The sequence below is a fragment of the Pleurodeles waltl genome, chromosome 4_2, assembly GCF_031143425.1.
Source record: "Pleurodeles waltl isolate 20211129_DDA chromosome 4_2, aPleWal1.hap1.20221129, whole genome shotgun sequence".
In the NCBI taxonomy this organism is placed as follows: domain Eukaryota; kingdom Metazoa; phylum Chordata; class Amphibia; order Caudata; family Salamandridae; genus Pleurodeles; species Pleurodeles waltl.
The window spans coordinates 903,064,337-903,136,425 of NC_090443.1; positions in this window are offsets into that span (position 1 = coordinate 903,064,337).

Here is a 72,089-nt window from a genome sequence, read left to right on the forward strand (position 1 = left end):
AACACATTAGGTAGGGAATGCTATTGATTTTATCCAGAAACTCTGTCACTCTGTTTGGTGACTTGAGACTTATAAGAAACCATCCTCACCTATAGACTGCCCTTTTACATTTATCCTCCTTATGAGGGAAGTGCCCACTTTTGCCCTTTAGTTAAGTCCTAATTGATGGCGATTTGACTGATGTCCTGAAGACGAAGACTGAACCTGTGCGCTGACCTAATCTATGGAGGGTAATTATGACAATGCAATTGTAATTTGTCTGTTTGCTTTTCCTTTCTAGGTACCAACTGCTTGTTTTGACAGAGACCTTAGCTAGATGTTTTCCAAATTGGTGTTCTAAATTGTTTTGCATGAAGCCCAACATGCTAATGCTAATCAGTGGTTAGGACAGGTGTTCACTGAAATTGACGCAAAAAGACAAATGACTGAGACTATGCTTTGTTGAACTGACGCAATATTGACACTCTGCTAAAATTGATCTATGTTCACGCCGTGTTATGTTCTGATGTTTGTGATTCTTGCCTTAATGAAATCTTACCAAAGTTGCCATATCGTGACTATGATTTTATGTTTCTTGGTGTTGAGATTAACGCATTTGCTATTAGATTGTAATTAATAGGGAATAAAATTCATAAAATTCTACTAAACAAGGTGTGGTTATTCATGGCTGAAAGGTCATGGTAGCGTCTTTGAATTGATTAATGACTTTGACTAAGGTGAAATGCATTGTTGTGATAAATATTGATGACATTATTGATGTATTGATTGATACATTGATTAGCTATCTCGTCCTACGGTGTCTCTCAACTGGGTCAAAAGATTCATTGGCCTAAAACGAGTCCTAATGTGTAATAAATTAACATAAAGGGACGCGTTAACACCTCTATGTCACCATCACGTCCGTGAAGACAACACAAGAGTGAGGCATTCGAGAAGGGTTAAACCATCACTACATCTATGCCTTGAACCTTAACAGGGATGGAGACTTGTCACTCAGCAGTAACTCATGTTTCATTTTGGGATCTTGGCTTCTCTTCATACACAGTGAGATTGCCGTGATACTGGTGTAAGTATTTAATTTAAAACATTCACTAGTGTAATATTCAGGAGAAAACATATACAGGAGTGACAAAGACAAACTCCTTGACCTTATATAGCATTTAGTCAGAAAAACACATTACATAGAGGCACACATGTACAGATATAGTACATGCACACATCCACGTACTCATAGATCAAAACACACACACACCAAAATAACATAGGTACATATCCGCATGTATAAGTACAGCACACAAATATGCTTACCTATGTAAATACAAAACAAGAGAGGCATGCACACACTCAGAAAAAACATAAAGAAAACACTAAACGGTATACAGAAACTAACAAAGACCCACCCCAGACCCTGGAGCACAGTTCCTAAGCAACACCTACAGTCACTCAATTCTGCAAATGTTGTGACATGGCTACAGCAAAGAGGATCTGTGGCTATGCTTAGTTATCTTGCAGAGCTAGTGTATTCCCTATCATTTACTTTCCCATGCAACAAATTTAAATATATTTCCATTTCAGAGGCTGATGGAATTACTGATGCTGAGATCTGTATACTACACACAGTGCACTGCAGTGCATACAATTATTGTTCCTCCTCTCGATTATTTCATGTGACAAAAAATCAGGACTAAATGTAAAACAATGGCTCTCACAACAGAATCAAAAGTTGTAAAATAAATTGGCTTGAAAAATTTGCATAGTATGATGGAATGATGCACTCCGCCGCATAACTTTCTATTTATGTTGAATTTGTATGCAATCTTAAATATTTCACATTTGATATTCAGTGAGCACAGCAATTTATATTAAAGTAAAAGAGAATACCGTGCATGTATTTACTGCTAATACATAAAAATTGATTATGTCAACATTTTGTGTTTCATCCTCTGAACAGATAGGTTTCTTTTGTAGTCGATGACCCAAGCATTCTTAATGTATATGCAGGGATGATAAAACTGGTTAGCTTTTATATTCTAGAACTCTTTCAGTTGCTGCTGTATTCCCCGTGGTAAGTGTATTTTGTTTGCCACCAAATGAAATGGAATAACAAACACTCGAAGTCTATGAGCAGAGTTTAATGACAAAGCAATGGCACCTGTGGCTGGGGATTCTTAAAAGTTAGTTAGTGCGGTGAGTTAAAATTAAGCATGTGGTTATTCAATGCAGAGATATTTCTTTCTGTGCTGCAGTGCAACTTAATGTGAGTATATGACATGAGTCAACAAAATCTGCTGCCATAGATTTGCACATGATGACTGTTCATGCTCGAAAATAATATTTTTATATCTGCCATGACAACTTTATTATCTTGAACAGTTCGGCTTTGGTGTGAGGGATACCAATAAACGTTTGCTTGACTTGAGAATTGTTATTGTTCGGTTTAGTCATTTCATTTCAGGAATAAGCTACATTGAAATCACAACTGCTCCATCGTGCAAACTAAAACGTGCAGCACCGAACATTTCCAACGGTGATGGAAATCTTTGCCAAATAGAAACCCAAGTCAAAAATCTGGCTTGCAGGAATTTGTCAAAGAGCTGAATGATAATGTCAGCGCTAAGTATAAGTGTAGATCAGTGGTTCCCAACCTTTTGACTTCTGTGGACCCTCACTTTATCATTACTATCTTTATTGGAATGCAGAGACCCCCCACTGAGTCATTACTGAAAGCTGGGAATCTAATTTGTTAATATTATTTAATTTTCTAAGCAGTCGCGGACCCACCGAGGAGGCTTTGTGGACCCCCAGGGGTCCCCGGACCACAGGTTGGGAACCACTGGTTTAGATCAATAGCACTCCCCCTTTAATACCAATCAACCAAATACCTGCATAAATAATCCTTGTCAGAGTGAAGCCACAAGCAACCCCAATTTAACCTCTGCTCAACCCTCTGGTAGCTTGACACAAAGTAGTCAGGCTTATCTAGAGGCAATGTGCAAAGTATACAGCACTTCAAACAGTAATAAAGTGAAAGTACAACACAACGAGAATCCCATGCCAAAATAGAAAAATAGAGTCAACTTTAATGAATAAAACAAGACCAAAATGACAAGTATCCAGTCAGTTGATCTGGAGATATCACATTTGAAAGATTTCAGTGAAAATAGTGCTAAAAAGCACAAAGCGCCAACTGTGGTTATCGGGTGTGCCATACTGAGGCAAAGTCAGAAATACAGGCTGACCACGATGGAGTGCGAGCCTGCTACAGAGACCCACTTAGAACCTGCTGAACTAGAGTACCTTAAATCCTGGTTGCAGAGAGTTGCAAGTTGCAAGTTCAAGGATGTGTTGTGCATCTGACCCTATGCAACGTCCGGGATGGAGCAGTGGGGTAATGAAACTGGAAGGGATGCCCCCTGCAAAGAACATGGAGGGCCCCCCTCCGGACTCACTCAGGAGTTCTCCGGCCAGGGTGCTCCTCTGAGGGTGCTCCCAGAAGCTCGGGCCCTCCCGCAACCACAGGGACTGCGGAAGCCTTTGTTATGCCACTGGGTTGGACATGTATCACGCAGCATTGGTACCGGGGACCTGTGAAGCTGCAATGCGAAGTCCTGCATCATTGTCATTGAAACCATCATGCATTTGAAGAAGCTGCAGGGCTTGTGATGCGGAGTCCTGCGTCATTGTCAAAACTGCCATCGATGAGGGAGTTACGATGCAAGGGCCTGCATCAAGGATGCATCACTCAGCAGCAATTTGATGAGGCTGTGGGCTGTGAGTGTGATGTGTAGTCCTGGCTCCAGAAAAGTGCATGCAGCGGAGGCGATGTGTCAATCCTGCTTGGGGTTTTGCTGTGCAGTAGAGGAGATACATCATTTCTGCTGGGTCCACAGGTGGGCTGGCAGAGCACCTTCAGGCCCGCGTCCAAGTATCTATGGCTGAACTGGGACCACATGGCAGGGTAGGGCTCACAATTGCAGGGACCAGGTGCTGCTTACAAGAAACTAGTACTTGGAGCCACTCTAGTTGTCCTGGGTTCAGGTTACAAGTTCTAGTCCTTCTTACCCTGGCAAAAGGACAGCAAAGCCACAGGTCAGCACAGCAGGGCAGCAGTCCTTCAAAGCAGCAGTCCAGCACAGTGGCAATCCTCTCAGCAGCACAGCCTTCCTTCACCATGGCAGAGTCTTCCACAGGTCCAGAAGTGTACTGAAGAGTTGGTGTCTGAGGTTCAATATCTACACTTAGGCCCTCATTACGACCCTGGCATCGGTGATAAAGTGGCAGAAATACCGCCAACTGGCCGGTGGTAACTACCAGCAAATTATGACCATGGCGGAAAGATCTCCAGAAGACAGACACAGCGACCGCCAGGGCGGAAACAACAGGCACCACAGCGGTAGCCGCCCACAGCCAGGTGGAAGACAAAGTTCTGCCCACCATATTATGACCTGACAATCCTCCACCTTTTCCGGGGTGGTACCAATGACATCAAAAGCCTGGCGGAACAGAGCGTAGAAGTGAAAGGACTCACCATTGGAAACACAGAGAAGAACCACACTGCCATGGAACCAGAACTGCATGTATTTCTACGTTCTGCTCCACTACGAACACCAATGCCGGCGAAGACGATGACAGTGAGGACAGCCACCTAGCACACAAGGGAGGGGGAGGAAAACAACAGTGACACACACACGCACAACACACACCCCATACACACACCATACACACAACCAGCTGCACAAGAAAACAAGTTAATCCCCCTAAATCCGCTGAATAATGCAAGGACAACAGAAATGTACCAAAGTGATTCTAATAAGATCAACACAGCATAAAAATTATTTAGCCAATGCTACAGAAATGTACAGATGTACAGAAAAAGGGACACTGGCCAGTCTTCAGTTCGCGTGGGCCACACAAACTGATGCCCCTGCAGGGGAGAAAACCTTGCAGGGTCATCAGTTGGAAAATAGGCAGGTACCTCGGGGGGCACCTCAGCCGGAAGCGGAAACAAGACCACTGGTTCTGGAGGGGGCGACATGCCCTGTGCTTGGTCCTGGGGAGTGCAAGGCCACAGTCTCTTGAGTGGGTGTCTTCCCCACTGGTTCTGGATGGGGCAACATGCCCTGTGCTTGGTCCTGGGGAGTGCAAGGCCACAGTCTCTCGAGAGGGTGTCTTCCCCACTGGTTCTGGAGGGGTGCAACATGCCCTGTGCTTAGTCCTGGGGAGTGACAGGCCACAGTCTCTCGAGTGGGTGTCTTCCCCACTGGTTCTGGAGGGGACAACATGCCCTGTGCTTGGTCCTGAGGAGTGCAAGGCCACAGTCTCTCGAGTGGGTGTCTTCCCCACTGGTTCTGGAGTGGACAGGCCACATAGCAGCCCATGGAGGTAGGATCATATTGTGTCCACCGGCAGTGACGGCTCCACTGTGGTGGTGCTCGTTGTGGTGGCGGGAGGCTCCTGCACAGACCCTGCATCCTCAGATGGCTGCACTGTGGTGGTGCTGGTGATGGTGGTGGGAGTCTCCTGCACAGCCCCTGCACCCTGGAATGGCTGCACAACAATGGTTGGTGGTGGGGGCTCCGTGACAGCTGCTGGTGCAGGCTCCTTCCCCTTCTTGCCTGCTGGTGCTGTCTCCTTGCCCTTCTTGCCTGCTGATGGAGGCTCCTTGCCCTTCTTGCCTTCTGGTGCAAGCTCCTTGCCCTTCTTGCCTGCTGGTGCAGGCTCCTTCCCCTTTTTGGTGGCAGGTGCAGGCTCCTTCCCTTTCTTGCCTGCTGGTGCAGACTCCTTCCCCTTTTGGATGGCAAGTGCAGACTCCTTCCCCTTTTGGCTTGCTGGTGCAGGCTCCTTCCTCTTCAGTATATGTGGCCTGGAATCCTTTCCACCACGAGTAGATGTGGATGCAACTGGGCCCATTGACTGTGTGGCTGAGGTGCTTGGCTGGGTTTATGATACCCTGGCCATACAAGCAGAACGGGTGGCAGGGGTTGGGAAGAGGTCAATGGTGGAAAGGAAAATATTTTTAGGGACATTGGGGCAGGAAGAGGGAGAAGTAATGGGAGTGAAGGATGAGGGAGTGGTTGTTGGAGGTGTTTGCTGGATTTGTGTGCAGGTGATTGGCTGTATGCTGTTGTGAGGTGGATGGCTGTTGGGTGTCTGAGTGCTTGTGTTTGTGTACTTTAGGAGGGGGGACAGACACAGTAGGAGACGACACAGAGGACATGTGCATGGCTGTTGTGGAGGTGTCTGCCAGTGAGGTGTGTGTTCTACTTGGTGTGGTGATGATGCTGGTAGTGGATGATGATGTAGTGCATGCAGGTGTGAGTTTGGACGTAACTGGATGGGAGGTGGAGGAGGAGGAAGAGCGAGAGACAGTGGAAATAGTGGATGTTGTTGTGTCTGCAGCTGGATAGTGTTTGTGTGAGTGCCTGTGGGATGAAGGGTGGTGCTTGTGTTTGCCTGTGACACCCTTGGGTGTTGTCCTGTGTGCATGCTCGTCTGGCTGTGTGCTTGGGATGGGTTGGGGTTGAGGGGAATGGGACTGGGAAGTGGGAGTTGGAGGGGGGACGGTAGAAACAGGGACAAAGGGCTGCCATCATAGAGGAGGCCAGAGCCTGGATCGATCTCTGTTGAGCCACCAACCCAGTGTAAATGCCCTCCAGGAATGCATTAGATTGTTGCATCTGGGCTGCCAGCCCCTGGATGGCATTCAGAATGGTTGACTGCCCTGGAGAGATGGATCTCAGGAGGTCAATAGTCTCCTCACTCAGGGCAGCAGGGCTCACTGGGACAGGGCCTCAGGTGCCTGGGGCGAAAGAGATGCCCACCCTCCTGGGTGAGCGGGCATGGGCAACTCGCTGAGGGGCTGCTGGGAGGGAGGTGCTGGTACGGGGGTGGCAGCTGTATCTGTAGCTGGGGTGGTCACAAAAGTGATCCCCACCTCCAAGGAGCTTTCATCGAAGGAGGTATCTGAGTCTGAATTGTCCCCTCCAGTCTCCGAAGTGGTGCTCCCCTCACCCTCCGTCCCACTGGTGCCCTCAGCGTTGGTGGACTCTGCCTCCTGGGTCCTGTGGGATGCAGCTCCCTCCATTGCCGGTGGCTCTGCTCCTCTGCCAGATGATGCTAATGCACATAAGGACAGGATGGCAAAAAAAGAAAGGGGGGGAGAGAGCCAAAGGATACACTGGGTCAATGGCTGCTCCAACTCCACCGTTGGGGTACACAGCACTCTCACACACATGGAACAGGCCTACGCACTATGCATTGCACCACCACTGATATTGCTAGCCACCAAGTCATGAGGAGGGGCACACTCCCCGAACAGCAGCACACCTGGGACCCACGCAACCATGACCAGTAGTGGATGCTTACACGCTAGGTAGGCAGGATTATCCCTTGAGAACCCTAGCCACCAGAGGACCTACCCTGCTATGTCAGGCCTGGCCTAGGGGCACCCTCTAACACATATTCACCACCTGGATACCACCCCACCAGCCGTAAGTTGTAATGCTAACCACTGTACTCACCCCCTTGTGGTTGCTGTTGTGCCCTCAAGCACCCATCCAGCTCTGGATAGGACACTGCTAGTATGCAGGATGCTGGCCATCATGGGGGTCAGGGTCCGACGAGCACCCCTTCCTTGTTGAGAGGCCTTCCCCAGCTTGGCCTCCGCTGTCTTCTGTGCCCAGCGCCTCAGGTCCTCCCACCGATTGCCACAGTGGGTGCTCCGCCTGCCATAGACCCCCAGGGTCTTCACCTCCTTGGTGATGGCACGCCATATAACCTTCTTTTAATCAGAGCTGACCTGCAGAGGCAATACACACAGGAAAACACCTTTAGACAAACAGTCCAGCCAGTTACAAATATGGCCCACCATACCCGTTTCCATCACCATTGGCACACACATAGTGCAGCACACAATGTGTACACAGCAAAGAGGACATCCACCATCCCCCTTACACAAGGCCTTCACAGACACAACTCCATGCATTCATGCCACATGCATCGTACCCACAGTGTACTCACCTGTTGGCCTGGAGGTCCATACAGCAGTCCGTACTGGGGTAGGACCCCATCCACCAGTCTCTCCAACTCCTCCGAAGTGAAGGCTGGGGCCCTTTCCCCGGTCACACGGGCCATGGTAGATTCCAGACACAGGTCACAGCAGCACATGCAGTTTAGTTCCTCTCCTATGGAAGGTCAGGTAGCAAGTGAAGAATCATATAGAAAATGGTGCATACTGTCACCGCTGGCGTAGATCACCATTGGCCACTGTACCCAATAGGGCCCAATTCTAACCAATGAGGAATTGCACAGCGGTTCCCGACCGCCTCCTGCCACAGCGCACAATGTCAGCGGAATTACCTCACTTCCACCTGTCCCTCCACACGGGACAGGCGGCCGCCATGTCATGGGGGGACAGCCCTATAGAATCATGCTGCGTCACAGGAGAAATAGGCACATACTGGAGAAATCAAACTGACCCATTACATGTTGACAGAATGCAAACTACTGTTGTGGCTCAAATGTTCAGTTTGTGACAGCCTCCTCACTCTTGTGTCCCTTAGATACCTACTGCTGCAGATGAATAGGAGATGGCGACACCCCCCGTATTCAGACCCCTGGTGAACTTGGCTACACTGGAGGACAGGCATATTATCTTCACCTATAGACTTGACAGGGCCACAATCACAGAGCTGTGTGCCCAATTGGATAACAATGCTGAGGCACTCGTCGATCAAGTGTTCAAGTATCATAAACAGATTATTTCTTCAAAGTTTCTACATTACTCAAAAACAAAGCAAATATGTATCAGTAGTAAACTCAAAGAAAGGCAGTTGTACAAAAAAATAACCGGTCATAACATTTCCAAATTTTTAATTCTTATTCAAACAAATTAATCACCTCCCATCTCGTAACAATAATTTCCCCTTTCCCCTCAAAGTTCAAAATACGAGTCCATTACATTCAAATTAACAAATAAACCGTAGGATGATTCCAAATGATTTTCCTAGTCCATTCTTATTAATGCTTGTCAGGTCCTCCAAACAACTTGTAAGTTAGTACTTGATAAAGCGTCCAAAATCCTTAACATGACCTCCCAGCCAACACGTGTTTCGTCGCTTGACTTCTTCAGGGCTGAAATTTAGTCACTTCTTATATACAATCTTCCTAGATCCCAAAAGTCATCAAAACACAAAAATCTTTATATTTCAATCAGCAACATGCACTAATATGTACTCAAAAGGTTCCAAATAATCTAAACGTCAAGTAATCCAATCAGAAAGCGCCCTACTTGAGTGATTAGTACTCTAAAACCCAATTACATCTCCAAATAAAGCCTTATTAACGTGTAGAAACACCCATATGAGACCTGTACCAACACAAGCAAATAACACCTCAAGTGCCAAAAATAGAGTAACAAATGTTAATAACACAAAAACAGCCATAATCATGGTAGTGTGAATAAGTAAGTGGAAATTAAATAAGATAGGAAAGAAAAAGACTAAACAGAAATTAGAATACAATGTGGCCCGTTTATTGTCATGTTATAAATATAGACCGAAAAGGTAATATCCCTTCTCGAAATGTCCAGTCAGAATTTACCTCCAAGGACTGTATCCTGACACTCCGTAACTTAACACATAGCGTGGACCCACAGTGACCGAGTTACAACAAACTCCCATCCAGATCGTGCGCCGCTCCAAAACTGTCCTCAGCTAAATAGACAAATATAACGTGACCCGTTATTATCTACCTCGAAACAACCTAGTCATGTTACACATAGGTATTAATGCAAAGTCAGCAAACCCCATTTTTACATATTCCAAATTCCGTGAAGAACCATGATAAAATACCTGAGATGAATATGTTAAATTTCTCCACTGGCGCCTGCGTCCTCTTTCTCCTGTTATGCTTGGAAAGACATAAATGCCGGCGATACGGGCGCGACGCGTACAGCGCTCACATGTCCGTTTGAGGTGGTATGCTGGGGTACTGAATTTTTCTGCAGGCGCCCGTGGAGAAATTTAACATATTCATCTCAGGTATTTTATTATATAAAATATATATATATAACATGACAATAAACGGGCCACATTGTATTCTAATTTCTGTTTAGTCTTTTTCTTTCCTATCTTATTTAATTTCCACTTACTTATTCAATCTACCATGGTTATGGCTGTTTTTGTGGCATTAACATTTGTTACTCTCTTTTTGGCACTTGAGGTGTTATTTGCTTGTGATGGTACATGTCTCATATGGGTGTTTCTACACGTTAATAAGGCTTTATTTTGGAGATGTAATTGGGTTTTAGAGTACGAATCACTCAAGTAGGGTGCTTTCTGATTGGATTACTTGACTTTTAGATTACCTGGAACCTTTTGAGTACATATTAGTGCATGTTGCTGTTTGAAATATAACGATTTTTGTGTTTTGATGACTTTTGGGATCTAGGAAGATTGTATATAAGAAGTGACTAAATTTCAGCCCTGAAGAAGTCAAGCGACGAAACACGTGTTGGCTGGGAGGTCATGTTAAGGATTTTGGACGCTTTATCAAGTGCTAACTTACAAGTTGTTTGGAGGACCTGACAAGCATTAATAAGAATGGACTAGGAAAATCATTTGGAATCATCCTACGGTTTATTTGTTAATTTGAATGTAATGGACTCGTATTTTGAACTTGGAGGGGAAAGAGGAAATTATTGTTATGAGATGGGAGGTGATTAATTTGTTTGAATAGGAATTAAAAATGTGAAAATTTTATGACCGGTTATTTTTTTGTACAACTGCCTTTCTTTGAGTTTACTACTGATACATATTTGCTTTGTTTTTGACTAATGTAGAAACTTTGAAGAAATAATCTGTTTATGATACTTGAACACTTGATCGACGAGTGCCTCAGCATTGTTATGACGTTATTTGATTGCTAATCCAATCAATGTTTGGGGTTTCAGGGTGTATTCCCCACTGTAGTGCACCGTTATAGATTTAAAATTTGTACTAATACATTCTGAATTTTTGGTGCGCCATTTCTCCCATTAAAATACACCCCTGTTCGGAGGTGTGCCCAATTGGAGCCTGACCTGATATTTGCTATCCGCCACCCCACTGGGATCCCCCCTCTTGTGCAAGTGCTGTCTGTACTCCATTTCCTGGCAACTGGTTCTTCATAAGTGACAGTGCGCTTGGCACAGGAATGCCACAGCTAATGTTCTTAAACGTGCTGACAAGAGTGTTGTCTGCCCTGATAAAACACATGTGCAGCTACATTGTTTTCCCCCAGGTTGAGGACTTGGCCACAGTGAAGGCTGAGTTTTATGCAATGGGACATATCCCCAACATAATTGGGGCGACTGATGGTACACATATTGCATATGTTCCCCATCACCCCCCGGCAGAATAAACAGATGTTCAGGAATTGAAAGAGTTTCCACTCCATGAATGTTCAGATGGCGTGCTTGGCGGACCAGTACATCTCAAAAGTCAATGCTAAGTATCCTGGGTCGGTGCATGATGCCTTTGTCCTGAGGAATAGCAGCATCCCAAATGTGATGACCCAACTACAGAGGCACGGGGTGTGGCTAATAGGTGTGCTCTGGGTCCCACCCAGTAGATGTTGGTGTATGCCTGTGGTGTTGGCCATATAAGATAGTGTGTGGCTAAATGTTGTCCCTCAATATTTGCAGGTGACTCTGGTTACCCAAACCTACCATGGATACTGACCCCTGTGAGGAATGCCAGGACAAGGGCAGAAGAACGTTATAATGAGGCACATGGGCGAACCGGAAGGATCATTGAAAGAACCTTTGGCCTCCTGAAGGCCAGGTTCCGGTGCCTCCATCTAACAGGTGGATCCCTGTGCTACTCACCCAAGAAGGTCTGCCAGATAGTAGTGGCATGCTGCATGTTGCACAACCTTGCCCTCAGACACCATGTGCCTTTTCTGCAGGAGGAGGAGACGGGAGATGCCCCTGTGGCAGCAGTAGACCCCGTGGACAGTGAGGATGAGGAGGCAGAGGATAAGGATGAGGACAACATAACATCTGTGATCCCTCAATACGTCCAATGACACACAGGTAAGACAGTGTAACTTTACATTTCAATGACTTTGGTTGTAATCTGTGTGGCAATGGAATGCTGATATTTCCCACTTCTATGCTCCCTTACTGCTCCCTTCATTATGCAGATGCTGGTGAATTGACAAATACTCCTGGTGTGATCACTACAGCCAGCTACAGGTCATTAATTCTATGCTCATTCTATGTACAGTTCATTTACAATGTTTGTATCTGTTTCAAAGAATACATATTTGATATAAATGACATACTCTAGATGGATTTTTTATTGAAGTGACAACATATAGGGGGAAAGTGCAATGGAATGGGGTGATGATTGAGGAAAGTCCAAGGTATTGTTCCAGTCTGTTCCCAACACATGTGTATTGTTCAAGGGGACATAGGAAGGGGAGCAATGGCAGTTCAAGGTGAACAGGGTGACTGAGTGGGACACAAGGGGGACAACCAGGAGAGTCTCATTTCCTGGCAGGGGTCTTGGCATGTGTCTTTGGATTCTGTCTGGATCGCAGGGAACATTTGCGGGGTGGTTCACCTTCTGCAGGGGGAGGGGTGCTGGTGGCCTGTGAGTCCTGTGGCGGGGCCTCCTGGCCACTAGCAGCAGCGGAAGTGGAAGTCTGTTCAGATGTCTGGCTAGTGGCAGGGGCCCGCTGGTGTGAGACTGTCTCTCTCATAATGTTGGCCATGTCTGCCAGCACCCCTGCTATGGAGATCCTGGTGTTGTTGATGGCCTGCATGTCCTCCCTGATTCCCTGAATCAGTCCCTCCTGCAGCCGCCTGTTCTCCTGCACGTTGTCCAGGATCTGGCCCATCGTGTCCTGGGAATGTTGGTAGGCTCCCAGGATCTTGGAGAGTGCCTCCTGGAGAGTCGGTTTTCTGGGCCTGTCCTCCCCCTGGTGCACAGCACTCCTCCCAGTTTCCCTGTTGGCCTGTGCCTCTGTCCCCTGAACAGTGTGCCCACTGCCACTGACCCCAGGTCCCTGATTGTCTTGGGGGCGAGGTTTGGCCTGGGGTCCCTGTAGAGGTGGACACACTGCTGATTGACGTGTCCTGGGGACAGAGGTGTGAGTACGCTGGGTGGGTGCTGTGGTGGTGTTTCTAGATGGGGGAGGCTCTGTGGTGGTGTGTGACTGGGCTTGGGTAACCGTCTGTCCAGTGGTCCCTGATGGGCCAGGTAAATCATCCAGATTCTGAAGACCAGAGTTACTGTCATCACTGTGGGCCTCTTCTGTTGGGGGATTGGATAGTGCTGGCACCTGCTCTCCGCTGACATTGGCTGGGGTACCTGTGGGGATGTAAATGATATGTTATGGTTTATGTGTATGACATATTGTACATCCCTGGCTTTCCCTCTATGGTTGGCTTTGTCCTGCCAGCTTTCACTTGTGAATGTTAGAGTATGGTGGGATTGTTAGTTCTTTATGCTGTGCATGCTTTAGTGATGGGTGTCCATGCAGGTCTGAGAGGGGTGTCCGTGCATTGGTACATCATGCAGGGCTTGGCATTGGGATAAGTGAGATGTGATGGTGGAGTGTGTGGGATGTAGTGGAGTGAGGGTATAAATTGGCATGCAGGTAGGGGGGTGTTAATAGTAGAAAGTTGACTTACCAGAGTCCAGTCCTCCTCAGACTCTGGCCAGTCCCTCAGGATGCAGTAGAGCCAAGACTTGCTCCTCCCATGCTGTGAGTTGTGGGGGAGGAGGTGAGGGTCCACCACCAGCCCTCTGGATTGTGAGCTGGTGTCTTGCTGCTATGGAACGTACCTTCCCCCATAGGTCATTCCACCTCTTCCTGATGTCATCCCTAGTTCTGGGGTGCTGTTCCACGGCGTTGGCACTGTCCACAATTCTCTGCCAAACATTCATATTCCTGGTTATTGATATCTGCTGCACCTGTGCTCCAAATAGCTGTGGCTCTACCCTGTCAATTTCCTCCACCATGACCCTTAGCTCCTCCCCTGTGAAACGGGGGTGTCTTTGTGGTGCCATGGGCGTTATGTGAGGTGTGTTGGTGAAGGTGTGTTGGGTAATGTGTTGGTGTGTGTCATGTGGAGTGCGTGAGTGGTGTATAGCTGTGAGTAGTGTGTGGCTCTAGTTTTGTCAATGGTCTTGGTGTCAATCTCCTGTCAGTATTTGTTGTTTGTAAAGGGTTGTGGGTAATGTGGGTGTGTGTTTTATAGTGCTGTGGGTGAGTGGGTGTGGTGTGTGTATGGTTGTCAGGTGTGTGTTTTTTTAATTGTCCAATGTGGTGTTGTTTTGTATGTGGGTGTCCATTGTGAGCGTGGCAGTATGTACCGCCAATGGTTTACCACCGTTGAATGTCCGCCGTGGTGATTCGTGGGTCATAATGTGATGGCCGTTGTTCTGTTGGCGTAACGGTGTGGGTTTTGATACCACCACTTTATCACTGACCTTTGGACTGGCGGAGTTGTGTATGTGGCTGAATTCTGTCGGATTGGTGTGTGTGTATCATAATATGGTGAATGGATATCCGCTGCTGCAGTGGTAAGTTGGCAGCCGTCAGTGTGGCGGTAAGCGGTATTTACCGCCAATGTCATAATGAGGGCCTTAGTGATTTCTTTGAAGTGGGGACATTTTCTAGAGGATTCTCTTTGAATTCTTTGCATCTTGCCTTCCCTGCCCTGGTTCCAGATTAAAGTGGTCATTATAAACATGGCGGGAAACACCTCCGACCGCCGTGGTGACATTGAACAGAAGACCGTCATTGGCAGTGAACAGCCCACCGCCATATAATGATGCCAAAAACAGAAACCTCCCAAAAATCTGCAACCTCCAGTCACTGCCAGGGCCCTTGATGGCTGAAAGGCTGAACACCCCATCCTGCCACCGCCAAGCAGACAAATCCTCCTCCCACCTAATAATGATGCACAAATCACCCTGGCGGATAGTGGATGTCGATCAACCATTGGCAGTACGGACCACCACAGCCAGCAATGGGACCCAACAGAAATAAATGCACACATCACCAACTTTGAAACCCACACACCTGACACACATCCACAGCACTATAAAACACTCACATACAGACCACAACAATACTTAGAAACGCCAAGTGCATGACAGATATTGATAACACTACACGCATACACTGTAAACAACATAATACAAGGCACACACCACACAGATACACAAAAGCACCCTCACCAATACACCCGGAACACCACACCCAGAACACACACCATGGCACCCCCTAAGCACCAATGCTTCACAGATAGGGAGCTAAAAGTCATTGTGGACGAAATTCTGAAGGTCGAGCCCGAAATCTTTGGGGCACAGGTCCAGCACACACCCATCGCCAGGAAGATGGAGTTATGGCAGACGATTGTAAACAAGGTCAACACAGTGGGAAACCATCCACGCACTAGGGACGACTTCCACAAGAGATGAAACGACCGGCACGGGAAGGTGAGGTCTAGGGCATCCAGGCACAACATTGAGATACAGACGACTGGAGGAGGACCCCCACCTACACCCCCCGACAACACCGACTGGGAGGAGAAGGTACTGGCTATCCTGCATCCGGAGGGCCTCACTGGACTCACTGGAGGACTGGACTCGGGTAAGTCATCTAAAATTACTTCATATCCACCACACCTGTAATGCACGTACCACCCCACCCCTCTAACTACCACCAGGCCCACTACCCCACCCTGGCCACAATAACTACATCCAGTTACCCTGCATGCCCACAAACCCACTCACAGGCCCACATCCCTCCCCCTGTGCACAGTCACCTATCCCTGCAAGGAATCACAATAGCACTACTGCACCCACAATGCACCTCCACATCACAAGCAAAATGAAAGGATAATCCCACAATAGGCCCCTGCAATGCCCGACAGGGGAATAAAGAGCACAAAATAGGGCACAGCTGTGCATCCTTATTTGAATTAGTACATGTAACATACATGTCCATTACCCCCCACAGGCACAACCACCCATGCCACCCTGATGGAAAGGTCAAGGAGTGCCAGCACCCCACACAAAGACAGAGGCCCCATTCAGGAGACTGAAGAGGGATGTATGGACAGTGGGGATTACCCTGGGCTGTCACACAGTCCTGGGCTGTCACCCTCCAGCAGCCCCACCCAGGATACCACTGACACCTCTACCACCTAGCCACCACCATCAGCGCAGGCCAAACAATCCCACACCAGTGTCTCCAGGCCACAGAGTGATGGACCACATGTACAGAGGTCAGTGTCACCACCAACTAACAGGCAGGATGATGATGGCGCCAGTGAAAGTGGGACTGCCAGACCTGTGCAGGGGACACAGGCACAGAGGACTAGGTACAGTGGTAGGGCATCAGTGGCCCAGGGAGGAGGCCAAAGGATGGATGCTGCAGCCCAGGAGGTGATCTGTTAAGTCCTGGGACCATACCATCATACCCAAGACAGGATGGGCCAGATCCTGGCCACCCTGGAGCAGGGTCAAAGGCTGCAGATAGCCCAACACCAAGAGACCATGGACCAGTGGAAACAACTCAATGCCACCATGGCCACCATTGCAGGGGTGCTTCAGCACCACTACCCAAGCCAGCCTGAGACCCCCACCAACCTGGAAGTCCCTACCACTGCCCAGGAGACAGACCTGCCCTCTAGATCTGCATCAGCAACTGGATTGGTGGCACTGGCAAGGAAACACAAGAGACCAGCACCCCTACCCATGCAGGCCAGCACCACTCACTCAAACTTGCCCTCAGACCCAGATATGGCACTTGAACACCTGCCAAAACCAAGGCCCCCACTAAGAAGTGACTTTGACCTGAATTGTCTCCCAGGTGTGCCACTGTGCTACCATCTTGACCCGCCAATAGCACCATACCAACTTGTAAGAACATATGGACCAATACCCACTGCCACCAATCGCTGAGCCCATGTACCTGGCATGGACATCCACCATGAGCCCATTCCCTATCACTGTACAGCGCACCTATGTAATTGTGACACGTAATAAAACACATTTACACTGATTAGTATGTCCCCTGTCATTATGAATATTCAATTGTAAGTGTGAATGCATTTGCCAGTCAATCCCATATTCATACCTTTATTACAGGAATGGTACCCAACGCACAACATCGTCTGGAGTAAACCAAAATGTACACCACGTTTGTTTCCATGGCACATGCCACCTCAGTCTTCAGGTAACAGTGTCAAGGACTACAGACACCACATCCTCAAACAAATGAGTCAGACAAACATTATGCAGTGCAGAGAACATCATCAGTGAACAGTACCTCATAGTCACTGGAAGTATAGGAGGATCAGCTGGTTCCTGGAGTGGACATCTTCCCCCTCTTCATCCTCACCATCACTCTCATTCCCTCTCAGAGGTAGCAGGTCTGGATGTACAGCACCCTTCTCCTCTAGTAGGGGGATAGCTCTCCTCACAGCCAAGTTATGCAACATGCAGCAGGCCACCACCATTCTACACACCTTTTCAGCACCATAGCACAGTGATCCACCAGAGAGATGAAGGCAACGAAATCTAGCCTTCAGGAGACCTATAGTGTGCTCAATCACCCTTCTAGTACATCCATGGGCCTCATTATAATTCCTCTCTGCATCTGTCCTGGGATTTCTCACAGGTGTCAGGAGCCATTGCAAGTTGGGGTAGCCAGAATCACCTGCAAAAGTGGGTGAAACAGGACTGTAACAAACTGCCATTACTTACATACAGCCTGGCTGTCAGCTATGTACTGATACAGTGTCATACACACTCACCTATGATCCATCCTCTGTCCCCTTTGGTTTGATCCATCATGTGTGGCGCACTGCTGTTCCTCAGGACAAAGGAATCATAAACTGATCCTGGAACCCTGGCATTTACATGTGATATGTACTGGTCAGCAGTACACACCAATTGTATGTTCATGGAGTGGAAGTTTTTCTGTTCCTGTACACCTGTTCATTCACTCTTGAGGGGATGAGAGCTGTGTGGGTGCCATCGATGGCACCTATAACATGGGGAATGTTAGCAAAGGCATAAAATTCAGACTTATGGCAGGGAGTTCAGCCCTTTGGGGAAACTTGACATATGTCTGCATGTGTTGTACAAATGCATACAGGAATTTGGACAGGACGAGGCTAAACATTGGCTGTAAGAACCCTTCACCCATGCCCACTGTCACCTGAAATTAGCCCGTAGCCAAGAAATGGAGTACACAGGGCACTTGCACTTTAGTAGGGATTGCATGCTGATTCCGATTAGCTGGTGTCAGTACAGGATCCAATAAAGCACATAGGTCCTGGATTGTTGTACAATTGAGTCTGTAGGTGACAATGACGTGACGTTTCACCATGGTATCCAAGTCAACAAGAGGTCTGTACACAGATGGGGCCCTCCCTCGCCACATGGGTCTGTTCCTATAGGGAGGAAAGAACACATATGAGGGACACACATACACATGCAAAACATGTTGTGAATGAATAACTGGTGTACAATATGTAGGTTGCACACACAAGCAATGTATGGTGTACAACTTTAGGGACATGTATACAGTGACACCTCTGGTCTGATGTGAGGAACAGACACTTATGTGGGCAGGCGATTAAGGGTTGGGATCTGAAAGCTCGGAATGGGGTCCATGACCAGGAAATATGTACGTGGTGCTAGCAAAATGGCAGCCTCCTGTCATCCAGATATGAAGGAGTGGAAGTGACATCATTCCGCTGGAGTTAGTTGTCATGGCAGAAGGTGGTGTTCACATGGTTTACATGATTGTCAATGGGGAAACTGGACCTATCATGATCGCCACTGGCGGTGACTGTGCACACCGCTGTGGAGCATACGACATATCATCACCCCAATTTATCTAAACTCCTGAATCCCGTGCATGCAAGTACTCCTCTGAGTGTGCTGCTGTGTCCTTACTCTAGTTACTCCAATGGCATGAGTCACAGGGGACCGGGCCCCGGCCTTCACCACGGAGGAGCTGGAGAAGCTGGTGGACGGGGTCCTGCCCCTGTATGCCAAGTTATATGGGCGACCAGAGGAGCAGGTGATTTGGCGGTTGTCTTGCATGGATGTGTGCGATCGTGGCGGATGCCTGTATGCATGTGTGCTTGATTTGTAACTGCACAGGCGTAGATTGTATGGCATGTACTGTTAGTGAGGTGGTAAATTGATCCTGTGAAGTTACCTTCCTGTAGGGGGATGACATGTCAGCTGTATCAGATGGGCATTTGCTGACGTCTGTTTTTCTGCTGTTTATGTCCCATACAGGTCAGCGTAACTCAGAAGAGGGGACTCTGGCAGGCCATAGACCCTGGGGGTCTACAACCGGCAGAGCACCCACTGCAGGAAGCGGTGGGAGGACCTGCGGCGCTGGGCCAGGAAGACCTGCGAGGCCCAGCTGGGGAAGGGTTCCCAATGAGGATGGGGTGCCCGTCGGACCCTGACCCCCCTAATGTCTCGCATTCTGGCTGTGGCATATCTGGATTTGGATGGATGCTTGAAGGCAGCACAGCAGCCACAAGGGGGTGAGTACCAACACTGTTTAATACCACTTTGATGGATGTGTTTGGGTGCTGTGGTATGTATGCTGTCAAGTGCCAGGCACTCTGACATGTGTGTTCCAGCAGTCCTGCACCCCATGGGCACAGCAATGGTGTGGGGCAGGTGTAAACAGTCACAATGGGCCCTTGGGGATTGATCTACCTGTAGTGTAGGATTCTTTCTGGGTCCATGCACTAGTGGGTGCATTGCCTGGCCATGGTCTCCCATGTGTGTAGTCCACACAGGTCATCAGGTCCGTGTTTCATGTGGGAAATGAGTTATATTCTGAGGTAGTGGCCACTAGTCAGGGGCATAGTCATGACTATTTTTGTAGGTGCTGCATGCAGGTGTGTAAGCTGTATGGGAGTGTGTGTGCACCAAGTATGTACATCCATTCAGGTATTTACAGATTTCTCTTGTGTTTTGTCTACCCATCCTTGTGTTCTTCTGTTCATTGTGTATCATCAGACGAGGGAGCAGTGGCACCGGCGATTGGGGACACAGCAGTCCACAGTTCCAAGGAGGCAGAGTCGGCAGAGCCCAAGTGGACCAGTGGGTTGGAGGGCGAGGGGAGTACCTCGGGGGAGGCAACTACCACTGGCGGTAGTGACTCTGATACCTCCTCGGACGGCATCTCACTGGTGGTGGCGGACCCTAATGGGCCCACCCATTCTGTCTCATCTTCTGCCACCCCTATACCATCACCGCCCTCCCAGTTGCTCCCCACCCAGTTGCCCGTGCCCGCTCACCCAGGAAGGTGGGCGTCTCCTTCACCCCAGGCACCTCATCCTCTGCCCCAGTCTGCCCTGCTGCCCTCACGAAGGAGGCTATTGACCTCCTGAGGACCATCTCTATGGGGCAGACAACCATTGTGAATGTCATCCAGGGGCTAGCATCCCAGATGCAGCAATGCAATGCGTACCTGCAATGCATACCTGGAAGGCATTCACGGTGCCATGTCTGGCCTACAGAGATCTTTTCAGGCTCTGGCCTCGTCTTTGACGGCAGCCAGTGGCCCTGGTCTTTCTGTCCCCCCTCCCAGCACCTCTACCCCTTCCAGCACCCCACTTCTTTCACCCATCCAGAGCACACGTTCAGACAGCCATGCACACACCTCAACACACAAGAAGCACACAGAGAAGCACAAGCACCACACTTCCCACCACAGGCATACACACAGCCAACATACAAAGGCACACACAACATCCACTTCCCCCAGTGTGTCCACCTCTCCTGCCTCCCTTTCTGTCACCTCAACATGCACACCCACAAGCACTGCAACCTCAGTCACTGCTGCTGCCCCATTTGTGCAGTCACCACAACCATCTGAGATCCAGTCATCCACCCCAGACACCACACCTGCACCCACCACAACTACATTGACTGACACATGCAGCACACTCACCAGACCTGCAGACACCCAGACAACATCAAGGGCCAGATGTAGAAAGCGTTTTGCATGGTGCAAACAGCAAATTTCGCTATTTGCACCATGCAAAACGCACATAGCGATGCTCATTCCCATTTTGCGAGTCGGTAACCTGGTTACCGACTCGCAAAATGGGAATGCGACTTGCAAATAGGAAGGGGTGTTCCCCTTCCTATTTGCGATTCGCATCGCGATGTAGAATTGCTTTGTGACCGCGAACGCGGTCGCAAAGCAATTCGCAGTTAGCACCCATTTCAAATGGGTGCTAACCCATTCGCAAAAGGGAAGGGGTGCCCACGGGACCCCTTCCCCTTTGTGAATGGCTCTGAAAAAATGAAACAAAACGTTTCATTTTTTTGAGTTTATTACAACACGTTTTCCTTTAAGGAAAACGGGCTGCAATACAAAAAAAAAAAAAAACTGCTTTATTCAAAAAGCAGTCACAGACATGGTGGTCTGCTGTCTCCAGCAGGCCACCATCCCTGTGAGTGCTGCGAATCGCAAGGGGGTTGCAAATTGCAACCCACCTCATTAATATTAATGAGGTGGGTCTTTGCGACCCCCTTGCGATTTGCAGATGGAGTCAGGGACACCATCCTGCATCCGATTTTGCAACTTGCAAATTGCAAGGGGGTCAGACTCACAATTTGCAAGTCGCAAAATCAGATTTTTCTTCATCTAGCCCCAATTTACACTGGCAGCCTGTCTTGTCCCACTGTGTGCACCCTCCCACCCGCCCAAGACACTCAAACGTTCCCAGACACCCACTCAACACGCATCCACCACACATCTGCATACTGTACAGGCACCTGCATCCACGTCCAGCACACCTACACCTGTTACAAGCACTCCCTCTACCTCCACTCCAACACCTTCCTCCATATCCACCTCAACTGCCCCTAAAAAACTTTTCCTGTCCCATGTTGACCTGTTTGAACCCACTGGCCCACCCCGTCTCATCCCTAAATGTGCCATGTCCACTCCTTCCTCATCTAAGTCCATCCCAGTCCCCCCTTCCCATTCCCATGCCCCTTCCCCAGAGAGGAAGAAGACCTGTGCTGCCCCAGGTCCCTCTGCCATCCCCTTAGTCCAAGCCCGCTCCCCCACTTTCCAAGGGCAAACCCAAACCCCCTCCACCTCCCAAACATAAGCCCAAGCCCCACCCCACCCCACCACCCTCTGCCCTGTTACCTGGGGTGCCTGGCTGCCCCATTGATGTCCCTTTACGGTGAAGTACTATGTGCACATGTGGGAGTCCAGTCCGGCCAATTTGGCCTTGCAGGGTATTTTTCATGGACTGGCCAATGGCCTTATTTGGACATTCCTACTTTTGTAATAAAGTTTGTGTGCCCATTGGTGCTGTTGGCACATTATGGAGACGTGGTTCATTGTTTATTTGTGGGGGTCTGAGGTGCACGTGTGTACTTTGGGCAGGTTTTATTTGCCTTGTGTTGGATAAGTACCTCTTATTCTGGTGTGTATGGTGTGGGATGGCGTGAGGGGTGAGCAGTGTGTTGCAGGGTGGGTGGGGTGGGTGTTTGTGTAACTGTGCACTTTGTTCCCATGTTTACTAGGTTGCGGTACTTACCGTCATCGGTCGTGGAGGTATATTGCAAGGAGCAGGACTGGCATTATTTGCAACCCTCTATCCATGTCCGCTTCGTTGTGTTGTGTGAGCCTACAGTGAGCGTTTCCTTTTATTTGGTTTGTTTCTGCCATGCTTTGCATGGCGGTGGTTCCCACCCAGGAACTGACGGCGGTCTAGTGCTTCATTATTTGTTGGGTGGGAGGAGCCTTTCCGTCGGCCTATGGGTGGCCTCTTCCGTCGTTGTCTTCACTTCAATGGTGGCGGTGTGTGGATGGCCCGGTGGTTGTTTCTCATGTACTTCATTATTTGGTGGTCCGGACTGCCAGACTGTTGGCGGTAGTTACCAACACCGCCGGCAGAGCGGTGATTACCGCCATTTTCATAATGAGGGCCTAAATACAAGGTGTATTAAATCTTTTGTGTGACGGCAGGACACAGCTTATTCAGGTATACGTAGGTCTGTGCCTAGCTCTCCCCTCCAATCCCACCAGTAATGGCTCATCCAGGCATACCTAAACTCTCCATTATCGTGGAGGAATACACAAAAATCAACTGATTACTGCACCTAGTCTGTGACCCAGAAATAGTCTGAAGGCACTTAGGCCCTCATTATGACATTGGCGGCAAATCCCAATTACAGCCATGCTGACTGCTGCTAACATACCGCCGCCGCCACGGACATCCGCTAACCATATAAAGACACACACACACCAATCCGTCACTATTCAGCCACAGACACAAATCCGCCACACCAAAGGTCAGCGATAAACTGGCAGTATCAAAACCCACACTGTTACGCCAACAGAACAACCCACACAACATTATGACCCACGAATCACCACCGTGGACATTCAATGGCGGTAAACCATTGGTGGTACATACCGCCGCGCTCAAAATACACACACACTAACAAAACAGCACCACTTTGGACAATTCAAACTACACACACCTGACAACCATACACATACCACACCCACACACCAACACAACTATAAAATACACACCCATATTACCCACAACCCTTTACGAATACCAATAATTACCAGCAGAGAGAGACAGCAAGAGCACACACACAACCAGAGCCACATACCACCATCACCAATACACCACGCACGCACCTTACATCACACACCCCAACACATTACCCTACACATCCTCACCCACACCACTCACACTACACCCATTTGACCACAACGACACCCCAGATTCTCTGAGGAGGTGCTAAGGGTCATGGTGGAGGAAATCATCAGGGTAGAGCCACAGCTATTTGGTTCACAGGTGCAGCAGATATCCATTGCAAGGAAGATGGAGCTATGGCGGAGAATCGTGGACATGGTCAACACCGTGGGACAGCACCCCAGAACAAGGGATGACATCAGGAAGAGGTGGAACGACCTACGGGGAAAGGTACGTTCCATTGCAGCAAGACACCAGCTCGCAGAACAGAGGACTGGCAGTGGACCCCCACCTCCTACCCCACAACTAATAACATGGGAGGAGCAAGTCTTGGCAATCATGCATCCAGAGGCCAACCATGGTGGTGCAGCCATCCGAGGCTGCAGGGGATGGGCTGGATCCTCCCCCCACCACTGCCAGCAGCACCAGTGGGCAGCCGTCCGAGGCTGCAGGGGATAGGCTGGAGCCTCCCCCCACCACTACCACCACCAGCTCCACCAGCAGCACCAGTGGGCAGCTGTCCAAGGCTACAGGGGATGGGCTGGAGCCTCCCCCACCACTACCACCAGCTCCACCAGCAGCACCGCCACCACTACCACCACCAGCTCCACCAGCAGCACCAGTGGACAGCAGTCCAAAGCTGCAGGGGAGGGGCTGGAGCCCCCCCCACTACCAGCAGCAGCACCACCAGTAGGCAGCCATCCGAGGCTGAAGGGGAAGGGTTGGAGCCTCCGCCCACCACTACCACCACAAGCTCCGCCAGCAGCACCAGTGGGCAGCCGTCCGAGGCTGAAGGGGATGGGCTGGAGCCTCCCCACCTCTACCACCACCAGCTCCGCCAGCAGCACCAATGGGCAGCCATCTGAGGCTGCAGGGTATGGGCTTGAGCCTCCCCCACCACTACCAGCAGCAGCACCACTGCCACCACTGAACAGCCGTCACCGCCGGCGGGCATTCTGTAAACCTGCCTCCATGGGCTGTTGTGCGGCCTGCACCTTGCAAATCCGGTGGGTATGACACCCAGCTGAGAGACTGTGACATTGCACTCCCCAAGATCTGCATCACAGGGTACGATGCCCCCTCCAGAACCAGTGGAGATGCCATCCACTTACCTCATCCTCCCAAGGATGAAGCTCATTGGGCATGATGCCCCCTCCAGAATCAGTTGCCGCCTCCAGAACCAGTGGAGGTGCCGTCCACTCACCCCACCCTCCCCAGGATGAAGCTCATTGGGCACGATGCACCCTCCAGAACCATTGGAGAAGCAATCTACTCACCCCATCCTCCCTGTGATTAAACTCACTGGGCACCATGCCCCCTCCAGAGCCAGTGGGCAAGTCACCCACTTGAGAGACTGTGGCCTTGCACTTCCCAGGACAAAGCACAGAGCATGTTGCCCCCTCCAGAGCCAGTGGACAAGTCACCCACTTAAGAGACCCTGGCCTGGCACTCCCCAGGACAAAGCACAGCTCATGCTGCCCCCTCCAAGACCAATGGTGTTGTTCGTTCTGCCGGCTGAGGTGCCCCCCATTCCCCGTTCCCCATCCCCCTGAGGTGTCTGCCTATTTTCAACCTGATGCCCCTGCAGTGTTCTCTCCGTGTTGTTGCAGGAGTGAAGTGGAGCCTTGGACTTTGTAATATGGCCCTGTGGCCCACGAACATTGAGGACTGGGCAGTGTCCCTTCATTTGTAAATATGTATATACTTTTTGATTTGGATGCAAGTATTGCTACTATTTTATCTTAATACACTCACTTTTCTCTATTGGAGTTGTCCTTGCATTATTCCTGAGGGGTACGGGGTAAATATGTTATGTTACTGCATCTGCTTGTGTGTATGGTGTTAGGGATGGAGGGTTGCGTGTGTGTCACTCTCTTTTTCCTGCCCCCCTCTCCTGTGTGCTAGACGGCTGTACTCACCGTGGTCGTCTTCGCCATTGTTGGTGTTCGTAGTGGAGCAGGACGTAAGTCAACATTGGGAATATGTGCAGCTCGGGCTCCATGGCATTGTGGCTCTTCCCTGAGTATCCACCGGTGAGTCCTTTGACTTCTGAGATCTGTTTCCGCCAGGCTTCTGATGTCGTTGGTACTGCCCCGGAAAAGGTGGTGGTTTCCTGTGTCTTAATACAGTGGGCAGAACATTGGCTTCCGCCTCGCTGTAGGCGGTTACCGCCGTGGTGCCTGTTGATTCCGCCCTGGCGGTTGGTGTGGTAAATTGGCTGTCTGTCTGAGCTGTTTCCACCATGGTCACAACTTAGCAGTATTTACTGCCAGCCTGTTGGCGGTATTTCCGTCACTTTATCACCAACTGCCAGCGTTGTAATGAGGGCCTACATGGCTAAGGCAGGAAAATGCCAACTTTCTAAAAGTGGCATATTAAAAATTTAAATTCAAAATTCAACTTTAACATAAAAGAGGATTTTCAATTACAATTCCAAAGACCCCACACATGAACTGCACACCTGTTTTCATTTGAAAGACATCCTTATTAAATGTAATATGGTAACTTTAATATTATCCTATGAGCAGAGTAGGCCTTGCAATTGTGCAAAATGAATGTAGGAGTGTGTCCATGTCAGCAGATGTAAAACATAAAGGTACATATCCCAATTTTTAAATACGCAGCACCCTGCTATATGGGCTGTTTAGAACCTACCATGGGGCGAACTAAAAATGAAGATTTAGGCCTAGCAAAAGGTTTATTTTACTATGTCAAAATGTCAGTTTAAATCTGCACACACAGGCTGCAATGGCAGGCCTGAGACAGGATTGCATGGAAACTTAAGTGGGTGGTATAACAAGTGCTGCAGGCTTCCAGATACTCAAGCTCTGTTACATATCTAATGCCCTACTATGGACACTCTTTACTTGTATCAAACCCCTGACAGTCACTGAACCTTAATTAAGAAGTGAAGTGGATATTAGTAGAAAAGTGGGTACCGTTGACACTGTTTACTCTATGGAGAGTGTTTACTCTCTACCACACTGTTTACAGACAATTGAACTGTAATGAGAAATGCACCATGGAGTATTAAAGGAATTTGCTAAGAACAGTATACGCTCTATGTAAATCTTTCTCAAAGAGTGACTATTCACTTACAATAACCAAGATCGGAAGGAGTTAAACATCATACTACCTGCAGCTTTCATTCTGTGGTGAAAATTTTAAAATTAACCCATTCTTCTGAAGCAAAAAAGCACATGTACATAGGTTAGTACCCAGTGCACACAGCCTTCTATGTTGTGTAGAAATGTTCATGCGGAGACAATTCTATCTCATAACCGAAGGCTTCTTACAATACTTAATATGTTCTACGTAGAATCTTTGCTCCGTTGGAAACCTTTTCTGCAGAGGTAAAAAACTTGTGTGGAACACGCTGAACACAACTTATCAACTGTCACTTGCACACAGAGTTAGCCTTCAGTGCAAAGATTTATAATTTTTTCAATGCCTCTACACATCTATGATGCATTAGGAGTATATGAGTTTTGTAAACACGTCCATTAGCTGGACACAGGCTGTACAAAATTAGGTAGAAAAGTAATTTGGTAGTTACCTGCCACTACGTAAACTATATAAAACAACTAACACACTTGTTGGATGATATCAGCAGCAATGTGATCAAAGGTGTCAATTGAGATGTCATCAGTGATGTCATAAATGATGTTATAGAACATGTCAAGAGTGATATGATATGTGATGTCATAAGCAGTGCATGGCTGGGGTGCAATTTACAGTTAGCTTTGCTGACTATAACTGGTGGATTTTGTGTGTTTTTTTAAATTTCAAAACGTTAATGATGTCACTGGCATATTCACCTAAACATAATGTTGCTTTAACCATTGTTTTTGTCAGCAAATAAAAAAACATATATAGTACCTAGTGTCAGTCACCACTAGGTAGTTATAGTTAGATAGGAAGAACATTTTCTGGTTTGCTAATAACTTCAGCTCCATTTGACAAATGTTTACAAAACCTTCCAAAAAAGTTCATTCACCTCAGCTCCTTCCTGGAAAGTGTTGGAGTGATCCATCCAGAGGAAGCCAGGAAAAAAGGGGTCCCAAAATGTAAAGTCCCCATGTATTTTCAAAATGCTGAACGGAATTACAACAAATTCAGTAGGGAGCTAGATCTTGATCTGCAGACTGTGTTTTTTGTGACTTGGTGTAAATCCGTTTAGTAGCTTTTGAGTAATTAAACGCAAAAAAATAATTGTAGATCTTGAAGGTTTGTTTTGCGATAGTCCCACAAGCCTCCTGCAAGAGTGCACATTTAAAAATGGAGCCCTTTGGTTGGTTGAGAAGCCGGTTTCTCCTGTGAGCCTTCATGCTCCTGCAGGAGTGAGATGCTCCTCTCATATGTGAGACATTAGTCTCACATATACAAGGACAAGTAGAGGCAGTATATGTTTCAATAAGGTTTTAATAAAGCAGCGGCATCTTAGACAATAAATCATGTATTGCAATAACCAGGACGATAAAGCTTGACAAGATTAAAATTGTGACAAGGAGAGTAAAGCATAGAAATAACGCTACCATATTATCACTAGAGTCAATAGACTAATTCCTACCTAGGCTATAATAGAGCACAGCATGTTAAGCTTTAGTTCTGCCCTTCAGGTTCCCCTGGGAAGACATCATCCCTCATACCTGAGCAAAGGCCTGACGTCTGCATACCCAGCTGTAGTGAAGAGTTCAGCAATCAGCAAACAGTTGTGGTCATCTGGCTGGAATCTCCCTCTTCACAGTAAACAATAATTGCAGCCATTTCATTTCTAGCATTCATTTAATTTCTATCATTTCAACAGCCAGCCAATCAGAGCGATCCCGGGACAAACAGGAGCAGATGAATTCTTAATATACTCCTTTAGTAGGAATGCATATTGTGGTGCCTTGTTTGTGAGAGAAAGTGTGTAAGAGATAAGTTCTGTGATGAGTAGATGGTTATTTTTTATGGGGTTCAAAAGATCTCACGAACATCCCATGAGTCTCCCATGTGAAAGCCTTCAATGAGGTGTTTGCAATCCTGTTTTCCTCTTGCGAGATTCACATGGAAAATTATTAGGTCTGCCACAAGGTATTTTATGATCTTGCAGAAGTGTCATGAGATTGTATGGAAAGAAGTGAAATAAAAAGGGCCGCGGCTCAACCAATAGTTACAATTCCTATTACATGGCTGAAGAAATGTTGTGATGTGATTAGGTGCAGAAACAGGATAGCTCAGTTTGACCTTGGTGCTTTGGAAGAGAAGGAAGTCTCATTGAGTTGTGCTCAGCAGAAGTTAATTTATCTAGCGTTGAAAGAGACTGGTGTGGGTATTTGCACTTAAGAAATAAGTGTACGTTCAGGAATTTAGTAATATATTTCATAAACTTTGTCAGTAAGGGCACTAATGTTGGCAAACTTATTCTACTCTATATTTACAGGGTGACTGTTGTTTGGGAATGTAGAGATGTGTTAATATAGCTTTTGAGAGGTACAAATTAGAATGTAGAGAGATGCAAGCAAGGTTTGCAGATTGTGTTAAAATGAACTGTACAGACTGTGTATACTTGCAAGAAAAGGAAGCAGTGTTTCTCAAATTATAAAAAAAACAGAGAATGTAATAATACAAGCTGTACTGTTCCTATGAGTCTAATTACCTACACAGTTCATCCCTGTGAAATATTTGAGTGGTGATATTGCTATTTGTAGAGTGAAAAACTGTTTGTGTGTGTTAATGTTAGCAAAGGTGTCTCAAGAGGAATGTGTGACTTTATAAAGTTTTATGAAGGTTTGATGGCAAGCTAATATGTATTTGTGCAAAACAACTGCAGTGGGTGAGGGTGTGGAATTTTTCAGGAGAGAACTGACCTGGTCAATGTACTGCTCTGCCTCCGTGTAGCTCCTTCTGTAAGTGCAGCCCGTGTCTGTTGAACTCTGACCCCGGCCAGAAGTTCGAGGCCCTCCTCCACCCGCAACCTCCTGCCTGCGCCCCATCCCTGGTGTCTAGTGGGAGAGCTTTGCTCTTCTGCTAGGCTGCCCACTGGCCCTCAGCCTCTCTTTCTCTGTCTTCTCCATTTTGTGCTTTTCTGCTTGCTGTGATGTGCCCTTGTGCTTGTTTCTATCTCATTCCTCTTTTTCTGTGCTTTTTACTCTCATTTTCATAATTTTCCCGCATTCTCTCTCATTTCTCTCCTTTACGCTTTTTCCCAACTTTCACTTTTCCCTCTCCCTGCCGCTGCTGTCCTGTGGCTCGCCCCCTTTTTCGCCCCATTTTCTTGCTTCCGCCTCCCAGCTGTCCTCTCCTCCCCACTCTCCCTACTTAATGCCATCCGCTGTGCAGCCGCGCCGCTGGCATGCCAAAGGCAAGCCCATCTATGCGTGACTGCGACCAGTACCAGGACCCCTGGACCTCCCACCCGCCACCTCTACACACCAGTAGCACTCCACGCACACAACCAAGGATGCAACAACAACTGCAAGCTCTCACCACCAGCCGACACCCATGGACCCAGCTGCCAATCCTACACCACCACCAAGACCTTCCACCCACAACCCACTTGCAACAACACACCCACACCGAAGATCCTGAAATGCATCCTCCTCAATGTCCGCTCCCTCCACAAACATGCTACCGAAATCTGGGGCCTCCTTGATAGCACCACCCCGGATGTGGCATTCCTCACGAAAGCTGGACCAACACCACCTTTGGTCCATACATTGCCATCACCATTTCCCAAGGATACAAGATCACCCGGAAAGACCACCCCAGCCGCCCCAGGAGGGGAATTGCCATCATCCACAAGTCTACCATCTGACTAAGTACACACTCCGAAGAACCCACAAGCCTGATGGAATACCTTTACTTCAACTTCAGACAAGTCCGACATCCCCCCTCAGGGGAACCCTCATCTACCACCCACCCGGCCCTCGCGCACCATTCTCTGACTCCATCACAGACAATATCACCACGCAAGCCATTGCAGCCTCCAACTACACCCTGCTTGGAGACCTCACCTTCCACCTTGACAACCAACAAGACCCCAACACCGCATCCTTCCTAGACAACCTCCACAACATAGGGCTCCGTCAGATCGTGATGGAACCAACTCATACAGCAGGACACACCATTGTCCCCATCTTCAAAACAGGAACCCCGTCATTTTCAGCTACACCTCCGAACTTCCATGGACAGACCATCGCTGCATCCACTTCACCTTCAAAACACTCACCATCCTCAGACCCAAACAACAACCATCTCGTAGAAGCTGGGCAAGAATCACTGATGACTAGCTCACCGCCACCCTCGCCAACTCTGTCCACCATCACACACAACGACGACCCGAACACTGCAGGCCGCACCTTTCACAAATGGATCGTCAACTGCGCCAACACCATAGACCCCCTCAAAAAGAACAACAGCACCCACGCCAAGAAATCCAGTTGGTTCACAGCAGAACTCCAAGAATCCAGGCGCACATGTTGACGCCTCAAGAAAATCTGGAGAAACACCAAATCTACAGAAGTCCGAATCAACTTCATAGCGGCCACCACTGCACACCACCATCTCATCAAAAGCACCAGAAAGAAAGCAATACAAGAAAGAATCTCTACACATGCACACAACAGCAAGGGATGCTTCATCATCATCAAGGAGTTTGCCCAACCCAACAGCGAAGCAACGGACATCCCACACTCACAAGGTCTCTGCAACAAACTCAACACATACTTTCACCATAAAATCAGGACCATCTACAACAACTTCAACGAGGACAACCTATGTGCAGAACCCCCTCCACCGGAACCCAACACCAAAAAAACAACCATCACCAACTGGACCCCCCTCACTACTGATGATACACTGAAGATAATACACTGCGGGTCCCCCACAGACCCATGCCCCCACCACACCTTCAACAGAGCTGCTGAAACCATTGCCACCAAGCTCCGCCTCACCATCAACTGCTCCCTAGCAGACGCATCCTTCCCAGACGACTGGAAGCACGCCGAGATCAACCCTCTCTTCAAGAAACCCTTAGTGGACCCCACAGACCTTTAGAACTACAGGCCCATTTCCCTGCTCCCTTTTCCAGTGAAAGTCATCAAGAAAGCCATCAACAGCCAACTCGCCACTTTCATCGAAGACCCCAACATCCTTGACGCCTTGCAATCTGGCTTCAGAAAAACCACAGCACCGAAACAGCCCTCCTAGCCGAAACAGACGACATCTTCTCCCTGCAGAGCTGCGGCCCTCATCCTGCTCGACCTCTCGGTAGCCCTCGACACAGTCTCCCACCACACTCTGATATGCAGACTTCACAAGGCTGGCATTAGAGACAAGGCCCTCGACTGGATCCGATCTTTTCTCTCCGGCAGAACTGAACGAGTAAGACTCCCCCCCTTCCTCTCAGACCCCACACCTACCACCTGCGGAGTTCCCCAGGGATCCTCCCTCCGCCCCATGCTGTTTAACCTCTACATGGCTACACGACTCCTGGTGGCCCCCCACCCTCGGAAGCCTGCCCACCCTCACGAACCGAGCCCGCAACCTCAGAATCATCCTGGACTCTAAACTCAACATAGACCGCCAAATCAACTCAGTCTCATCCACATGTTTCTGCACCCTCTGCCTCCTATGCAAGACATTCAAATGGATCCCCCTCGTACACAGAAAGACCGTCACACAAGCCCTTGTTACCAGCAGACTGGAGTATGGCAACACGCCCTATGCCGGAATCAACAAGAAACTCACCCGCAAACTACTGAACATCCAGAACTCCGGCGCGAGACTGGTCCTCGTCCTACCTCAACACGGTCACATCTCCCAGCACCTGCGCACACTACACTGGCTCCCCATGGAGAAAAGAATCACCTTCAAGATCCTCACCCACACACCCAAAGCCCTCCACAACACCGCACCAGCCTACCTGAACAGGCGACTAAATTTCCACGTACCCCATAGGACCCTACGCTCAGCCCAAGTCTCTAGCCGAAGTACCCTCCATCATAAAAAGAAGAACAGGGGGACGCTCGTTCTCCTACCTCACTGCCACAGCCTGGTACACCCTACCGCTCCACCTCAGACAGACTACACCCCTCCTCAACTTCACAAAAGAGCTGAAGACATGGCTATTTGAAGGCATGGCTATTTGAAGAACTACCGCACTGGTTGACGCTCCACGTCCCCCCCTGAGCACCTTGAGACCCTCACGGGTGAGTAGCTGTGCTTAATAAACACTGATTGATTGAGTGATTGAAGAATAACAAGTTACTGGTTCATTAGATGTAAAAATGTGATTGTCGTTGAAACACATAAAGGTTTAGGAAATATATCAATGTAAAACTATTATCAATTATTGAGCAGTGTGTAATGTTTATCTTTTTGGTTATTTTGTCTTTTTTGGAGGAAGATGGAAACTTGTCTCTGAGCAAATAATTATCTGCTTATATAAGCAGCAAAGAAATGCCTTGTTAAGACAAGCAGGATTATTGTGCTGTTCAGCAATAACTACCTCATCAGGCACAGTGTATTCAGGTTGGAAGGATATGGAGGTGCCTGTACAGTTGAATAGTTCAGCAGCACGATCTAGCTCTGCATGAGCTAGGCCTCATGAACTGTAATCTTTTAGATATGGTGCTTTGGTGAGACTTTAAAGCCACCTAGCCTGCCATCACTTGCCAGAAAATTGAAGTGTCCTAGGCAGGCTAAGGTCGCTAAAAGACTGGAAAAGAAGTGCTACCAAGATCAAAATCCAGTAGGCAAATAAAGCAATAAGGGGGATTTGTATAGTAGTTGTTTATGAGCGTTGACAAAATGTTATGTATTGTAAAGTTGTTTGTTTTCTTTGCTGTCACTGTGCATGCTGTAGTATAGGGAACTCTTATACAAAACAAAGGTCTTTGCACTGAGGACAGTTCATCTTTATACTCTAATACACACTGCTATCAGCTACTGTGAACACTCTATTACCTATGGGCGTTGCCATTGGGAGGCGTCTGAACCAGAGGTGAGTATGTCTCCACAATTAAATAGGGACACCAGTTGTCCAAGACACTTGTCTCAAAAGAGAGGACACTCCATTTATACTTTACTATGGACATTCATCAGTATGAAGTGAGGTATGTGCAGAGAGAACAATTTCAACCCACAGTCTACTTTACATATATGTTACTCGGGTTGTTATGTCTCACCTGAGAGGGCGGTGTGTTTTTATATCATAGTCTTTATAGTTGGCATGCAAGACAGATTTCTAAGCATATAGCTGATTCCAACTTCACACTTTACTTCTACATCTGTCATACTGGGGAGAGCTGGGACAAGAGAGGTATGCCACTTTTCACACTCTAATTTGCACACCCATCATCCAAGATGCAGGTCACAGGAGAGAGGCCATTATCTCCCCACACTATACAATGCAGAGTTATCATGCAAAAGACAGGAAGCAGGGTAGTTTCTCTCACCTGCCTACTATGTATATGTGTCCACTTGAGAGAAGGTTTGAATAGAGAGAAAATATTTCTCAAACCCTACTCCAGAGAGCTCTCATCCTGGTAAGATGTGTTAACCGACAAGTCACTTTCTTCCCAGCCAGCACTGCATGCCAATGTTGTTATAAGAAGAGGTGTCCGCACAGAGGCCACTGCTTCACTAAACTGTACTGCACATCCATGTTGGCCTGGAGAGAGGAGTTAATGAAGAAGACAATTTTTCCCTGAATACTACTGTATATGTGTGTCATGCTGGGAAGAGTTGTGAGTTGACAGGAAAAACCACTCCCATGTGCTAATATATATGGTTATTTGCCTGGGGAGAGGTCTCAGTGGGAAGGTTAGTACTTGTTATACTTATTATGGAATAGTGAGGTCTTACCTGTGAGGTTGGTACCTTCCCTACCGTACTATGCATACTACTGAGCCTGCGGAAAGGTGTGATTGGAGAGGTAGTGTCTCTTTACACCCTACTCCACACACTGGTTACCTTCATGCAAGGGGTAGGCCAGTCTCTCCCCATAGTCTAGTAATGGGGATTATAAGGGATAAGTATTGTAATGAACGAAAATGTAAATGCCTCCCTAGAGTAATTTTACGATCTCGCAAGAGTCTTGCGGGATCATATAAAAAGAAGGGGTACAGAAAATCTAGAGTACATAAATTATACATATTACAACAGGATATGTTCAGTTAAAATGCAAATTCCATTATAAAAGTATGCTCTCAGGAGATGCTCATGAGTGTAAAGCAGCAAACACTGTCCGATCGTAGGAGACATAGAGGATTGTGTGCCTGGTTCTCGCTTGAGGCTTGCAGGAGTCTACAAAGCTATGTATGAGAGCATTGTGGCTCTCGCGAGTGTCTTCCAAGAGTCATCAAGAAAAAAAAGGATAACATAGTACAAACAACACACATAATGAAAAGAGCTTTTGTAATTAACATTTTAGAGCAACTATATTTTTTTATTTTTTTTAACATTTAAAACTTTTTTTGTATAAACTGGGAGTAAAAGAACACCATCTCCCTCAAATTAAAGAGGAGAAAAAAACTAGTAAAACGTTTTTAAACACCTACTTCTTATGTGAGCAATTGTGATCTTCAACAATGTTGTCATCTGCATCCCTGCTTTTCTCAGAAGAAAAAAGATCTGCTTACATAAGCAACAAAAAGGGCTTTATCTAAATAAGCAGTGTTGTTATCTTCTTGAGCGTTGAGCACCTGGGCAGGCACAGTGTCACCAGGATCAAAAGACATGGATGCCCCTGTGGAGTTATCAAGCTCTGCAGCATGGGCTAACACAACCCAAGCAAGGCATTGAGGGTGCATAGCTCTGAAATGTCACCACATCCCTGTGGTACTCATGCTGTTTTGCTTGTTATGCCTGCCCCTAATTAACTCCTTTTTGCATATTTTAGATACTTTTTCCCACCTGGCCACATAAAAAAAAAAGCCACACCAAGGACTCCTTGAGTGGCTGAGGTGGCTGGTGTTAGGAACAGCACTAGAATGGTCTTCTGAATCTGAAGATGACACTCTGGTGACAGAAAATCAGCAATGTTAGAGAGGTAGCCGAAAATACCTAACCACAGCAAAACCCAGTAGCCAAATGAGGCAAAAAGGAACTACACTTTCTTTTTTAAATAAAAACACCCATATGACCCAATCACAATCCTTCCTTGGGATGTCTTTCCTCTCCTGGGAATCTCACGGGAGGCTTGTGAGATCGTAAAAAAGAGAGCTTTCTTTATCTCTCAAATGCAACAATACATCAACAGTTTTCCTACCTTAAACAACACTTCGGCCCTCATTACAACCCTGGCGGTCGGTGTTAAAGCAGCGGTAATACTGCCAATAGGCCGGCGGAAAAAAAATGGAATCACAACCATGGCGGAAACCGCCAACATTGACAGCCACTTTAACACTCCGAACGCCACAGCGGTAGAAACAAATACTGCGGTGATAACCGCCAACAGAAAGGCGGAACACAAGTTTCCGCCCACTGTATTACAACAGGCCTATCCGCCACCTTTTCCGGGGCATTACCAATGCTATCAAAAGCACAGCGGAAACAGTACTTGGAAGGGAAACCACTCACCTCTCGACACCCAACAAGGAACCAGGTCGCCATGGAGGCCGAACTACAGGTCCTGCCCATGCTGGTCTTCCTCCTCTTGGATCAGGAGCAGGAAAGACGCTGTTGACGACCACGGTGAGTACTGCACCTACAACACAGGGTGGGGGGGAGGGAAAAGAGAGTGGCACACACACGCAACACGCAACACCCCTATCCCCACCCTCACCCACAACACCATACACACAAATACATACAGCAACTATACATATACACCCCCTCACCCCCTGGCAGAACGCAAGGACAAAAGGAAATGATTGTAACAAGTGTAATCAATAAAAATCAGATAGGGCAATTTCAAAATAGTATATACAAATATGTACACCAACTACACAAGTCCGGATATTAATCAAGTCATTGTCCGTGTATCAGTGTCCCAAAATGCATGTGCGAAGCCCACACAAGATACCTGACTCAAAACAGAGAGAACACTTCAGGGGCATCAGATGGAAAATAAACAGGCACCTCAGGGGAAGGTGGGTGGGGGCACCTCAGCTGGATGAACGGACGACGCCACTGCTCCACGAGGGGGCTCCATGCCCACTGACTGGTCCTGGGGAGTGCAAAGCCACAGTCTCTTAATTCTCTCCAGTGGGTGGTTTGCCCACTGCTGTATCCTGTGGAGTGCAAAGCCACAGTCTCTCAAGTCTTTCCGGTGGGTGGTTTGTCCACTGCTGTATCCTGGACAAGGCAAAGGCACAGTCTCTCAAGTCTCTCCAGTGGGTGGTTTGGCCACTGCTGTATCCTTGGGAGTGCAAAGCCACAGTCTCTGAAGTGAATAGCAGTCTCCACTGGTTCTGGAGGGGACTTGGTGCTCAGAATGCTTCATCCTGCAAGGACTGAGGTAGTAGATGTCATTCTCCACTGGTTCTAGAGGGGGCTTGGTGCCCACAGTGCTTCATCCTGCCAAGGACTGGGGTAGTGGATGTCATTCTCCACTGGTTCTGGAGGGGGCTTGGTGCCCAGAGTGCTTCATTCTGCAAAGGACTGAGGTAGTGGATGTCATTCTCCACTGGTTCTGGAGGGGGCTTGGTGCCCAGAGTGCTTCATCCTGCAAGGACTGGGTTAGTGGATGTCATTCTCCACCGGTTCTGGAGGGGGCTTGGTGCCCAAAGTGCTTCATCCTGCCAAGGACTGAGGTAGAGGATGTCATTCTCCACTGGTTCTAGAGGGGGCTTGGTGCCCAGAGTGCTTCATCCTGCGAAGGACTGAGGTAGTGGATGTCATTCTCCACTGCGTCTGGAGGGGGCTTGGTGCCCAGAGTGCTTCACATGCAGTGTGGCAGGTCCCATTCCCTCACCTGGGTGTGTGTGCCACGAGATTGCCTGGGAACAGGTAGCATGATACGCCATGGAGGCAGAGACACACTCCACCCTGCTGCGACTTCGTCTGCCACCTGCAGGTACAAACAGTGCTGAGAGTCATGCTTCATGGACGCTGGGTAGGGTCCAGGACGTCTCCTGCAGCCTCGGACGGCTGCCCACTGGGGATGACTGCCATGTCAGCTGTGGTGGCACTGTCCGAGCACGTCGCGGGGCTGGTTGCGGCGGTGTCTGTGGTGGAGGTGCTGGAGGTGGTGCATGTGTCTGCACCTGTTGAGGGACACAGCAGGACGTCTCCTGCAGCCTCGGACGGCTGCCCACTGAGGATGATGCTGGGGACTGTTGCTGAGGCAGCAGACATGCAGGTGGAAGTGCTGGTGGCGGTGGTGGTGGCGGTGTCCACCGCTGTACAGGTTGATGTTGTGGTTGACAGAAGGGGTGACTCTGGTCCCTCAGCCGGAGCCACCATGCCCTGTCCTGACCTGCTCTTTGGCTTGTGTCCCTTCCCCACCTTTGATGTTGCTGCTGGTGTCTTGCCACTGTCCCCTTTTGGTTTGGAGGAGCCCTTGCTTGCTGGCAGGTGCGGCTTCTCACTCCGGCATGTGGGCACCTTCTTCACCTTGGCAGGTGGTGAAATGGCCTGCTCCTTGGCCTCGCTACGTGGCACACTGGCAGCCCTGATGGGTGGCGCTCGCGATGAGACCGGAGTTGCTGGGACCACTGTGCTTGAGGATTTGGTGGCTGAGGTGCTGTGCTGGGACCTGGACAGCCTGGCCCTAGGGGAAGGAAAAGTTTCTTAGACACACTGGGATGGGAAGATGGAGGGGGTTTGGGAGTGGAGGAAGAGGTAGTGGTTGTAGGAGGTGTACGTTTGCTGAATTTGGATGAAGGTGCATGGGCCGGAGGCTGTTGTGAGGTGGATGGCTGTTGGGTGGGTGTGTGCCTGCGTTTGTGCACTTTGGGAGGAGGGCTCACAGACACACTGGGAGAGGACACAGGGGATGTGTGAATGGTAGTGGGGGTGGTGAGTGCACATGAGCGGTGTGTGGTGATGGGCGTGCTGGTGCTGGGCGGGCTGGTGATGGGTAGTGGCTGAGGATGGGCGTGCTGATGAAGGTAGTGGCTGAGGATGTAGTGCATGCAGGTGTGAGTGGAGATGAGACAGGGAGGGAGGAGGAGCACATGGAGGAGGGGGACACAGTGGAGGCAGTGGATGTTGGTGTGTCTGCATGGGGATGGTGCTTGTGTCAGTGCCTGTGGGATGTGTGGTGCTTATGTTTGCCATGTCCACTCTTGTGTGTTGATGAGTGTGCATGCTGGTCTGATGGTGTGCTTGGGATAGGCTGAGGTACAGGGGATTGGGTCTGGGTGGAGGAAGTTGGAGGGGGGAGGCTGAACACAGGGACAATGGCTGCCATCAGTGCTGAGGCCAGAGCCTGAAATGCTCTCTGTTGGGCCGCCTGGCCAGAATGAATGCCCTCCAGGTATGCATTTGTTTGCTGCAAATGCCTCTCAACACCCTGGATGGCATTCAAAATGGTAGATTGCCCAACAGTGAGGGATCTCAGGAGGTCAATAGCCTCCTCACTGAGGGCAGCAGGGCTGACTGGGGAAGGGGCTGAGGTGCCTGGGGCAGAGGAGATGCCCACCCTCCTGGGTGACCAGGCACAGGAAACACACTGAGGGGCTGCTGGGAGGGCGGTGCTGGTATGGGGAGTGGCAGCTGTACCTGTTGATGTGGTGGACACAGAGGTGCCCACCACCGCAAGGGAGATCCCATCAGAGGCGGAGTCGCTGTCGCTGGTGTATGCTCTTGTCCCCGTCATAGAGCTCCCCTAGCACTCTGTCCCACTGGTGCCTTCAGACTCCGTTACTGCCCCCTCCAGGGCCATGTGGGATGCAGCTCCCTCCTGCTCTGGTGCCACTGCTCCTCTGCTAGATGATGCTCATGCACACAAGAACAGGGTGACAAAACAAAAAGGGGGAGGAAAGACAGAAGAGACACATGGTCACTGCATGCAACACCACTACCGTTGGTGGACATAACACACAGGGAGCAGCCCTATGCACTAAGCCATGCACTAACAGTGCAGGGGAAAAGCACATGCCCAAGGGGGACTCTGTCTGGACCCATTTCATGCACAGCTGGAACCCATGGAAGCCTGACTAGGTGTAGAGGGCAAATACCACCTTTGGGGTTGGAGTGGGAATGAGGCTGCAAATCAATAGATCTACCTTTGCGCGTCTGCCCTGGCCTAGGGGAACCCACAGGCCACCACCCCCACCCAGACACCTCGTCAAGCGTGCAGAGTCAGCTGAATGACAGTGTACTCACCCCCTTGTGGCTGCTGTGATGCACTCAAGCGCCCATCCACCTCTGGATATGCCACCGCCAGGATCTGGTACATCAGGGGGGTCATGGTGCGACGGGCACCCCTTCCACGTTGGGAGGCCTTCCCCAGCTGGGCCTCCGCCGTCTTCTTGCTCCAGCGGCGCAGGTCCTCCCATCTTTTCCAGCAGTGGGTGCTCCGTCTATGGTAGAACCCCATGGTCTGCACTCACTTGGCGATGGCACACCAAACACCCTTCTTCTGGTGGGCGCTGATCTAGAGGAAAAGTGAAGTTATAATGGAGGTTACTCTCCCATACAGTTCTTCTCACACAGTGCCTAAAAACCTCCCACCCTGGCCCAGACATACATACACACACATTATCCTCACATGCTGGCCTGTCCCCCCCCTTCCTCTTCCATCCACGACACTCCATACAATCATGTGCCACCTACCATGCTCACAGTGTACTCACCTGTTTGTCTGGAGGACCGTACAGTTGTGTGTACTGGGGAGGCCCCATCCACTAGTTTCTCCAACTTCTCCGAAGTGAAGGCAGGGGCCCTTTCCCCAGACACTGTAGCCGTTGTCGCTTCCAGACACAGGTCACAGCAGCACTTGCAGTGTAGGTCCTCTCCTGTTGAAGGTCAGGTATCAAGTGAGGGAACAGATAGAAAATGACAGTCACGTCCCTGGAGGTGCCTACCGTCACTGCTGGCGTACATCGTCATTGTCTCCTGGAACCCATAGGGCCCAATGTTAACCAATGCTGAATTGCGCCGCATCTTCGACCGCCTACCGCGATGGTGTACAACGCCAGCGCAGTTACCTCATTTCCCCTTGCCCCACCTTACAGGTCAGGCAACCGCCATTTCAGGGGGCCACATGTCAGGCCAAATAACTGCGTCACACCTATTTAGGCCAGGAATACGGACAGACAAAGGCACATAGAGAAAATGTAACATGTTTGCAAAACAGCCTTGTGATACCTAAGTGTTGTATGACCCTCTGGTCACCGTTCACCTCCATAGGGCACGTCCGCTGGGGCAGGTGATGAGATGGCGCCATCCTCCGGTGTACAGAACCCTGGTGAACCTATCGACAATGGAAGACAGACACATCATTATCACTTACAGACTTGATCGTGCAACAGTCCAGGAACTGTGTGCCCAGTTGGAGCCTGACCTGATGTCAGCTATTCGCCAATTCCACAAGAATCCCCCTTATAGTGCAGGTCCTGTCTGTACTCCATTTCCTGGCCAGTGGGTCTTTTTAAACAACAGTAGCCATGGCAGCAGGGATGTCTCAGCCAATGTTCTCTAACGTGTTGTCCAGAGTGTTGTCTGCCCTGCTGAAACACATGCGCAGCTACATAGTTTTCCCTCAAGTGGAGGATTTTCCCCACAGTGAAAGGTGACTTCTATGCCCTGGGACATATCCCCAACATCAGTGGTGCCACTGATGGTACACATGTGGCATTTGGTCCCCCCCCCGCAGGAATGAACAGGTGTACAGAAACCAGAAGAGCTACCATTCTATGAATGTGCAGATGGTGTGTTTGGCAGACCAGTACATCTCCCATGTGAATGCCAAGTATTCCGGCTCAGTGCATGACGCTTACATTTTCAGGAATAGCAGCATCCCTTATGTGATGGGGCAACTACAGAGGCACTGTGTGTGGCTAATAGGTGAGCCTAAAGACCCCACACAGTTTCATTTGCTGTCTGGGTATGGGAGATTCCCTAATGTTTGGAGGATGTCTAACAGTTGTCCCTCGATATTTGCAGTTGACTCTGGTTACCTCAATCTGTCATGGCTACTGACCCCAGTGAGGAATCCCAGGACAAGGGCAGAGGAACGCTACAATGACGTACATGGGCGAACTAGGAGGATAATCGAGCGCACCTTCGGCCTCCTGAAGGCCAGATTCCGGTGCCTCCATCTGACAGGTGGCTCCCTATACTACTCACCGAAGAAGGTGTGCCAGATCATCGTGGCCTGCTGTATGTTGCACAACCTGGCTTTGTGACGGCAGGTGCCTTTTCTGCAGGAGGATGGGCCTGAAGCTGGTCTTGTGGCAGCTGTGGAGCCTGTGGACAGTGAAGATGAGGAGGCAGAAGAAGAAGATGTAGACAACCGAAACAACATCATCATGCCATACTTACAGTGAGACACAGGTAAGAAGATGGAACTGCTTCCCACATCTCATACTATTGTAGGACCTAGCATAAGTCTGCCTTTTTCCGTCTGTGTATGTACCCTGACTTGTCACTTTGGCTTTCCATTTCACAGATCTGGGTCCCAATTTGTGCCCTCTGCTATGTTTACTCCTGGCCTACAGCTGTGTAACATTGGTATGTGAACAAGTACATTGACATTGCTATATTCCAGAGATTTAGCAATTACACATTTGTGAAAGCACAGACTGACTCCAGATTTTTGGGTGATTCAAGGGTGTTTATTTCTGTGCAAATAAGTGGAAGGGGTGTGAAATGGGCTGGGGGTGATGGTGGAGGAATGTCCATGGCAGAGTCCAGTCTCTTGGTCTCACAGGTGCATTGTCCAATGGGGCAAAGGAAGGGGAGCAATGGCAGTTTAAGGTGGACAGGGTGACAAAGTGGGACAGAAGGGTGACATTCAGGAGGGTCTTATTTCCTGGCGGGGGTCTTGGCAATGTTCTCTGTCTTGTTCCTAGATCTCAGGGACCTTTTGCGGGATGGTTCTCCTTCTGCAGGGGGTGGGGTGCTGGTGGCCTGTTGGTCCTGTGGCAGTGCCTCCTGTCCACTAGCGCCGGCGGAGGTGGAGGGCTGTTCATCGTCCAGGCTAGTGTCAGGGGCCCGTTGGTGTGCCACTGTGTCCCTCCTAGTGTTGACAAGGTCTGCCAGCACCCCTGCAATGGTGACCAGGGTGGTGTTAATGGACTTCAAGTCCTCCCTGATCCCCAGGTAGTGTTCCTCCTGCAGTCGCTGGGTCTCCTGAAACTTGGCCAGTACCGTGCCTATGGTCTCCTGCGAATGGTGGTAAGCTCCCATGATGTTGGAGAGTGCTTTGTGGAGTGTCGGTTCCCTGAGTCTGTCCTCCCTCTGTCGCACAGCAGTCCTCCCAGCTTCCCTGTTATCCTGTGCCTCTGTCCCCTGAACCGTGTGCCCACTGCCACTGACCTCAGGTCCCTGATTTTCTGGGGATGGTGGGTTTGGCTGGGTTCCCTGTAGTGGTGGACACATTGCTGATTGACGTGTCCTGGGGACAGAGGGATGGGCCCGCTGGGTGGGTGCTGTGGTGGTGTTTCCTGAGGGGGGACATTCAGTGGTGGTTTGGGACTGTTTCAGGAGAACCGACTGTCCTGAGGTCCCTGATGGGCCGGGCTGGTCATCTTGATCCAGGCGTGCAGAGCTGCTGTCATCACTGTGGGCCTCTTCTGTGGGGGGACTGGATATGTCTGGCACCTCCTGTCCGGTGACGTTAGGTAGGGGTCCTGTTGGGATGTAAATGCATAGTTTTAGTATCTGTGTGTGCCATCTTGTGCATTGGGTGAGGTACCCTCTACTCCTGTGCTTGCATCATTGTGTTAGCCCTTTTGTGATAGTTGGTTTGGGGTCTGTGTGGGTATCTGTACTGGACGTGCTTTGGTGACGGTGGTCCATGCATAGGTGTTGCATGCAGGGCCTTGGTATTGAAATGTGTGGGTTGTGATAGTGGGACATGTGAGATGATGGAGTGATGGGAGTGAGGGTAAGGGCGGGGGTATGTGATGGCATGCAGGTGGGGTGGGAGGGATAAAGTAGTTAAGATATGACTTAGCAGAGTCCAGTCCTCCTGCTACTCCTGCGAGGCCCTCAGGATGCAGTATTGCCAAGACTTGCTCCTCCCATGTTGTTAGTTGTGGGGGAGGAGGTGGGAGTCCACCGCCAGTCCTCTGTGCAGCAATCTGGTGTCTGGATACCACTGAACGCACCTTCCCCCGTAGGTCGTTCCACCTCTTCCTGATGTCATCCCGTGTTCTTGGATGCTGTCCCACTGCGTTGACCCTGTCGACGATTCTCCGCCATAGCTCCATCTTCCTAGCAATGGAGGTGTGCTGTACCTGTGATCCGAATAGCTGTGGCTCTACCCGAATGATTTCCTCCACCATGACCCTGAGCTCCTCCTCAGAAAACATGGGGTGTCTTTGAGGTGCCATGATGTGGTGTGGGTGATGTGTGAAGTGCTGTCTGTTGTGATGTGTGGGGGGATGTGTTGGTGTGTGTTGTTTGAGGTGCGTGGATGTTGTATAAGTGATGGTGTTGTGAGTCTGTGGATGCTGGTGTTCTGTTTGCTAATCTCTCTCTTTGGCCTTCTTCAAAATTGTGCGTTCTAAGGGTTTGTGGGTAATGTGGGTGCGTGTTTTATAGTGTTGTGAGTGTGTGGGTGTTGTGTGTGTATGTGTATCAGGTGTGTGCAGAGGCACGGGACAACAGGGAAGCTGGGAGTAGCACAGGGATCCACCTGTAGATGGAGGCACCAGAACCTGGCCTTCAGGAGGCCAAAGGTCCGTTCTATAATCCTTCTGGTTTGCCCATGTGCCTCATTGTAGCGTTCTTCTGCCCTTGTCCAGGTATTCCTTACAGGGGTCAGCAGCCAAGATAGGTTGGGGTAACCAGAGTCACCTGCAAATATTGAGGGACAACATTTAGCCACACACTATCCCAAATTGTGCACACAATACCCGTACACCAACATATACTGGGTGGGGACCAGGCCTCACCTGTTCGTCACACCCTGTGCCTCTGTAGTTGGCCTATCAGATTTGGAATGCTGCTATTCCTCAGGACAAAGGCATCATGCACCGAACCAGGATATTTAGCATTGACATGGGAGATGTACTGGTCCACCAAGCACACTATCTGTACATTCATAGAGTGGAAACGCTTACGATTTCTGTACACCTGTTCATTTTGATGGAGGCGAACAAATGCAATATATGTACCATTAATCGCCCCTATTATGTTGGGGATATGTCCAATTGCATAGAACTTGGCCTTCACTGTGGCCAAATCCTCCACCTGGGGGAAAAAGATGTAGCTGCACATGTGATTAATTAGGGCAGACAACACTCTGGTCTGCACTATTGAGAACATTGGCTGTGACATTCCTGCTGCCAAGCCCACTGTCACTTGGAAAGAACCTGTTGCCAAAAAATGGAGCACTGATAGCACTTCTCAAGAGGGGGGTTCCCAGTGGGGTGATGGATAGCAGATATCAGGTCAGGCTCCAATGGGGCACACAGCTCTGTGATTGTGGCCCTGTTAAGTCTGTAGGTTAGATAATGTGCCTGTCCTCCATTGTTGACAAGTCCACAAGGGGTCTGTACACGGGGGGGATGTCTCCATCTCCTATTCATCCGCAGCGGTTGCAATTTATGGGGCAAAAGAGTGAGCAGCTGGTCATTATATGTACATTGTAACCACTACAGTACAATGCATATTGTGATTGTTACAATATTTTGGTGGCATATGTCCAGAAAGTGAAATTGTGAACTGTGACACAGTTAGGATCCATGGCCTGCCCCCCCCTGAAATGGCGTCCGCCTGTCCTGTGTGGAGGGACAGGCGGAAATTAGGTAATTCAGGTGACGTTGTGCACGTTGTGGAAGGCGGGCGGGAACCGCCGTGCAACTTCTCATTGGTTATCATTGGGCCCTATAGGGTACAGTGGCCAATGGTGATGTACGCCGGTGGTGACGGTATACACCACCGCAGACGTCACCGCCATTTTGTATCTGTTCACTCACTTGCTACCTGACCTTCAACAGGAGAGGACCTACACTGCATGTGCTGCTGTGACCTGTGTCTGTAACCTACCATGGCTCGTATGACCAGGGAAAGGGCCCCTGCCTTCACCTTGGCGGAGTTGGAGAGACTGGTGGATGGGGTCCTACCCCAGTACCGACTTCTGTATGGGCCTCCAGACCAACAGGGGAGTACACTGTGGGCACAATGCATGTGGCATGAATGCATGGGGTTGAGAGTGTGAAGGCCTCGTGTAAGGGGGATGGGTGGATGTCCTCTGGGCAGCATATTGGTTGTGTGCTGGGCCATGTGTGTGCAAATGGTGATGTGAAGAGGTATGGTGGGCCATAAGTGTAACAGGCAGGACTGTCTGATTAATACTATTTTCCTGTCTGTATTGCCTCTGCAGGTCAGTGCCCATCAAAAGAAGGGTATATGGTGTGCCATTGCCAAGGTGGTGCGGACCCTGGGGGTCTACAGCAGGCAGAGCACCCACTGTCGGAAACAGTGGGAGGACCTGAGACGCTGGGCACGGAAGACAGCGGAGGCCCAGCTGGGGGTGGCCTCCCAACGAGGAAAGGGTGCCCGCCAAACCCTGACCCCCCCTGATGGCCCGCATACTGGTGGTGGCCTATCCAAAGCTGGATGGGCGCTTGAGGGCATCACAGCAGCCACAAGTGCCCATCATTACTACTAACTCCTGGTGGGGAGGTATCCGGGTGGGGGATGTGTGTCAGTAGGTGCCCCTAGGCCAGGCCTAAAATTGCACTGTAGGTCCCCTGGTGGCTAGGGTGCAGAAGGGCAAATTTAGCTACCTAGCTCGTAGGCATCCACTACCGGTCAGGGCTGCATGGGTCCCAGGTGTGCTGGATTTGCCGGTGTGTGCCCCTCCCCATGCCTTGGTGGCTAGCAATATCACTGGTAGTGCATTGCATATTGCGTAGGCCTGTTCCCCTTGTATGAGGGTGCTCTGCACGCCAACTGTGGTGTTGGCGCAGCCATTGACCAAGTGTATCCTTTGTCTCTTCCCCCCCTTCTTGTTTTGTCACCCTGTCCTTATGTGCGTTAGCATCATCTGGCGGAGGAGCAGAGGCACCGGCAATGGAGGGAGCTGCATCCCACAGGACCCAGGAGGCAGGGTCCACCGATGCTGAGGGCACCAGTGGGATGGAGGGCGAGGGGAGCACCACGGCGGAGACTGGAGGGGACAGTTCAGACACAGAGACCTCCTCCGATGGAAGCTCCCTGGTGGTGGTGGACACCTCTGTGACCACCCCAGCTACAGGTACAGCTGCCACCCCTGTACCAGCACCGCCCTCCCAGCAGCACCTTATTGAGTTGCCTGTGCCCGCTCACCCAGGAGGGTGGGCATCTCCTTCACCCTAGGCACCTCAGGCCCTGCCCCAGTGAGCCCTGCTGCCCTGAGTGAGGAGGCTATTGACCTCCTGAGATCCATCTCTGTAGGGTAGTCAACCATTGTGAATGCTATCCCGGAGCTGGCAGCCCAGATGCAATAGACTAATGCATTCCTGGAGGGCATTCACACTGGCTTGGCGGCCCAATAGAGATCAATCAAGTCTCTGGCCTCCTCTCTGATGGCAGCCATTATCCCTGTCCAACCTCCACCCGCCAACTTCCTCTTCCCAATCCCATTCTCCTCAACCCCAACCGATCCCAAGCACACAGGCAGATGAGCATGCACACAAGACAACACACGAGTGGTTCAGGCAAACACAAGCACCACACTTCATCCCACAGGCACTCACACAAACACCATTCAGATGCAGGCATACCAAAATCCACAATTTCCACTGTGTCCCCCTCCTCCTCCTCCATCTCCCTCCCAGTTCCATCTATACTCACACCTGCATGCACTACGCCATCATCCACTACCAGCATCACCACCACACCTAGCAAATCACACACCTCACTGCAGACACCTCCACTACAACCATGCACACGTCCCCTATGTCCCCTCCCACTGTGTCTGCCCCCCCTCCTAAGGTACACAAATGCAAGCACTCAGACACCCAACAGCCATCCACCTCACAACAGCATACAGGCCATGCACCTGCACCGAAAAGCAGCAGACTGACACCTCCAACAACCACTCCCTCTTCCTCTACTCCCATTACTTCTCCTCTTCCCGCCCCAATGTCCCTAAAATGCTTTTCCTTGCCCAACTTGAACTCTCCTCTACCCCTCCCCCTCCCGTCCTGACCGACTGGCCAGGGTGGCAAAAACCCAGCCAAGCACCTCAGCCACACAGCCCACGGGCCTTGTCATCACCATACCCACTTGTGGTGGGAAAGGATCCAGGGCACATGTCCTGAGGGTTAAGGAGCCTGCACCAGGCAGTCTCAAGGAAAAGAAGCCTGCCACAGCTGCTGCCAGGAAGACAAAAGAGCCTGCCCCAGCTGGTTCCAGGCGACTAAGGAGCCTGCCCCAGCTGCTGCCAGGAAGACTAAGGAGACTGCCCCAGCTGCCAGTAAGAACAAGGAGCCAGCACCATCAGGCAGAAAGGGCAAGGGACCTGGGGCAGGAACTGTGACGGGCCCCCACCACCAACCATGGTTGTACAGCTGTCGGAGGCTGCAGGGGATGGGCAGGAGCCTCCCCCCAGCAGCAGCACCAGCACCGCCACCTCCAGTGGGCAGCCATCCGAGGCTACAGGGGATGGGCAGGAGCCTCTCCCCACTAACAGTACCACCACCACCATTGAGCAGCTGTCACCGCCGGCAGATGGTATATAATCCTGCCTCCATGGGCTGCTTTGCGGCCTGCCCCCTGCAAATCCAGTGGGTCTGACACCCACCTAAGAGACTGTGACCTTACATTCCCCAGGATCAAGAGCACAGGGCATGATGCCCCCTCCAGAACCAGTGGGTAAGACACCCACCTAACCCAGACTCCCCAGGATGAAGATCACAGGGCATGATTCCCCCTCCAGAACCAGTGGGTAAGACACTCACCTGCCCCAGACTCCCCAGAATCAAGACCACAGGGCACGATGCCCTCTCCAGAACCAGTGGGTAAGACACCCACCTACCCCAGCCTCCCCAGGATCAAAAGCAAAGGGCACGATGCCCCCTTCAGAACCAGTGGGTAAAACATCCACCTACCCCAGCCTCCCCAGGATTAAGAGCACAGGGCACGATACCTCCTCCAGAACCAGTGGGAAAATCACCCATTTGAGAGACTGTGGCCTTGCACTCCCCAGGACCATGCACAGGGCATGTTGCCCCGTCCAAAACCAGTGGTGTTGTTCCATCTGCCGGCTGAGGTGCCCCCCGTCTCCCATCCCCCTGAGGTGCCTGCCTATTTGCCATCTGATGCCCCTGCAGTGTTCTCTCCATGTTAATGCATGTGACAAGTGGGGCCTTGGACTTTGACCTGTGGCCATGTGGCCCACGCAAACTGAGAACGGGGCAGTGTCCCTTGTGCTGTACATTTGTAAATATCTGTTACATTGGCTACATTATTATTTATACTGTGTTGATCTTATTACACTCACTTTGTTAAATTTGTTTTGTCCTTGCATTATTCAGCTGATTTAGGGGGATTAACTTGTTTTCTTATGCATCTGGTTGTGTGTATGGGGTGTGTATGTCGGGTGTATGTTGTGCGTGTGTGTGTCACTGTCGTTTTCCTCCCTCCCTCCCTCCCTTGTGTGCTATGCAGTTGCACTCACCGTCGCCATCTTCACCATCGTTGGTGTTCGTGGTGGAGCAGCACGTAGAAGACCATGGGGAAGACATGCAGCTCGGGCTCCATGGCAGCGTGGTTGTTCCCTGTGTCTCCAATGGTGAGTCCTTTCACTTCTGAGCTCTATTTCTGCAGGGCTTTTGATGTTGTTGGTACCGCCCAGGAAAAGGTGGCGGATTGGCATGTCATAATATGGTGGGTGGAACATTGACTTCTGCCTGGCTGTAGGCGGCTACCGCTGTGATGCCTGTTGTTTCCGCCCTGGCGGTCGGTGTGGTAAAGTGGCTGTCTATCAGAGATCTATCCTCCATGGTCATAATTTGACGGTAATTACCGCCAGTCTGTGGGTGGTTTTACCGCCACTTTTACACCAACCGCCAGGGTTGTAATAAGGGCCATAGTTTTAACCAAACTCACTGAAATTCACAAGTTATAGTTATCTCAAGTCACAAATAAGTATAAAGCTTGCCCTCAGCATGCAAAGTCTTGTCATCAACGATGTAATTTCAAATGTAGTGATGTTACCAATGATGTTATAAACATACCATGTGTGATGTAATATGTGGGGTAATAAGCAGTGCATGACAATATTGTGTAAGTTATATTTACTTTAGAGCATGAGTTATAATTACTTGAGACAATTATAACTGGTGAATTTCAGTCAATGTTTTAGTTTAAAATGATGTTTAAACTGACATTATCACCTAACTATAGCGCCCTTCTAACCATTTTTAGCAGTAAATGTCTAAGGTTTTTTTTTAATTTTTTGAAAAATATTTTCTTGATTTCTGTTTAAAACATAGAGCTCCCACAGTTGGTACATTACAAATAGCTGGCATTATAAAGATACAGCAAGACATTGTAGATTGACCATGAATTTGCTATGACAGGTTATACAAAAGCACCTTTTTAATATGGCAACGTAAAACATATTCTGGGTGGCCTGACCCCCTCATGCACAGTCCAAAACAACTCTGCGACAGAACAAGTCTCCATTCATGAACCATGGAAGAGGTGGGGATGGTTCCAATGTGATAACTCTAAAATTGGCCCATTCCTTCCAAATTTTGTGGCGCTTCTGGGGGCACCCTCTCACATGGTATATCAGACACTGCAGTCCCATGCAGTAATCCATGCCCACAGCCCCATTTAGTGACAGACGGGAGCTGCTGTGGTCTTCCACACCTGTGCTATATCCACTTTATCAATTACCAAGCCCAACCACTGCAGCGCCCTCTGATATCTATTCCTTTTGGTACCCTATGCGACATGTAGGAGGATAAGCTTGGGGTCTTGAGGAATTTCCCAGCCCAAAATCCCATGTAAGATTCCCAGCACCTTGTTTCAGAAGGGGGAAGAGGACAGGGCAGAGAGAAAAGGGTGTACATTATGTCTTCGGTAGGGTCATCGCATCGTAACCAAATGCTCAAGGAGATCATTGCCATTTTGAACAACTGAGCCCGGGTAAGATAAATATGGTGCATCAATTTAAGATAGTTCAAACAAAACTGGGATGCTATCATGGACTTTCTGGGGGCAGCCACGACTTTGTTCCAATCCTCATCCTACAGCGGACCAAAGTCTTACTCCCACTCCTCCGTCACTCCCGCAATAGGGTCCTGTATCCAGTATATATCTGATATTTTGTGGCCTTTCATGTTAGTAAGAAGGATTGTGGTCTTTAATGGGGAATATTCAGGAATGTCTTCCACGGATTTATGTAGGGCATGATGGCATTCCAGAGCTGGAGGTACTGAAAAACTGGGTGTGGTGCATGTCATAGTCCGATTGCAAGTCCTGAAAGAACTTCAGTAACCCATCACAAATGCTGTCTCCTAGCACATAGATACCTATAGTGTCCCGGGCGAATAGCCATGAGGTGCCATGACTTGCAGGAGGCAGTTCCCCCTCCACAACTGAGTCTCCAAAGTGAGTCCACCCACCTATCCCATAGATTTTAGCGCATCTGACCATATCATCAGCACAACTCTCACAGCAGTGGGTAGGAGGCTCGGGCAGTCACCTCCATAGAGTAAGTGTGGAAGATTACGGTGTCTCATGATTCCCCCCAGGGTTGTGTACACCAGATCTTCAAACACCTGGAACCACCAGTTGTTTAGGGGCAGGAGATGTGCAGCCTGATAGAACAGAAGGCTATTGGGATAGCTGTCCCACCTTCATAGGTGGGGGGGCAGCACTTCCCAAGGAAGGTCTGCAGGGAACTCCTGTCTCATAACAAATTTCAGAGTAAGACGTTGACTAATTTCTAGGAATTTCTTAACATAAAGTAATATTTTGTTACCATAGGTGATGCCAATCCCATGCCACACATGGATGCCTGTGGAGTAGGGTTGGTCACAGGGCCTGGCCTAGCCTGACATTTTTTAGCTTACAAAATGCAATCATAAAAACAATCCCAAAAGGTCCTTGCACTTCAGCCAAAGAACATACAACTCTAGCCTAAAGTTATTTTTTTTACATTATGGTAAGTTGCTGGTTTTTTTTATGTTGCTGATGGCCTGCCACACTCTCTGCAGCTCCTCACAACATTAAAAAATATTTGGTGGTGATCCTGCCCCTTCTAAGGACATCACTAAACTAAATAAAAATGTAAAGAGCCCTCCCAGGGCATTATGGGACCTCCTTCAAGGAGCACTTTATAATAATTGTGTTCAGATGCTCTGTGAAGCTCATTTATTATTCAATTTTCCTATAAAAAAATATTTTTGTGAGTGTCACCTCAGGACACCCATATTTTAAATTTGGTGTGAGGGAGTCCCAGGGCCTCTGTGGCCCTAGCCAGCTCCCCGTTTGCACCCATAGTGGGTACCAGCAGGAGATGGATTTTTTTTTCTTCAGTGGGTGCCTCAGCGCCCTGCACAAGCACACACTGCGTAAATTTTGTTGGAGGCCATGGGGAGAGCTCCTGGGCACCCATAGCACCAGCCAGCTCCCCAGACGGGAACTGGACCCTTTTTAAAATTTTGGTGGGTGCCCCAGTGCTCACATGGAGTACCCACACTGCTGAGACCATAGGGGAGTACAGGTAGAGCCATATGGCCCCCACGGCTCCAGGCAGCTCCCCAACCAGCACTATACTGACCGGATGGGCTTCCAAAGACACTGCTAAGTATGGACCCCAGGGATGGGGTCCCGGGTGCCAATACTGACTTTTTACAAAAATCTGCCTCCTGGGAATGGAGTCCCCAGGGCAAGAACGGGCTCAAGGAAGGGGGTTGTGTCCCCCTCCCCTTTAACAAAAAAGTCAACCCCACAGGCATCCCTGGGGCCTGAATAGGCTCAGGGAGGGGAGGCACATGCCCCCCTGCCCTTCAAAAAGACTTGCTCAGCCCCCATGGGCCCTGGCCCACCTGGTTGGTTAATGCTTTAAATGCACAGATTCACCTCAAATTTGTGGCAACATTTTTAAACATATATATGCTTTGGCCCCAGGATGCCCTCACACTAGGCCTACAGAAGAAGGGTATCCCAACCCTAGCCCCTTATTTGTTTTAACATTATTCCTAGGGCTCAGGACTGAGTCCCAAGTACTAAAGTTGCAGCTGTCACATCAATTTGAATTAGAGGTAGCCAATCAGATCTCATCTTGAGATCTGTAAGCTCCTAAGAAAGCATGAAATATTGTAAATTTTTAGGCTTAGGCCCTCATTATGACCCTGCTGGTAATTTGGGGAAAGGTACTGCCAACAGGCTGGCAGTACCTTTTCCCAAATTATGACATTGGCGGTTTGGCTGAAGCCAAACCGCCAATGTACCACTCCAGCCGCCAGGGTGGTAACAGCCGTCACAATCCCACCCTCTGGATTATGACCCCGCCTACTTCCATGGTTTTCGTGGCAAGCGTACCGCCACGAAAACCATGGCAGTAGGCACTATCAGTGCCAGGGAATTCCTTCCCTGGTACTGACAGGGGTCTCACCCACCCCCCTCTCCAGAGTCCTCCCCATCCTCCCCCTCCCTCTCCTGCCACCCCCACATTTACACACCCACATACGCACATATACACAATCATACACACATGCATACCCACATCCACCCACGCATGCACTCATACAAACTCACACACCGCAACACACACCAACATACATTGTCACACACACTCATTCATGTACACTCACATTCAGTCATTCATGCACGCATTCAATGCGACTCACACCCGCATGCATGCATACAAAAAAAGACACACACACCCACAACACCCTCAAACACACCACTCCCCACCCCGTCTCCTGTCGAAGAACCCGATTTACCTGCTTGCAGGGGGTCCTCCGGCAGGAGATGGGACGTAGCACTGCTGTCAGCAGCAGCATCGGCCAGCAAAACACATTGCTCATGATACGGTAGGCGGTGTTTTGCTGGCGTGGCGCTGCTGCTGACAGCAGCGCCACCTTACCGCCGTCTGCCGCTATGACCGTCGACGGTATTCCACCAGCCTTCTGGCGGAATTCCATCGAGGGTCATAATGTGGGTGGGCGGCTGGTAGCCACGGCGACGGTATGCCACGGCACCGTGGCGGTAGGCTGCAGTTACCGCCAAAGTTGTAATGAGGGCCTTAATCTCACAAAAACTATTTAATAGATTTTTTGTTGATTTTTTTATTTCTTGAGTTTTTAGTGCATAATAATGATAACATACACATTACAAGCAATCATATAGCAATGAATAGTATACTTTGGCAGTGATCCCGCTATCAGTTATCCTTCACGGCCATCTTCTCTCCATGACAGGGGACTACCTCTGTTGTATCTTTAAATTAATGATGACGTCTAACATCTCTATTTTGGTCATCACCCTATACCCCACCCGTGCAGAGCAGTGCAGGCCATCCCTAATTATAGCTTGTGCGCAGCCAACCCATAGCCAATTACACATTGCAATTACAAGTCCTGTTTTCCATTTAGCAAAACCCTTGTCAGTGGTGGGGGTGTGGCAGGCCACCCAATCACAGCCTAATCGGTGAGTGCTCCTCTTGCTCCCTGTCCCTGCTCCTGCCTCTCCAAGTTTAGGAGGCTGGCCTGGCTTGTAGTGGGTACCAAAGGTACTTACACCTTGTGCTAGGTCCAGTTATCCCTTATTAGTAGAATAGTGGTGTTTCTAGCAGCTTAGGCTGATAGAAGGTAGCTATGGCAAAGCAGCTTAGGCTGAACTAGGAGACATGCAAAGCTCCTACTATACCACTTATATCATATGCACAATATCATAAGAAAACACAATACACAGAGTTACTAAAAATAAAGGTACTTTATTTTTATGACAATATGCCAAAAGTATCTCAGTGAATACCCTCAGTAAGAAGTTAAGTACTATATACAAGTTATAGGTACGAAAACCCAAAATAGGTAAGTAAGTGTCAGAAAAGTAATGCAAACCGTGTAGAATCACAATAGGTTGCAATAGGCAAGCATAGGTCTAGGGGCAACACAAACCATATACTCCAAGAGTGGAATGCGAGTCACGATTGGGCCCCAGACCTATGGGAGCTTGTAGAGGGTCGCTGGGACTGTAAGAAAACAGTCAGGGTGTCCAAGATACCCCACCCCAAGACCCTGAAAAGTAGGAGTAAAGTACACCTACTACCCCAAAAGAGCACAATAGTCGTGATAGGGGGATTCTGCAAGAATAACAAACACCAGCAGTGCACTGACAATGGATTTCTGGACCTGAGGACCTGCAAGGCAAGGGGACCAAGTCCAATAGTCGCGACAGTGTCCAAGGGGGGCAGGAGCCCAGGAAACTCAGGATGAAGGTGTAAGGAAGCTGCCTCCAGTTGGAAGAAGCTTGGATTTCTGCAAGAAAGAAGAGGACTAGGAACTTTTCCTTTGGAAGACAGATGCCCCACATTGCGGTGAAGCTTGCTGAGGTGTTTTCGCGCAGAAATACTACAAACAAGCCTTGCTAGCTGCAAGGATTGCGGTAGCGGTTTTTGGATGCTGCTGAAGACCAGGAAGGACCAGGATGTTGCCTTTTGGTGGAGGAGACAGAGGGGGCGCTCAGCAGCTCAGAGAGCCCTCACAGAAGCAGACAGCACCTGCAAAAGTACCCCAACAGGCACTTAGAAGAATAGTGAACCGGAGTCCACGCAAAGTTACAAAAGGGGGTCCCACGACGTCAGAGGCCAACTCAGAGGGTCGTGCACTGCAGGACGGAGTGCTGGGGACCCAGGCAAGGCTGTGCATGAAGGAAATCCTGGAAGAGTGCACAGGAGCCGGAGCAGCTGCAAATCACGTGGTACACAGCTTTGCAGCTTAGCGTGGTGAGGCAAGGACTTACCTCCACCAATCTTGGACTGAAGAGTCACTGGACTGTGTGAGTCACTTGGACAGAGTTGCTGTGTACCCTGGACCACGCTCGTCAGGATGAGAGGGGACCCAGAGGACCAGTGATGCAGTCTTTTGGTGCCTATGCTAGCAGGAGGAAGATTCCATTGACCCACGGGAGATTTCTTCAGAGCTTCTGGTGCAGGGTGAAAGCAGGCTACCCCCAGAACATGCACCACCTGGAAACAGTCGAGAAAGCCGGCAGGATTAGGTGCTAAAATGTTGCTGGTAGTCGTCTTGCAGGGCACCTCCCCTGGGAGGTACTGGTCAGGGGAGTGGTCACTCCCCTTTCCTTTGTCCAGTTTTGCGCCAGAGCAGGGCTGGGGGATCCCTGAACCAGTGTAGATTGGCTTATGCAGAGATGGGCACCATCTGTGCCCATCCAAGCATTTCCAGAGGCTGGGGGAGGCTACTCCTCCCCAGCCCTTCACACCTATTTCCAAAGGGAGAGGGTGTAACACCCTCTCTCAGAGGAAATCCTTTGTTCTGCCTTCCTGGGCCAGGGCTGCCTGGACCCCAGGAGGGCAGAAACCTGCCTGAGGGGTTGGCAGCAGCTGCAGTGGAGACCCCAGAAAGGCAGTTTGGCAGTATCCGGGTTCTGTGCTAGAGACCCTGGGGATCATGGAATTGTCCCCCCAATACCAGAATGGTATTGGGGTGACAATTCCATGATCTTAGACATGTTACATGGCCATGTTCGGAGTTACCATTGTGACGCTATACATAGGTAGTGACCTATGTATAGTGCACGCGTGTAATGGTGTCCCCGCACTCACAAAGTCCGAGGAATTTGCCCTGAACAATGTGGGGGCACCTTGGCTAGTGCCAGGGTGCCCACACACTAAGTAACTTTGCACCCAACCTTCACCAGGTGAAGGTTAGACATATAGGTGACTTATAAGTTACTTATGTGCAGTGGTAAATGGCTGTGAAATAACGTGGACCTTATTTCACGCAGGCTGCAGTGGCAGGCCTGTGTAAGAATTGTCAGAGCTCCCTATGGGTGGCAAAAGAAATGCTGCAGCCCATAGGGATCTCCTGGAGCCCCAATACCCTGGGTACCTCATTACCATGTACAAGGGAATTATATGGGTGTACCAGTATGCCAATGTGAATTGGTAAATTTAGTCACTAGCCTGCAGTGACAAATTTGGAAAGCAGAGAGAGCATAACCACAGAGGTTCTAGTTAGCAGAGCCTCAGTGAGACAGTTAGTCACCACACAGGGAACACAACATACAGGGCACATACTATGAGCACTGGGGCCCTGCCTGGCAGGGTCCAAGTGACACAAGGACTAAAGCAACATACATACAGTGAAATATGGGGGTAACATGCCAGGTAAGATGGTTCTTTCCTACACCAAGTAGGTCTGAAACGGGCCCTAAAAATCCCTTGGGCGACTGCAACTTGGAAGGAGTTCACCATATACATCAGACTGCAGGCTGCAATACGTCATATCCCTTGTCCATTCCCCTACCGTGGGCAAGGGGCCCCTATCTCAGCGCATGGCCACACGTCTCTTTGCCAGAAGGAGCCCCACAGCTTTAAATCGTCTGGTCGCAGATGCTAGTTGCTTATCATAGCCTAGCAATGCCAACATGGTGTCCAGCTCCACTAACACATCTGTGGTGAAACCTAACTCTCGGAAGATCCCCTGCCAGAAAAGCTGTATGACCGGACAAGCCCATGCCACACATAGGAACCCGGCTTCATCCTCTCAGCATCTAGAGCACTTTGCGTTATCACAGAGACCATACCTGTGCAACCGGGATGGAGTATAATAGACCTGATTAAGTATTTGAATTGTATGAGCCTGTGGCGCCCATTAAGGGAAATAGTTTGTTACATAACAACAATATTCCCATTTCTTATCATCTATAATGATTCCCAAGTCCCTCTGCCATGCCAGTTGAGCTTTAGACACCTCTGACCTACGCGCTTCCTGTGTCGCGGCATACAATTTCAATATTACATGACCAGGAGCAGAGTTCTGCAGCAGCGATGCCAGAGCGATGACTGGAGGAGGTTCAACAAGATCATTCCCCAATATTTCCCGCAAAGCAGCTCATGCTCTATAATAATAGAAGCTAGTCAGCGGAGTGACATTGACCTTATCTTGCTGCATCTCCTCACAGCCCCGTAAATGACTGTCCTCAAACATATCTCCCATAGTAGCGATGCCCAAGTCCTGTAGTGCTTTACAGCGCCCCGCTCCCACAACAGCGGAAGCCAAGCACGCCACTCCAGAGACATGGTCGTGAGTATAGCGAGGACCCCGCCTGCCTTTCCATTAATTTCTGCCAGACAAATGTTGTAGAATTAAGTGAGTCCAGCATCCCACATCGGCGCCTCGGTCTGTCAAACAGAACCCAAGGCAGTTTGGCTGGTGCTGCCATCCCCCGCTCCAGGCAGACATGGGGTAAATTTGGTGGTCTGTGTACCCAGTAGTGCGCAAACTGTACCTGTGCAACCTGGTAATACGCTTCTAGATCTGGGGCACCTAGATCCCCCATATCATATGGGAGAATCAGTGTTTGCCATCTTACTCTGGGCTGTTTTCCCACCCATGCCAGCCTACTCAGGAGAGCCTTTAACTTATCAAAAATTGTGCAGGTGAGGAAGACCGGGATTTTTAAAAACAGAAAAAGGAACAAAGGCAGCACCACCATTTTCATAATCGCCACTCTCCCAGCAAGTGAGAAAGGGAGACGGATCTAGTGCTCAACAGCCTTGGACAGCCGTTCCACTGCCATGCCATAATTATCTAGCAGCATGACAGCTGGGTCAAAGTGAATCTTGATCCCCTAATTACCGAACAGATTAATCTGTCCACTGTAGCGGATACTCCATGTGCACTGGGCCAGTACTAGAAATAAGTGGAAATACCAGCGACTTATCCCATTTTTCGTGGAGTCCAGCATGACAACCAAACAGTACTACTTCGCGTCGCACCAGTGCAAGGTTCCGGTCTGGGCCCCTGACATACAGCAAGGTGTCATCCGCATATGCAGATACTATTAGGGTATAATATGAGAAGTGCATTCCTTTGTGTGAATGGTATTCCCAGAGTACGCATGCCAATGGCTCAGCAACAAGTGCATACAATAGATACAATGGGGAGGAAGGGGCATCCCAGTCTTGTAGGGGTGGGGGGAGTCACTATGCCCTTCAACCGCAGTCTAGCAACTGGGCAAGTGTACAGCAATCTAACCAGTAGAATAAATATATCTCCTGCGCCAACATGGCGCAGCACTGTTTGCACTGCATGAATCCCTACTCCACTGAATTGAACGCCTTTCCGACATAAAAAAAAACTGCAACTGCTTTGACACTCTGATCTATGTGCTGCATTGCGTTGAAGAAGGTTCGTAAATTGCATGATAGGTTACACCCTTGTACAAATCCCTTCTGTTCCAACCCCACCACCTGAGGCAAAATGGGAGCCAGCCTATTCGCCAGGACCTGTTTCCAACCCACTGAGTCGTCTGCACAGCGCCCGCAGGACTCCTCCATGCTTTGCCTTTGTGACACCGCGTATGTAGACCTTAAAAGCCTCCCAGACTGTGGCGAATTTGTCTACCCTCCCCACTTTCAAGGCAAAGTAATCTTTTATATCCTGACCCAGTTCTGGCCTAAATGCCTCATCTTGTAGCAAATTCAGAGGGAACCTCCAAGAGCAGGCAGGTGGGGGTGGTACACTGCAATCAATCCCCAGAAGTGTCGGTGAGTGGTCCCAATATGTACGTGGCAAAACCTCACAGACCTGTATTTAGGGGGCTAACTGTTGTGAACACACCCAGTAATCTATGCGGGTGTGTATATCATGCACCGTCGAGTAATGAATGTACCCCAGAATCTTTGGATATTGATGCGCACAAACATCCATCATCCTCTCCCGTGTTAATATCTCATTGATATCCCAAGCTGCTGATGAGGAACATCTCGAGGGACTGGACGAGTGGTCTTGGTCTGGATTTAGCACACAATTTAGATCCCCTCCTCATAACTGCGGTATGTCATCCCATTCCCGTAGCCTAGCATTGAGTGTAATAAAAATTAGGGTCATCATATTTAGGGGCGTATATGCCCACCACCAGCGTTGCAAGGGTCCCTATAGCACTTTTAGCCACTACATAGTGACCAGCCGGATCTGCACACTTCATGGCCCAAATGAGCACCCCTCTCACATGCGTCGTAAAACCAGCCTCATATACTGATCCCTGCATCTTTCGCTGCACTATATCTCTACTACCTGGTGCCAGATGCGCATCCTGAAGGATTGCTATGTCTACAGTGTGCTGATGCAAATATGTGGCTACCTTACGGATCTTACAATTATCAATTAGGCCGCGGACATTCCAGGTGAGTAGCCGTAAGGACTTAGATCTCACCTGATCTTTCATAGCAAAAGGTTGAGTGTTAGGCATAGAATATCTCGATAGCCTTGACAAATTTACAAGCGTACTTTATGAGTATTGAACAGGCTACCTGCCAACTAGGAGTACATTTCACCCAATCCCAACTACCCTCCCCCACAATTTGAGCAATCTACAGAGACCCCGCACTAAAATCCCCTACAATTCCCCATACCAACAACACATAACACAATAGAGGAGCACACACGGGCCGATAAAGTCAAGTGCTTTGCGTTGCACATGTCCACAGCTGTAGCCGATGTCCTCCAGTTCTATATGCATTAAGGGTCTCTTATGAAATGGGTTCGATTTCTCGCTCTCAGTGCCTGCACCTACCTTGGACACTGCCTTACAGGTTTGTGCAGTCTCCCCAATCAAAGCCCCTTCTCACTGACTTATTAATCGGAAAAAATGCAGTTCGGTCGGCAGCAAAGGCCCATGGTAACCTAACAAGTTGTACGACATGACAGGCCCTTAGCATCTTCAAATTGAGCTCAGCATCCAACCTCACTTCTGAGTGGGCCGGCAGGGCGGGCAGCCTCGGCAGTCCGTCTGCATGCCAGCAAAAGCCTTAGCCCCCCCAGTCATAGGCCCTAGTCTCATTCCACAGGGTCCATTTCCTCCTCTGCATCTCCATCTCCAGCTGCTTGTACGTTCCGTCCTTGTCCCTTGGCCTCTTTCTTAGTGATAAATTGATGCAAGTTCTGTGCCCCCAACTACTTAATAGATTTTAACATCACAAAAACCACACTTTCTGGACCATTATCTAGCTTTCTGCCAAGTTTGATGATAGCAGTTTTTGCTGTGTTGCTGTTCAATTTTTTCATGGAAAAGTGAATGGGAGAACGTGCTATACATAAATATGTACTAATATATGAGATATTATATATCATATGATATACAAAGCCTTTTTGTTTTGCCAATAACTTTGGCGCCGTTTGATGAATCTTCATTAAATATTCAACAGTAGTTTAACAACCACCTCAGCTGCTTTTTCCAAAGTTTTGGGGTGATTCATCAAGCAGGGGCTGAGAAAAAGCAGGTCCCAAAATGTGTTTTCTCCATGCAATTTCCAATAGGAACATTGAACACAACTACAGTCCGAAACACTGAACAGAATTACACCAAATTTGGCAGAAAGATAGATCTTGGTCCAGAAATATCTATTTTTCTGATTTGGTGTAAATCTTCAGTAATTTGTGAGTTATTAAATGTTTGATTTAGCCCTTTTTGCAGGGCTATCCCTAAATGTTTTACTTTCTCCTCCTATTTTGTCTGACCTGTTTTTGTTGGCTTTACGACTTTGGCCACTTACCACTACTAACCAGTGCTAATGTGCAAATGTTCTCTGTCTAAATTGTATTGGTGATTGGTTTATCCACGATTGGCATATTTGATTTACTAGTAAGTCCCTAGCACAGTGCCCAGTGTGTACCCAAGGCCTGTAAATCAAATGCTACTAGTGGGCCTGCAGCATTGATGGTTTAAACCACATAAGTAGCCCAGCAAACATGTCTCAGACCTACCACTGCAGTGTCTGTGTGTGCAGTTTGAACTGCCATTTCGACCTGGTAAGTGCACTCACTTGCCAGGCTCAAACCTGGTCTTTTTCCACTTGTAGGTCACCCCTAAGTAGGCCCAAGGCAGCCCTATGGGCAGAGTGCAGTATATTTAGGAAGTAGGACATGCACTGGTGTATTTTACATGTCCTGATAGTGAAATACTGCTTAAATAATTTTTCAAATGTATTGCAAGGCCAGTCTCTCCCTTAGGGTAACATGAGGATTACCTTGAAATATCTTTTAAGTATAATTTGCCATTAGGAACAGATAGAGATGTGGAATTTGGGACCTCTCAACTCACATTTAAAAATACATATTTTGATGAAGTTGGTTTTTGAAATTTAAATTGAAAAAGGACACTTTCAGAAAGTGGGCATTTTCTTGCTGAACCATTCTGTGCCTCTGCCTGTTTCGTGAATACACATCTGGGTCGAGGTTGACAGATGGGCTGTTTGTGGATTCACTCTAGACAGTCACAGAAACAGAGCTAAGGTGTGCCCTGCATATCCTGATGGCCCATCACCAGGCTGATGGGTCTTCCTGAACTAGAGTGGTGGGAGGAGCTGACTCTTGCACCTGAATAGGGATGTGCCTGTCCTCACAGAAAGCAATCTCCAAACCCCTGGAGTGTGTCTGGGGAAAGGGCAGGGAAAGCAGGATCTCGTGCCCTGCTAAGATTTTCTTTGAAGTTTGCCTAATTCAAAGACAGAAATGGGTATATGTACTGGATATCTGACCCCACATGGATAGAATCCTTCTGGACGGAGGACATTCTGCCAGGCAGAAGAGCTGGATGCTACAGGAGGTATTGCCACTGTGTCTGCTGCTTTGTTGTGCTGGCCTGCTGCTTCTGTCCTGGTAGTGAAGGGACTGGACTTTGCTTTCTACATCCTGCTTTCCAAGGTTCTCAAAGGGCTTAAATTGAGCTTGCCTCCTGTTAAAAAGGTCTCAGGAACATCAAAGATCTCATCTGCCAGTTCCTGGACTCTTCTGCTCAGGGTCCTGACTTGGCAAGTGGTGCCAAATTCAGACCCTCGTCCCTTGGAAGTGGAAACGCACCAACGTACCAAGGCTGAAACGCAATACCATACCTGTCTTGCGGTTGAAAAAATTGATGCAGCACCTGTCTTGCGGTGAAAGAATTGACACAGTGCCTGTTGGATCGCCACAGCACCTGTTCCATCGCAGATCCATGTCTGGATTTTCCATGCGTTGTCCCTGGGCGTCACTTTTTCATTGACCCTGTACAGTAGTAGGGAACTGAGTCTACGTGACCAGACAACAACGCATTGCCTTTCCTGCGAAGAGGGAACCAACGCATCACCTCCCATGCCAGTAAGGAACCGATGCATCACCCCACCTATGAGAACAGAGTCGATGTATCACCTCCCCTGTCAGTAAGGAACCAGCGCATTGCCTCACCTTCGAGGAAAAGATCGACGCATCACCTCCCCTACCAGTAAGGAATCAACACATCGCCTCCCCTGCACAGTAAGGAACGGACTCATCACTTTGCTATTTCGGTACCTTACCTCCTTTGTGGCCCGCATTGTTTTTTGTTTTTGACACATCCCAGGTACTGTGTGTTAACAAGATACAACCATTGATTCCTATGGATTAAAACTCATCTAAATCCTTGAAAAGTGATTTCTTTATTTGTGTATGTTGGATTTTTGTCATTTCGGTCTTGTTTTGCTTACATAAATATTGGCTATTTTTCTAAATTGATGTGGAGTACTTTTGTGGTGTTTTCACTATGTTACTGTGGGTGTGTGTGTACAAATACTTTACACATTGCCTCTGAGATAAGCCTGGCTGCCTGAGCCAAGCTATCAGGGAGGTGAGAAGGGCATATCTTAGCTGTGTGACTCCCTTACCCTGACAAGAGTGAGGGTCCTTACTTGGGAAGGGTGCAAACCACTGCCAACTAAACACCCCATTTCTAACAATAAAGGAAAAAAATATATAGATATTGAGGGATGCAGACCCTTCACAGATACACTCGCAGAGGATCAGTGGGAAAAAACAAGGTCCTGATTGGATGGCCACAACCTGAGAGTAAAGTTGTGGCTGCCATTTTGTTTTGTCACATTGGGCCAGGGGGAAAAAACATTGAAAAACATATAGAAGGGATAGAGGTATCCTAATCCCATAGGAGAGATGGAAGGGTCCCTGAGGGATCCCTCAAGGGCAAAAATTACCCAATTGTTTTCTGGCCGAATCACAGATCTACAGATCCCCCACAGCACTCAGCATGGCCCCCAATTTAAACTCATAAAGGATCTGCAGATCCTAGAAAAAATGAAAAAACACCCAGTAACAAGCCCATGGCAAGGGTGTTGGATGCAGGCGAGGGGTTTTACCACAGGGGGCAGCAGTGGTTGTATTAACATGCAGTAATTTGATATTACTTTATGTAAAAAAAATAGAAATTCACAAACAAAAAAAAAAAAAAGGTTACAGGGACGTTATAGTTAGGTTGACATTGTACCCATACAAAGCAATAGATATTCAGCAGTTATAGTTATGCTTAAAGTTATACTTATCTGAAGAAACTATAACTCATGACACTAAGGCGGTCATTCTGACCTTGGCGGACGGCGGAGGCCGTCCGCCAAGGTACCGCCGTCAGAACACCGCACCGCGGTCGAAAGACCGCGGCAGTGATTCTGACATTTGCCCTGGGCTGGCGGGCGGCCGCCAAAAGGCCGCCCGCCAGCCCAGGGCAAATCAACCTTCCCACTAGGATGCCGGCTCAGAATTGAGCCGGCGGAGTGGGAAGGTGCGACGGGTGCAGTTGCACCCGTCGCGTATTTCAGTGTCTGCAAAGCAGACACTGAAATACTTTGCGGGGCCCTCTTACGGGTGCCCCTGCAGTGCCCATGCCATTGGCATGGGCACTGCAGGGGCCCCCAGGGGCCCCGCGGCACCCCCTACCGCCATCCTGTTCATGGCGGGAGAGCCGACATGAACAGGATGGCGGTAGGGGGTGTCTGAATCCCCATGGCGGCGGAGCGCGCTCCGCCGCCATGGAGGATTCAGACGGGCAGCGGAAAGTCGGCGGTACCCCGCCGGCTTTCCGCTTGTGGCCGCGGCTGTACCGCCACGGTCAGAATGCCCGGCGGAGCACCGCCAGCCTGTTGGCGGTGCTACCGCCGACCTCCGCCCTGGCGGTAATTACCGCCAGGGTGAGAATCAGGGCCTAAGTAACTTTAGGCTATGAGTTATAGTTTCTTAACATAAGGATATATATATATAGAGAGAGATAGATTATATAATTATATATATGTATATTCATAAATATATTTTAAAAATAAATCATATATTATGAGTTTCTGGTCTGGGGTGTGCATATGGTGCACTGAAAATCTGCGTTGAAGTGATGGTGGGCAATGATGTATGTGAACACTGGTTAGAGATCAGGTCTAACTCTGGAGGGTTTCATGAGGGATGGCGGGCTGCATTCATTTGATTAATGCCAACATTTTCCACCCCCACATGATGACTTAATCACCCACTCACATGCTTACATCACATTTCACACTGGATCAGGCTAGTGTGTCCTCTTCTTCTATATATTTTGTTCTGCTCTGTTCAGCCCAGACCCCTGAGGTTTGTAGGACCTGTGTTGCAACTCTGCTATGCATGACTTGACATCTGCCAAATATGCATTTGTTATGTTATGTGTATTTGTAAAGCACGCTATCACCCACTAGGGTTTCCTGGCACTGAACAGTTGTGTTCATAGCCATGCAAATGAGGGAAATCTCTTTGCCTCTGCGTATTGCAGACGCAGGTGGAAAGGGAGAGAAACTGTCAGAAGGCACACTGATAGTGCGCCACATAAAGGTGGCACACTGTCAGTGCGCTCCCTTATGGGATCCCTCTGGAGGTTGTTAAGGGGGTCCTATGAACCTCTCAGACACCCACCTCACAGCACCCCCCATCAAGGGAATCTCTCAACTCTCTTAAAAGAGCAGGCAGGTTGCTGCCTGCACAGTGAAACACGGAGAAGCTGTTTCAAAGCTGCTCTGTATTTCGCTTGAATGCAATGTCTTGGGGAATCACAAGTTTGCAGCTGCCCTGGGGGCAGTGCATTCAATCTAATACAATACGTATTCCTTGTTTGTGCAGGGCACACCTCCAGAAAGGTGCGTCCTGCACAAGCGAGGAAATTGCACCATATGTGTAATATGGCCCCTGATGTTTGGCATATCTGTAGGCAAACAACTGGAATGTGATGTTTCAAGAAATTTAGCTCATGGTAGGATGGAGCTGAATGCATCTCAAATTGTTACTGTACTCATGCATTGTTACTGTTATGTTGCCCTTTGCTGCACTGTATGGAACCCACAGTTTTGAGCATTTGTCTCCGCACCTAAGTACCCTTCTGGCTTCCATTGTAGAGGCCTGTTATTTGGAAACTCGTATATATTGTGCACTATTGAGTCTTTGAGGAAATCCCTTATTCTTGAAGGATACATAGGTTCAGTAAGCCCTGCCTCGAATTCACTGACTCATCATCAGGCCAGTGGAGGTATTCACTATGAAATTATTGCCCCTTTTCACTTTGAAGCATTTGCAAGCTTGCCCACTTTGAAAAAGGTTAAAACATGTTTATTGTCATCGATGATCCGAAATTCTCCCTTTTTTCTCCTGGCTCCTTCTGCAACATTATACTTCACTTATTGTGCCAAGGCACTTTTATGTGGATTTGTGCTCTTTATGTATGATGAAGGCAGGTAGATAAATTATGTAGAGAACTAGACACAGGAAGAGTGACAGAAGGGCAGGCAGACAGACAGACTGTGGAGCTGATCTAAACTGTTGAAATAAAGTTGAATGTTCTTTCTCTACTCATTATCTTCTCTGTTTGCATTCTGCACACCCTGTAAAAGGAGCAGGAGTGTGTTAGGATAGATCTGCCATTAGGATATTTCTGTACTTCATACCACTAACTTACAAGTGCATTAACCCATCCTGGAAAAGCCTCTCCTTGACTATGCCAAGGATCACTAAACACATGACCGCATGTCTTCCTCTAAGTCAGTGACATTTCTTAGCAAGCCACCTATTACGTAGTTATAGATTAAAAGGATTCTATAATCTGGTGGGTGTGTTGAAGCCTCCTTTCATACCAAACACAAAACCAAAGACCAGTCAGCCCTTAGAGTATAAAGGAAGACAATTTATTACGTGCACAGAAACTGATGACTTGAGAGGCCAAGTCCAACCAGTTAAAATTAAGGAAGTCATACGTGACCTTTTATTTCTACAAACCACAAGGCATGTTCAAGTATCTCAGTAATTTCGAACATTAGCATGCGATCATTTCTCGAACACTGCAGAAAGTTTTACTGTTAATCCTATATATCGCACCAAATAAGGTACGGTACACTACAGCAAGGAAGTTACAGAATATGGCCTAAGTGCCTCACATTACAAGATGGAACTTTCTACCTATCACGGACGACACATACACCGATAGTGCATTTCTTCATACATATTGCTTCAGCTAGCATGCAATGATATTTCATCAAGGCTGTTTTGATAGCAAGCCTTGCTTCATAATGTGTTCCAAGCAAACAGAAAAGAACAGAAAATAAAGTTAATCTTGGTCATGAGCTGTTCAACAAACAAGCCTTGTTATCATAAAGTATCACAGGGCATAGCAGGCCCAAAATGGAGTAAAGGTAAAATGCAATTCCACATTCCACCCTCTGATACTCAATGATAACCTGCACTTCCCTTTGTAGCAGTGTTGTCTCTGGACTGACCTTCTCTTATGGGGAACCTTCTTTATAGTGGTGCTGGTGATATGCTGCAGTCTTATTACAGCCTCTGTCTAGCACTACCCTTATGCAGATGGGCCACACTTTTATTAGCACACACAGAGTTATGAGTGCCACTGTCCCTATTACCAGGTCCTCTATGAACCATGACCCCCAATTGCTGAACCATGCTCCTAATTTTTCCCATATCCCGCCAGGGTCTGTAGAGTTAAACATTTCCTTTGCCTCCCTTTCTACTTTCCTTATAATTCATATTGCCTTATTTATGTTACCACTGTTGTCTGGTATGAATACGCAGCAATCCTGGTGGATCACACAACATACCCCACCATCCTCTGCCAGAATGATGTCTAATGCCTTTCTGTTTCTCACATCCGTGAGCTCCCCAGTGATATTTCTCAGAGCTGTTGCTGTTGAATCCGTTAAAGTCTCCACCAGTCCGGACCATTTGTGTATTTTATATTCTGAATGCATAACCCCAAGTAGTGGCACTATCACTCCCATAATTGTTAAGGCCTGATCTATCCAAGAAGGGGTCCCCTTTCTGCGTATCTTCCGGCATGCTGGATCTGCAATCTGAGACAGACTTGTCACATGTGTTATATGTGGCAGCACTAATGCTGGATAACATCTACCTTGCCATCCAGCCGGTAAACTAAAGTATGCATAATTACCACATAAATAGAAAAATACCCTGGGCCCTGAAAGGCCCACGGACAATCACTGGTGCCTACATTTATGTTGACATTGGCATCAGTAATACCCTCCGTACAGCAGCCGTCGGAGCATTTAATGAATTTCCTCATAGGGCACATGTACTTTTTATTCTCTTCAGCAATTATTCATTCGACTGGGGCGCTATTCCTTTGTGTATTTTACGCACCATGGTGCTTTCTTCTGTCCACCAATTCTTAGGAATGGGGTGCCTATACTTTCTGCTGTCCTGTCATCAGGCGCCTGCCCCTCCTCTTGTACCATTTTGGTATCCTTGCCCAATTGTCTAGGTCCCTGAAGTTGGGATAGAATCAGCTTGTCCTCCATATGAGGGGCCAGTCTCCTACATGCTGTACCATTTTGAGGCCTGTCCTTTCCGTATGTTCCCTGCTCTTCTTAACAGGAAACTGCTGCTGTGTAAGCTCTTTCACTATATCATATGCTTCCTGGTTGCTCCTTCCAGGTGCCTTGAGCTGCTCTTGTATGAGACTGTTTTCCACGTTACATCCCACATATTTGCTAAGTGGGATGCCTGTGTAGTTCATTGCGTTTTGGAAGTGCATGGGCAAGTATGCGCATACATAATAGTCTAGTACATTTGCCGCCTATACATACAGCTTAACTGTACAAACATGTTGTCAGTGTATATTTCCCTATTCTCACTCCATGGCACCCGTCTCCTATTTCCCTCATCTACTGGTATCCCTGTCTTTCTTTGCCCTGATGTGTTGGTGTGCAATCCTTCACTTTTATTGATATAGTTATGCTCACCAAGAAATGGAATGTAAACAGTATTAATATAATTGTCAATATTACCCCCTGGACAGGGGTGCAGATGGCAGTCAGCACTGCAGGTCATTTCCTCCTCTTTTTCTTTTCGTTAGACATTGTCCTTGCTGCTGGTAGGACGATGTCAGAGAACGGGAAAGTCAATTGTCTTCAAATCAGTAAGTGGTGGTTTATTATTTCTCCATCGGTGGTATCCTTTAATGTGGGGTCAGAGGTGATCTAGAACATAAATGAGCAAAGATACATAAAGGGGTTATATGTCGGAACAATGAATGCTCCAACCACCCATGCCTCAACAACGAGGTTGGAACAATGACCTCGTTGTTACCACTAGTGAACGGCATGCATGGTTCCAGCATGCGTCCCCCCTGGCCCCCACCCCTAAAAATGACTGCGGCCTCCCACCCCCACAACCGCCCCAACACCCCACCCCCAAAATTACCGCAACCCCAACCCCCTCCCCTAAAACCTAAAGCACCCCAACCCCCCACCCACCCCTAAAACCTAAACCTTGACCCCCCCTCCCCACCCCAAACCTTAATCACCCCGAGCCCCCCACCCCCAAAAACTAAAAATACCCCGACTCCCCACCCCGCCCCTATAACCTAAAGCACCCCAATCCCCCACCCCTCCCCTAAAACCTAAACCCTGACCCCCTCCCCCAACCCCCTGCCCTTAAAACAGCCCCAGTCCCAGCCCAACTTACCTCCTCCTTGATCGCGTTGTCCTCCACACCCAACTTCCTTCTTCTGTGCCTTAACCACGCATGTACGTGGTTAAGCACATGCATGGTTAAGGCCCTGAACAAGGAAATAGTGGAAAACTAAAGGGTTGTTCCGCTTTCATTTTCCACTACTTCGTTGTTCAGGACTCGTTGTTTGGGATGCTTCCCACATAAAAGTGTTTTAAAGGTATTGACGCTCACAGAGTCACACCAAATATACAAATATATATCTATAAAATGATGCTCTTAATGGGGGAGACCCACCCAACTCCCCCTTAACAACCCAAAGGGATACAATAACTTGAAAATAAGTGAACAACGGGTGGTTATTACGAATACCTTACGGACGGGTTATGTGCATAGTGCATGACATACGTGATGTTCATAGAGACGCCTACTAATGTACATGCATTGTTTGTATAAGTGCTTGTACATAATTGTTAGTCACATGGGCAAGTTCTTACTACGTTTATTGTAAGTTTATTCATGGTGGGGGACTTCTGACAAATATGCCCGATACTCTGCAGGATATTTGAGCATATACAGGAATAGGCTACGATTTACATTAACTCAATTGAGACATTAATTTTGTAGGGATATTTACGAGCGTACACGTTTTCTCTACGTAAGCATTCATAGTTATTTATAATTGTACACGGGTAGACACATTTCATATTCTGTTGCCAGCAAAGTTATGGTCTTAGATATTTTATGAACGTACTCGTCATTCTGTATAACATCCGAGTACCTATAGAGGGATGCTATGGTTAATTGGATTGTTTTTTCCTGTTTTATATGATTACGTTGATTTTTTGTTTACGTTGTGTTTCTTACTCATTTGGGTTTCAAAATTCTGAAATGCAGATAACATATTGGGTCTCCTATGGATACGTGATTGGTGATTTGGAAGATTTAGTATCACTGGCAGGTAACAGTTTATGGGATTCAGTTTATGTTTGATACTTATATGCACTGGGTAAGGATACTCTGCCCATTGTCACTCATCTTGGATGGGGCCAGCACATGAGGGTACATACTTCATCTTTTGTTTTGGAATAAATGAAAAATTTCAGAGGTCTTTCCTATTTCAACAGCAATTAAAACATGTTTTGGGTTTCCACTTGTATCTATTTACCTTTTTTCTTTATATGATTTTTGTTCTTGTTTGTTACTGTTTTTTTTAACACAAATTGGGTGAAGGCACTTTTTTATTTCAAGTTTGTATACGGAGGTTACAATGGCAGTTATTTATATTACTTTTTTAGCCCTGGTGAAGACCTAGCGATTATCTTTCGCGTGACGAAACACGTGCTGGCTGAAAAAGTGGTTGGAAGTGCAATAAACTGTATTGTATTGATTGGAGGAGGCTAAAAAAGTGGCTGGAAGTGCAAGAAACTGTATTGTATTGATTGGAGGAGATCTTGGCAAGCACAATACAAAGCATCATGAAATAAAACCGGATGAAAATTGAAGAATACAACGGCGAACAACACTGATTTTCATGGTCTAGCACATAATGCCCATTCAGGTACGTCTGTAGACAAATCCAGACAGGGCCCGATTGCACCCTGTATTTTCAAATGTGTGCAGCACGACCAGTCCTGTCAGTGTTCCCTTGTCTTGTTCGTGGCTCGGAGGTTGTATCCTGGCAGTGATGGCAGAACCCTTGTTGGCACCACGGGTGGTTGTTGCCGATCCGTTGGTCCCGTCGCCTTGTTGGTGTGGGAGCTGTGGGTTCAGTAAGATAGCCCCTCACAAGTTAGCTGTTGTCAGAAGGACCTGGTATGGTCCCTCCCTCCGGGGCTGTAGACAATGTCGTCTGGCATGGGCTTTGAGCCACACCCAATCACCAGGCTGCAGTCCATGTTCAGGTGATGTCTGTTCTTCCGGTAAGGCCTGCAGCACCTGGAGGTGGAGATAACGTAGGGTCTCTGTTATTTTCTTGCAGTGCTTGCATCTGTTACTTCTAGTGGTGCCACAGAGATGTGGCCAGGGATGTACATGAGGCGGCCAAACAGTATTTTATGGGTGCTCAACTTTGTCACTCTGTCAGGGGTACTTCTCATGGCGAGCAGTACCAATGGCAGTGTAGGAAAGTAAGTAGCCTCTTTCTAGCATGGTTACCCACACTTTTGGACTGTTTGTGAGTGTCAGTGGGTTTTTACTGTGTCACTAGGATCCTGTTAGCCAGGACCCCCAGTGCTCATAGTTTGTGGCCTAATGTGTATGCCTGTGTAGTG